Source organism: Mytilus trossulus, chromosome 6 (genome assembly GCF_036588685.1).
Source record: "Mytilus trossulus isolate FHL-02 chromosome 6, PNRI_Mtr1.1.1.hap1, whole genome shotgun sequence".
NCBI lineage: Eukaryota > Metazoa > Mollusca > Bivalvia > Mytilida > Mytilidae > Mytilus > Mytilus trossulus.
The window spans coordinates 67,680,010-67,752,098 of NC_086378.1; the positions used below are offsets into that span (position 1 = coordinate 67,680,010).

At 31.9% G+C, this 72,089-nt stretch overlaps 2 protein-coding genes and 1 long non-coding RNA gene across 3 annotated transcripts; 2 read left to right on the forward strand and 1 right to left on the reverse strand.

Moving 5' to 3' along the window:
- The first annotated feature begins 17,716 nt into the window (after positions 1–17,716).
- On the forward strand, positions 17,717–44,176 carry LOC134721724 (paraplegin-like). The gene is made up of 19 exons (XM_063584900.1): positions 17,717–18,025; positions 20,868–20,979; positions 22,851–22,973; positions 23,445–23,632; positions 23,996–24,076; positions 24,876–25,003; positions 25,488–25,605; positions 26,259–26,408; positions 26,585–26,729; positions 27,180–27,285; positions 29,957–30,086; positions 35,803–35,968; positions 36,374–36,484; positions 37,713–37,828; positions 38,888–38,971; positions 39,546–39,618; positions 40,393–40,550; positions 42,798–42,875; positions 43,786–44,176. Exons 1-19 carry the CDS (start codon positions 17,867–17,869, stop codon positions 43,969–43,971), a joined length of 2,412 nt encoding a protein of 803 aa, XP_063440970.1. The 5' UTR covers positions 17,717–17,866; the 3' UTR covers positions 43,972–44,176.
- An 18,648-nt stretch (positions 44,177–62,824) lies between these two features.
- Positions 62,825–65,667, forward strand: LOC134721726 (uncharacterized). The gene is made up of 2 exons (XR_010107919.1): positions 62,825–62,972; positions 64,700–65,667. It is a non-coding gene; the product is annotated as an uncharacterized LOC134721726 (long non-coding RNA).
- Positions 62,887–67,385, reverse strand: LOC134721725 (uncharacterized). Its single transcript, XM_063584901.1, has 3 exons — positions 67,031–67,385; positions 65,459–65,671; positions 62,887–64,130 (listed from the first exon to the last, which is right to left on the reverse strand). Exons 1-3 carry the CDS (start codon positions 67,260–67,262, stop codon positions 62,887–62,889), a joined length of 1,689 nt encoding a protein of 562 aa, XP_063440971.1. The 5' UTR covers positions 67,263–67,385.
- Positions 67,386–72,089: the final 4,704 nt, after the last annotated feature.

Here is a 72,089-nt window from a genome sequence, read left to right on the forward strand (position 1 = left end):
CTTATATAAAAGACGAAGATCTATAATCCAAAAAGTCCAAAAATTATAGCCCAATCCGTGAAAGGAATCAGAGCTTTGCATGAGGGAGATACATTCCTTAATTTATAATAATTTCTATCATTACGTAACAGCAAATTTTAATAACACAAAATATCCGTATTTTCATGCCAGTACCAACGTACTGGCTACTGGGCTGGTTATACCCTCGGGGACTAATAGTCCACCAGCAGAGGCATCGACTCAGTGTATACAACTTGCACTTTCATTACTCGTCCATTCTTACGTAATTTATATACAAACTTTATTTTCGTAACTAACATCATTTTACGTATTTGGTATACATTTGCTTTCTAAATCCTCACTTCTAATAATGTATTTGATATAAAACGTGGACTTTCATTACTCACTTTTTGACGTTTTAGTGTACATTGTTGACCTTCGTAATTCGGTAACTTCTTTTACGACAAAAGCATTAGGATTTTATTAGAAAGAGAAGCATAAGAAACACTTTATCGATATTTGAAATTTAATTCGGAAAATGATCTTTTAGAATAAGAACAATTCATAACTGTTCAATGAATAATGACAATTTACGTCGGTTTAATTCTGTAATGTCAGTGATCAAAGTATTACAAATAACGGTTGTTTAAACTTGGTGATAATTAACCTGAACAATGTATAAACTATTTTTGTAAAATTATTCCGTATCAAATTTGCATTGTTAATTTATCTTTCACAAATTCAATTGGACAAAACATCTCAAAAGACTAACCAACATCAGATATTTAATCTTTATAGTATGTCTTCCTTGACTGCATTGTGATATAAACATTGTTGTTATTGTTGCTGAATTGTTTGGTACATTTGGTTATTATAGATAGGTTTTGAATTTCATCTAATTAGGTAAGTAACATAATTGTTTTGGAAATTAACATCCTGTCATTTTCATCTTTTTTTATCGTTTATCTGTTAACGAATTATTAATTTAATTGACCTGTTTGATTACTGGTCATGTTATCTTACTTTAACCTGACGACCGTTCCTATTCCTATTCATCTTTAACAAAAATAGTTTGCGACATTCAACCAATGAGTGTGTATGTCACATCATCTAAATGCTGATATGTAGATTCACCATTATAAACCAAATAGTTGGCGTCGTACATGTAGTCAGCAATCCTCTTCGAACATATATATCGGATACGAAATTTAAGCAGTGTCCAGTCACATTTTCTGTGTTGACTTGAGTTATCATTGATATGTTCAAAATTATAAATTAAAAGAGGGACGAAAGTTACCTGTTAACAAAACTTTTAATTTTCGAAATACTAAGGCTTTCCTTCCTCAGGAATAGATTACCTTAGCTGTATTTGGCAAAACATTTAAGACTCTTTGGTCCTCAATGCTCTTCAACTTCATACTTTATTTTGTCTTTTACACATTTTTTTTATTCGAGCATTACTGATGTGTCTTTACGTAAATATAAAATTTCAATCCTCGTATCTATGATAAGTTTATTCACATCAACTGTAAGATTTAAACTTCACATACAGGTATTAATGGAATGTTGCAATATAAAATGGAGATTTCTCAAAGGCATTTTTTTTTTTATCAGCAACTGATTTTTCAGTCAATTGGTCCCGTGGTATAGGGATCGTTTAAAGTGTTGCACGATTATATTATTTACTTGTAATAATTTTTCCTGATTTAGAATTATATGTTACACTCCGTCATGGTGGGCAGGCTTAAAATCCTGCATGTTAATTGAAATAAATATTTATATAGCTTTTGGTTGTATAATGGTACACTGTGTCCTATCTTTTGTCTGTTTTAAGAGTATTAATGAGTATAAACTCATGATGTCTGTAAACTTTGGTATGTGTACCTCTATTTGTGGATACAAATTTAGTTTGAAATTTCGCTTACACTTCATATTTACGTTAATATTTATTTGTTAGTTCAAATGAAATAAAATAGAATACAACACCTTGTCAAATATTGGGGCCAACGCAATGCAGTCAAAGAGGTACGATTATGAAATATTCTTGATAATGCAAAGCTGACGGAGTTTTGGGTCGGACTATTTACCAAGATGCTATATTTAGAAAGCCTTAAAATCAGAAATGAAGATGTTTAACTTTTCAGTACACAAAACTGTTATCTCTTTGATAATCAAATTATTTTAGATTGTTTCTTTGTTGACCATATTGTAAAATATTTTTAAATAAACTGATATAGAGATAACATCAGTTTGTTAAAATAGCACCTGTTAAATGTTGCATTGATATGAATACAAACTATTCAAGGTTTTAACATATTTTATGCCAGCGATATGAATTGTTGTATACTTCGAAAATATCATGTAATTGATAAATGAAGATTTAACAATAGTAGGAGAAGGATTTAATCCTGTAAACCAGTTATAACTTGTTTTTTAATTTCTTTTCTGTAGTCATTTATATAAATTAGTCCAGCATCATTTCCACTATTCCAATATTTCAGCGTTCCCGTGGTTTTATAAAGAATACTAAGAAAAGAAATACTCGAACCAATCATGACCTTTAAAATCCTATTATATATAAACGAAATCTGTATATGCTGTACAGATAAGAAATAAGGTTGCACCAAACAATAGCAAGTTTGACTATAGTTGTAATGATGACATTAAATTTGCATTGTTTGTTGTACAAATTCAATTATACACTCTCTGTTATATGTTCTTTACGGTCCTGGTATTACCAATGTTATTTCAACTGATCGGGCGGAGCTTACGTTTAGATTTGCACAAGAACAGTCTATTTGAAGATGTATGTGATAAGGATGATTGCCTTTATAATTATCATTGATATCTAATCACCTATCAGTGTCACTAAATGAATTTACAATGACCATAACTGGACACTTCATTGGTGAGTTTATCCCAAAATACCTATCAGTAGATGGAGTGTTCAATGATGAGCGAACCGTTTTAACTCCGCCCAGTCATGTGAAATAAATCAAGTAATACCTTGTCTGATTAGCACTATACACAGTGTTGTTATATTGTTTTACAATTTCACAATGAACGCCTTTACATAAAGAATGTATGTTTATCATTTTGGATACACGAAACTACTATATCTTTGGTCACTTCAATTATTTAAAATTGTTTCTTTGTTAACTATATTGTTAAATTAACTTTGATAGGTATAACATTAATTCTGGTACATTGACATGCATACAAAATATTAAAGGTCTTAGTGCAGGTTACATTCGAATGAGCTTCTTTATACATTGTTATACTTTGAAAACATCAAGTAATTGAAATACTCAAATTTTACACAACGATTGGAGAAGGGGTTATTATAAGTTAAACCATGTAAACCTGATAATTTTAATTTTAATCTTACGGTAATCATACATGAAAATCATACATTTAAATTAGTTATCGACATAAATATCTCCACTATTGAAGCCGGAAGTGAAAAAGAGGGATTAAAGATACCAGAGAGATATTCAAACTCATAAATCGAAAATAAACTGACAACAGCATGGCTAAAAATGAAAAAGACAAAGAGACAAACAATCGTCCTCATGACACAGCATAGAAAACTAAAGAATTAGCAACACGCCATGGCTAAAAATGAAAAAGACAAAAAGACAAACAATAGTACACATGACACAACTGTTACATAGAAAACTAAAGAATAAGCAACACGAACCCGATATATTTGACTCATCTGCACTTTTTTTTACTAGTTACTATATCTTATATTAAATTGAATAAAATTATGTATATATTGTATATATAGAAAAAGATTTCTTTTTGTAAATGTTGTTTGTGCTGTATTTAGGCCGCTCTAGAAATTTGCACACGTATAAAAATTGCGATTTTTAATAGCCAACGCAATCATAGTGTTGAACGTTGTTCTCAATTTAGACTTGTTTGTACAATGTATATACATATACGTATGCGTACTTTTTCCAATTACGCATACGGTCGGACCGTACGCGTACGGTCTGATTGATATTAAGAAGTTTATTAGATACATATGTATATAACAGATCAACATAACTAATATATCCAATTAATATAAAAAGTACAACAGCATTTGACATAAAAACTTAATATTTTAACTATTTAAAAAGATCACATTTATTTAATCTGTTAATCTCCTGTGTTTTGCAGGCCAATATTTCATTAATTGCAGCTCAGTAACTGCTTATTCATGTTATTGAAATAAGTAAACATAATGTGGGATGAAAATTGTTTTAGAATATTTATGAACTTTACAAAAGAAATGCATACGCAAAGAACATGCATTAACAAAACATTTAAATGTAAAAAAAATACGACGTTCTTATAAGAAGCAAGTGTCACCTTCGACCAGAGTAACAAAATAGAATTCACGGATATACAATTAAACAAATATTTAATTTTATTTGTTCGCTTATTACCTTTATCCATCTTTTTTGTAATAATAACAATTTGTATAACTAAAAATAAAGATTTTGATAAATGTTTGTTTTAAATTTAACCAATATGATTCCAAAACATGTATGATCAGCTGGACCGTACGCGTATAATCATACGGTCCGACCGTACGCGTATGGTCGGACCGTACGAGTATACGTATACGGTCCGGACCGTAAGCGTACGGTCCAAATACTCATATGGTCTGGAACATATATATTGCCAACATATAAATCTACTTTTTTTTATTGATAGACAATAAACAATATGTTATTGGCCCAAACGCATTTACAACAAATGGTATAGACCGAATGGATATACATGTTAGTAAAATACAAACAATTTTATATAATGTGAATAAGAAATTAAAGGTATAATGAAAATCTATTGCAATAGATTAGTTCTTACATATTTCACAAATTCCTTGATCTCTGGGCACTTTTAGTACATATCTGCAAGGCTATGAGCACTAACTCTTAATTTACACAATGATGATCGATCTGATATATTTCTTAAAGCATCAACATAAGTTGCACGGTCACTCATTTGTAAACACTCTGGAAAAATGTTATTTATTTTATGATATATATTTGGTCGAATTAATTATTTTTTCAGTTCAATAAAGTGTGCTTGCTGTGATTCTCTCAGGACAAAAGACATGGAGGAAAAGGCCCAAAAAGGTGTTAAGGGTTTAGGAAAAGGACTGGGCGCGGCTGAAGATGCAGCTGGTGTTGTGGAAGGTGTAGCCCAATTCTCAGGGGCAGGAGATGTTGCTGATGTAGCTGGAGAACTTGGGGATGGAGCTGATATAGGAGTCGATGCAGCTGATATTGGATCGGGATGTTGTATGTTATTAAATATCAATTGTATCTTTTTATTCGAATGCTTTGAAATAAAATTAACAAATTAAGAAACACTTGAAATGAACTTGAAAACGACAGAACAGAACTAAAAATAGTGATTAATATCCAGTCTTTAGATTCGTATGAAAAAAAACTAAAACACAGATAGATGGCCACCAAAAGCAAAACATATGACAACATATGACAATATGTTCCATCTGTATACAATACATCAACAAAGAAGCAAAGACAATTGCTAATCTGTAAAAGAACCAGGAAGTTGATTTACACTTACATTGTTCCACGTTTGCCTTATACTCATGGAAACTAGGGATGATACCTTGTTAATATGCTATAATTATTTATCCTTTTTTTAACCTTATCCGAATTTTTTTGGGACAAAGTAACAATCCGTGGGAGGACGTGCCAACCTACCTGGACACGTTATTCCGACTTCGATTCAATAGTCCGCAGTGTTCTTTCCCTACGCAGACACATTATTCTTACTTCTAGCCAATTATTCTTACTTCTAGCCAATTATTCTTACTTCTAGCCAGTCTTTCCTCTTATTTCATAGTGCCGTTTGCGCAAATACACATTTTTTCAAGTCTTTGTTAGTTACGCCTGGTCATGGATTCGAGCTCAATAACTCCCGCACTCGAGTGCAGCAAACAACGAAGCAATTTGTACTTTAAGGCAGAGAATTTGGTACATTACATTTTATCATAATTATGTGGCATAGAATAAATAGATTCTAGCATATCATTATTCAATTCAGTACAAATGCATAATTGTTGAATAAACAAACTAGTACACTTCATTCAAGAAAAATATGTCATATATGTTATCATATATGTGAGATGGTTTTGAATGTCTGGATCACTTATGGTACATGTAACATATGTGTGCAGACCAGTAAGAATTGGTTTGACACAATGACAAATATTTGGAAAACAATACTCGCTTGCTTTTATATGCTGTTTCTACAGAACCCCAAATAAATTAAACCTAGCCTATTACTAATTATCATTGGATAGTACATGTTGCATTTATTTGATTATTTTTTTTTTAGTTCAATGTTTTTCAAAGAAGAAAAGCTCAAAGGTAAAGCATAGTGACAAAAAGGATGACGACAAGACTGGCAAGAAAGAGTCAGAAAGTACATAACCGCTAAAGTAAAACTACACAGTCAAACACAAGTATATCAGGACTCATTCGGATTACAATCATAATTGTGAGGGAACTCAAAACAACTTGTAGCTGCTTTGAAGCTACTTCCATATTCGGATTTATAGATATAGTTGTAGAAATAATTGGGTTTTTTTTGTTTTTCTTTTTGCAGAAAATAATGTTAAATATCAGTTTTACTGTACATATATTTACAAGGAGGGGTATTTTAACTTTAGAAATAATAATCATGGCGTACATGTATTTATCAATTCAGAAACAACTGGACGAGCCTCGTAATGAATAAACACTAACATTAAAGTTTTAGAATTAATGTTATAATTAAAACATGTGCATGTGATATATAATGTATATGCCTCTATTATTGTTGTTGTTACCAATTATATAAATCAAATAAATCAATTGTATCTGATTTTATGCCCTTTATGGGCCCTGTAATTTGGGAAACAAAAATATTCTATTCTATTCTATTCTATTCTATTCTATAATGAATCTCATAATTCTGTCCAGGCTTAATGATTTGAAATTATCTTATCAATGCATTTACATTTTTTAATATATTTTTACAATTATGTTTTTATAAGAATAAAAAAAGGTATGGATAAAAGCCTAAACATCGTTGAAGATTATGTGTTGGTTTAGACAGCAATCAAACGACACGAAAATCATAAACATGCGCGAGTGGTCAAACTACGATTTTCAATAATAAACAAGTTGTAGCGTTAAACTATTCGTCGAGATCTATATCATAAAAATTAATTCTCTGTCAGTGGGATAACAAAATGCACATACAACGAGCTTACAATCGAAGGGTTGGCATAGTACTAAGAAATAAGTTCTGAACTCAACTGAACCAATAATGCTGCCCAAATTCAAAATAGTAAAATAAGGAAATGTGGCATGATTGTCTATAAGATTGAAGGCCGTACGGTGCCCTATATATAAAAGAAGATGTGGTATGATTGCCAATGAGACAACTGTCCACAAGAGACCAAAATGACACAGACATTATCATCTATAGGTCACCGTATGGCCTTCAACAATGAGCAAAGCCCATATCGCATAGTCAGCTATAAAATGCCCCGTTAAGACAATGTTAAACAATCCAAACGAGAAAACTAACGGTCTTATTTATATATAAAAAAAAATGAACGAAAATCAAATATCTAACACATAAACAAACGACAACAACTGAAGTACAGGCTGCTGACTTGAGACAGGCACATACATGCATAATGTGGCGGGGTTAAACATGTTAGAGGGATCCCCCTAACCTGGGACAGTGGTAAATCAGAACAACATAAGAACGAACTTTAAAAATCAGTTGAAAAGGGCGAAACTCATCAGATGGACAAAAATACAAGTGGACGTGGCTGGGTGCTTGTACATTCCGACACAAAAAGACACAATGAGCAGATCTGAGAGTACTCTGACAGCTAGTTCAAAGCCACTAACAACTAAACACAAAAAAATACACAAAAAAATGAGAAAAAAAACATGCATCTTAGACTAAACTATCAATCCGTACACATTCAACATCCAATGGATTTAGTGTAAAGACGTTATTAACAGCCAGAGAAAATATGACCTTGTGCAATGAATAGGTAATCTTTAAGAATAAGTTTATTTAAAGGAGCAACAAGTTTACATTAATCATTTCTAAACCGAGGACGGTAAACAACATTTCCGTAAAAATGAGGATGTGCTATCCCGTTTGAAATAAGTTTTCTACAGGTACAACCAAAACAATATTCAATGTTCTTATTACAGTGTAAATAGGTATGGAAAAATTTAGTAAAGGTTTTAAGTAATTTATGGTAACGATATCCCTGGTTTGATAATTTACCAGTAATATATAAATTGCGTTCGTTTATTAAAATCAAAAACGTCACAACAGACACGGGCATAGCGAACGAGCTGTGAAAAATAAACACCGTAAGATGGTGCCAAAGGAACATCACCATCTAAAAATGAAAAATTAACAAAAATGAGCGAAAAATCGTCTCTTTTGCCGTAAAATTTAGTGTGGAGTTTCCCGTTTAAAACCAAAATATCTAAATCCAAGAAAGGACAGTTATTACCGAATAAATTTGATTTATTTAAAGTAAGTTCCTTGAGGTAAATTTTAGCAATACTAGAACACACCCGTGATATCGCGGGTCCGTGACTGAATTAAAGTATATAACTATGCGCTAGACTTTTTTTGTATTAATATTGTCATCTGATAAAGTCATGCCGATTATAAGATAGTTATCACAGTTTTCTCTGCTTTCAAATCTTTCTGTTTGAACCCGTCTAACTGGAACTTATCAATTATTGGTAATATTGATTATTTGGAAAACAAAAGGTCCTGGGATGGAGTATTTTTTTCATCAACAGTATTGTCATATATTAGTTATAAATAAAGTTGAATTCTTTGATTCGCTGTTTTACGTCATGCCCGCTAACAAATTGAAAACTGTACCTATACGCCTTATTTCTAGTATTCGTATAGTTATCTTATAAAGTCTTTCTGATTAAAATACTACAATAGGTAACAATTTGACAATTTAGTAGTGTCAACCCTGTGATTGTGACCCGTGTGTATAGCATATGCTGAATACACCGTTTGGTGGTGCGCCTGTCAAATGCAGAACGTACAGATAAGGTAATAGGTAACAGATGAATATACTATTTGTATCAGTATCGGACTCGACCCGGAACTTCTTAATTATTGGCAATATTAATTACGTGGAAAACAAAAGGGCCTGGAGTGGTGAAATTTTTAACCTACACCTTTGTACTATATTAGTTATATATAAAATTTAAATCTTTGATTCGTCGTTTTTACGTGATGACGGCTGACAAATTGGACCTCGTAATTTTTAGTATTATAGATATTGAGAAAATTCTTGATTATTTAACGAAAAAATATCATCAAGATAACGGTAAGTTTTGTTGAATTTACCAATTAAATGCAGTTTCGACGGGTCTCTACTGAGTTTAATCATAAACTGTGATTCGTAACAGTACAACAAGTTTGCTATTAAAAGGGCACAAATAAGGTTCCATGGGGATACCTACAACCTGTGGATGAACTTTGCCAAGTTGCCGAAACGTACATAAATATTATCAAGGAGTATATTTGTTAATTTCTGTGTCAATTTGGTATCTTGTGGAGAGTTGTCTCATTGGCAAGCAGACCACATCTTCATTTTTTATATATAGGACGGCAATGTGTCCAAATAAAGCTCATGTAAGCAACAATATGACACTGTATGGTCCCGGAAAGTGCGTAAAATCCATACCTTAATGTAGTCAGCTAAAAATTAAATATCACGACATAACAAAATATAAAATAGTTCATACGAAAAGACCAACAATTGAAAACGAAAAATGAATACATGTACCGAACCAATGTCAACCACCTGAATAATTTCGGATAGGCACATACCAATAATATAGATAGTGGCTGGATTAAACAAGATTTGGGCACTGAACTACCCCCACGAATCGGGGAAGTTATGTAAAAGCACAACATCAGAACTAACAGTAAAAATCAGTTGGAAATGGTATGACTGTCAGATCGACACAAAGCACAAAAACAACTAACATTAAGACTAAAGATCTAGACAAAGTACCACTTTGAAAGTTAGTACAAAGAAAATATCAACTAAAACATAATGCATATTGTCCCTGAATCACGCACATTGGCGTTGTATTATATTAAAAGAATAATTATCCAATGTCGTCTAAGCTCCTTGTTTATTTCAACATATCTGAATTAATTGTGACACTATTCTAATTATTGGTATTTTGCTTTTAGTGTATAATAAAGACATAAATTTAATGTGGCATCTGCATAAAGCTTTCATTTTCAAACAGACTTTTGTCACTTTTAGCTCACATATGTACAGATACACCTATTAAGCAATAGCATCTGTAATTGAATGAGATCGGTCATTGCAAACTAAACTACATCAAGGTTGTTGTTTTTTGTGTCCAAAAAAAGTTTTTGTAATTGTTAAAATTTCCCCTTGCATTACAGTCACTCTCTTCGAAAATTTGTTATAACATTTGGGTTTTGTGATAAATAAGACTACTCATAACATGTACTCCAGTTAATGTGCACAATCAAACACTGATTGATTTCATTTGATATTTTATAGTGTGTCTTTCTATGGTGTGATATTTCACTATTGTTTCAGATGTAGGGTGAAGGTTTGGTAGCATTAAAACGTTTAAACCCGCTGCACTTGTCTGCACCTGTCCTAAGTCGGGAATCTGATGTTTGGTAGTTGTCGTTTGTTGATGTGGTTCATATGTGTTTCTCGTTTCTTGACTTTTTTATATATAGATAAGACCATTGGTTTTCCCTTTTTAAATGGTTTTTCACTAGTTCTTTTCATGGCCGTTTATAGCTTGCTGTTCGGTTTGATCCGAGGCTTCGTGTTGAAGACCGTTCTTTGACCTATGATTGTTTACTTTTATAAATTGTGACGTGAACGGTGAGTTGTTTTATTGGCACTCATACCACAACTTCTTATATCTATTAGTTTCAACAAATTTCATTTTTATTTTTTATTTTTTTTTTATAGTGGACCTCTCATTCGAGGAAAATATTTTGTTAACTATAAGGAAATCACAGGAGCATGACTGTATCGGGTCCCTTTTTATGGCAGTCAGTGACGCTACCTTTATAAAAAGTGTTGAATCCACCACTGATGCATTATACATGTTATACATGTAGATATATCATTATTCAAACAGGTTCATGATGTATATATATATGTCGTGTACAAGTTGCGATTTTGTACAGGTTATAACATGTACAAAAATGTTGTACATGTTATAACTTGTATAATGCAAAAATAAAAGTTATAACATGTACAAAAGTACCTCGTACATGTTATAACCTGTACAAAATATTGCTTAAAAATGGTTTTAACTTGTACAAAATAAAAAAAATAAGGATATGTTTCTATCATCGCAACAGATGTTATTAGCCTCAATAATATTTTAATAATTGTTTTATTATACTATAGATCCTGGTTTATTCCTACATACATAACAGTCGGTGGGACTATAGAAGGATACTATAGATCATGGATGCATTCCCACATACATATTATTTGGTGGGACTATAGTAGGATACTATAGATCCTGGTTTATTCCTACATACATAACAGTCGGTGGGACTATAGTAGGATACTATAGATCATGGTTTATTCCCACATACATATCATTTTGTTGGATATACATATATATATCAAAATTGCGGTTTTTATCCAACGCAGTCATAGGTTTGAACGTAGTTTTCAATTTAGACTCGTAAATATAAAAATATATACAACTCGTCTTTACATCATCCCTATATCATTTATAGGGAAATATATTACCGCAAATGGGACGATAGCGGAATAAAATTGATCAAAGTATATTGTCATGTATCAATTGTTTATAAAGTTGGACAAATGCGAGGACGGAATAAAGTATATGCAGTTAATGCTTATGTTTTTTAAATGTGAACAAAGAATCAATAAAAAAAAAATGATAAAAACAAATAAATATAGAATTATTTTCTCACTCGCGTTTTGGTTTTATCGAAAAAGGCTGCAGATTTTTATTCTTCACAACAAAGTTTATAAAACAAAATTACCGGCGTAAAGGAATATTATATTTTTGTCATAAGCTTTATTCCGTTCTCGCATCCGGTGTACAACATATCATTTGGTGGGACTATAGAAGGATACTATAGATCATGGTTTATTCCCACATACATATCATTTGGTGGGACTATAGAAGGATACTATAGATCATTTTTTATTTCCACATACATAACAGTCGGTTGGACTAAAGTATGATACTATAGATCATGGTTTATTTCCACATACATAAAAGTCGGTGGGATTATAGTATGATACTATAAATCATGGTTTATTCCCACATACATAACAGTCAGTGGTATTATAGTAAGATACTATAGGTCATGGTTTATTCCCACATACATCCTGGTTTATTCCCACACATATATATATATATAAATTTACAGATCTAACATTGTTGGGTTGATGTTTAGACGAGTTGTATAAATATACATTATGTACACAACCATGTATCACCATACATATATATGTAGGGTTGTCACTGACTCAGACGTACTTATGAATATAATTATTTTCTGTGACTGTATCTTACATTAATTTGTAGGATCCTTTACTATAGATAATTTAGCTGATCTGTAACAATAACATCTGCATGCCTTATATATCATGTACTGTAGTACGCCGCTAGATTAAAACTGACGTGGAAAGGTAACACATGCCCACCGAAAGCTCTTTTTTGAGAGCCCAGGTGGTCGTGTGGTATAGCGGGACGGCTGCAGTGCAGGCGATTTGGTGTCACGATATCACAGTAGCATGGGTTCGAATCCCGGCGAGGGAAGAACCAAAAATTTGCGAAAGCAAATTTACAGATCTAACATTGTTGGGTTGATGTTTAGACGAGTTGTATATATATATTTGTTTGGGCATGTATCATATTTTCCCTCCGGTTTATATGATCCGTTCATCCTATATATTGACTCTTAAAATTCAAGAGTTAATCTAAAAATGAGGGTACTTTGTCTAAAAATGAGGGTGCTTTTTATATGGCCTTCCAAATACCGTTTCGATCCCTAACATCACTGAAGAGACATTTATTGTCGAAATCCGGATATGGTGTACTAAAGAAATATTGACACCGAATGTTTGTGGCACAACATCCTGTCCACAAGTTAACAATTTTTTTTTCTGTGACGTATTAAATTTATGATAAGATCCATTTTGCTACAACCTGTGATCAATTTTATTTGGCAATCGCCAATGGCAGTCAGCAGGGTTAAAGAATATCAGTTGTTCGACCTGTTAGTCAAATGCGTTTTGTTTAAATATACTTTTTCACTCTTTTGGTCTTTTGGAAAATGTTGTTTGTGCTGTTTTTATACCCTTCTACAACGAAATTTGTTTGACATGCACACGTATAGAAATTGCGGTTTTTATCCAACGCAGTCATAGGTTTGAACGTAGTTTTCAATTTAGACTCGTTTATATATGTATATATATATATAAAATGACTGAATAAATAGTCAACGATCAATTTAATATGATTCTGTACATTACAAAATATAATATATAACAAGTCAAAAAGGGTACAACATCACCATTAAATAACTATAAAATATACAAATATTAGATATTTCGGATAACAGATATCCTTCTTCAATAATAGCACGATGTCAAATGAATCATGTCAATTCAAATTGAGACTCTATCAAAATCTTGATTTATACAATTTAAGCGAACGCTGGAACAATTTTAAAATTTCCAAACACACCGCAAAGACTACAGAAATATGCCAAAAATAAAAATAGTTATTTACGATGTGAAATGGCACAACTCTAGATTTCCAAAGGATGTGACAGTTGAGATGTAATAACTGCAGTGAGGGCAGTCCTCAAACAAAAAAATAAAAAAAATCAAAAATGTCCTAACCGATCCAGGATGGTATAAAGTAGACAACGGTAGGGCAATTACAACGGAAACTACATATTAAAGCCTTCCAAACGAATAGCAGTCTAATAGAGATTGAAAAAATGAGTTTTGTATCATGAGGTAAAATAATTGAACGTGGCAACGTACTTATACATCATCCCGAATCAATGAAAACCTGTAATTTAAACGGTTATTTTAAAAATAATTTCGAACTGTAAAGCCAGTACTAAATCAGGCGTTGTTTGAAACAGGTGGTTAAGGGAAAATGAGGGACTCGTTCTATGTTTTTTGCCAGTCCTTTACTATAGATAATTTAGCTGATCTGTAACAATAACATCTTGAAGTTCATGCCTTATATATCATGTACTGTAGTACGCCGCTATATTAAAACTGACGTAGAAAGGTAACATACGGCCAGTGAAAGCTCTTTTTTTGAGAGCCCAGCTGGTCGTGTGGTCTAGCGGGACGGCTGCAGTGCAGGCGATTTGGTGTCACGATATCACAGTAGCATGGGTTCGAATCCCGGCGAGGGAAGAACCAAAAATTTGCGAAAGCAAATTTACAGATCTAACATTGTTGGGTTGATGTTTAGACGAGTTGTATATACATTATGTACACAGCCATGTATCACCATCATTGATGGCGATCCAATGGATACATCTGTTGTAGAATTGTCACTGACTCAGACGTACTTATATATATATATATATATATATCATTCGGTGGGACATATATTACCGAAAATGGGACGATAGCAGGATAAAATTGATTCTCGCATCGCAATTTTTAAAGAATGAATCTTATAGATATAATCATGGTTTAGTCCCACCTCTTATTATGCTAATGAAGTATTTTTCCGTATGGGTGGGATTAAACCATGATTATATATAAACGGACAGACTTTCCTTTTAAAACGTTTTCAACAGATGTTTAATACTTGTCTGTCTTCAGGTATATACCAAACATCTTGGGCTGAAGGTTATATTACACCAATTTTTAAAAGCAACGATACAAGTGACCCTAACAATTATAGAGGAATAACAATAACAAGTGCAATTGGAAAGCTTTTTAATAGAATATTAAGTCTAAGACTGGACAAATTTCTTCAGGAACATAATATTATACATGATAGTCAAATTGGATTCACAAGGAAAGCCAGAACTGCAGATCATATGTTTATTTTAAACTGTATTATTAACAAATACTGTAATTCAAAAGAAGGTAGACTGTTTGCCTGTTTTGTTGATTTTCAGAAGGCTTTTGACACTGTTATACATACAGGGATCAAGATTAAACTACTAGATATTGGGGCTGGGTCTTATTTTTATAACATTATTAAAAGTATGTATGAAATTAGCAAATCATGTGTCAAAATTCAAAATCAAGTAAGTGATTTTTTCCCATTAGATATTGGAGTCAAACAAGGTGACAACCTCAGTCCGAATTTATTCAAGATATTCATAAATGATTTGCCCAGATATTTGTCAGATACTAGAGACCCAGTTAATGTCAATGACAAAGATCTACATTGTTTAATGTATGCTGATGATATTGTTTTATTATCTACATCAGCTGAAGGACTACAAGAAAAGCTGGGAATGCTTGATAAATTTTGCAAAGATTGGTGTCTCAATGTGAATACTAATAAGACAAAGGTGCTGATTTTCAACAAGGCAGGCAGACATGTAAAACAGATATTCACATTTCAGAATATAAATCTGGAATGTGTTTCAAAATACAAATACCTAGGTTTATATTTAAGCTCATCTGGTTTATTCAGTTATGCTCAAAATAAACTATACAAAAAATCCCTGAAAGCTCATTTCAAATTAAGGAAAGATCTTTTATCACTTAATCCTAATGTAAAAACAAGTATTCATGTTTTTGACCACACTGTAAAACCTATTTTATTATATGGTAGCGAAATATGGGGGATGTTTAATTCTTTTTCCTCTAAATGTAAGAAGGAAGATATATCTTTTGAAAAATTATATTCAGGTTTACCCTGTGAGAAACTTCATATAAAATTTTGTAAATTTATACTTGGGGTACACAAGAAAACAACAAATGCTGCAGTGTTATCTGAACTTGGAAGATTTCTAATATATTTTAATATTATAAAAGGAATGTTATTGTACTGGTATAGATTAGAGAATTTAGGTAATAATTTTCCTCTATTAAAATAGAAAATGTTGAGTTACTTAAAATAATATGTAATTTTATATACAAACATCTTCCTTAGTGAAGATTAGTTAAAGGAAATCTATGTGTGTATATACATTTGATTGGACATAGAAAATTATATTCATCTGAATATCACAAACATACTACGTAGCCGATTAAAAACAAAGAAAAAAATTGTTAAGATATATTATTTATTCAAATGTTCTCTTATATCCTTGAGGCATCGTCCCCTGGTATCAAATGCATTCAAGTTACCTATGATGCTTCCTTGTTTGCTTTTGATACAGGTAGGAAAGAGACATTTACACACATTTTACATGCCTATGGCCCATAAGGTATCGCCCCCTGGTGTCAGCTGCCTTTAGGAAACCATAATGCTTTCCTATTTGCTGCTGACACAGGATGAGTCATGGACATGTTTAATTTCTACTTTCTTTTTGGCTAATTATTATATATTTAATTGATCCAACTTTTTGTGTACTATACATATGTGGATATCTATTTTTCTTTTTTTCTTTTTGGGCTGCTTGTTTGTTATCTATATCAACCACACTTGCAATAAAATGCATTAGTATTAAAAAAAACTACATACTTATAATAGATTCTTTATCTACGTATTCTTTAAGAACTTAAATAGTTCTCGTTTAACTTTTTTTTTTTATCTCATTGTTTGTATTGTATTATGAAAAAATTATTGATGTTGTAATGTTTATGCCCTTTGGGGCCCATAATTGGAAAATAAAATATCTTATCTTATCTATCTATCTTATAAACAGTTTTAAAGAATGAAACTGTTTATATATATATAATCATGGTTTAGTCCCACCTCTTATGTAAATTGAGGTATTGTTCCGTATGGGTGAGATTAAACCATGATTATATATAAACAGTTTTTAAAGAATGAATCTTATATATAATCATGGTTTAGTCCCACCTCTTATGTTAAATGAGGTATTTTCCCGTATGGGTGGGATTAAACCATGATTATATATAAGATTCATTCTTTAAAAACTGTTTATATATAATCATGGTTTAATCTCACCCATATTTATATATACAGTTTTAATAAAAATTAATACCCTTAACATGCTTAAGATCATTGTTTATTTATTATTAAACATGGTATTTTTATATTTTATCGATATTTTTATCATTTTATTAAACAGACATAAAAATAGGTTTTTTTTATCGTTGTAGTAAAAAAAATCCCACGTGGGACTAAACCGTGATTATGCCGTAATAACAATATATACATTCATTTAAACGACTTTTACGTATATTAGATTCAAACTCGATTTTAAATTGATAGGCTGTATTTTATTTTAAAACATTTCTTTCACATATTTTATTCAAAAATAAATATCATCATCTCATAGATTCATATATAAATAATGTAAAAAAAAGAAGAATAAAACATAGAACAAAACAGTAAATAACACAATCTACAAATCATAGGCCGAGTTTGTTGAAGTACGAGTTATGATAGTCCGAGTTTCTGAAAGGCCGACTATGTTCAGTTTAGGCCGACTCAACCAAGCACCACTGGTATTAGGATATACCTTAAAATGGAAGGAAAAGTTTCGTAATCACAGAAGTAGCGAAAAAACGTAGAGGACTTCACCCAATTTCATCAGCAAAAGTCTTGAATTCCTTCAGAATTTTCGTTTTTTGTTTGTCAAATTGTGTGTCATGTCGCTGTGGCAGTTTTACCGCTCAGGACGACGGCATTTCAGCATTTGCAATAGCTTGAACAAGTTACACAACAACAGAACTGCGATCAATTCCTTACTTAGACAGTACTCTGTATTGAAACAAAATAATTCAAGATTTTTATTCAAAAAGTTTCAGGTAAAACAAACTTGATGTCACTTGTTCTGTATGATATCTGTATCAGTCTCTATGAACATTTTAATATCAAACAACACTCCAAGAGCCTGAAGAGGGGGTCTAATGAATGCTAGTCAATTCGTTCCAAGTCCGATTCGTTCCAAACCAGTTCGTTCCAGATTTGGACAATTCGTACCAAGTCAATTGTCAATTCGTACCAACTGATTTATTTTATTATTAATCAGACTTAACAATTTGTTTCAACTGATTTAGTTCATTATCAATCAGAGTTAACAATTTGTTCCAACTTTATTATAATGTTTGTGTCCGTAAATCACTGAATTTGTGTAAATCAACCAACCCACTGTTCATGGCAAAAATTGTCAATTCCTTGTCATTTTGTTTATGTATATTTCATATAATAGATCGTTTTTCAATCAGCTCAGACCACTTGCTTTCACCAATCATATTGATAACCTCTATCTTGAGACGGTTGTAATATATTTGTCTAGTTGAAAATAAGGCAGTCACCAAGTTTCCAAGATAATGTTGATTTAATACTGTTTGCTTTACTAAATACTACTGCTTTGGTCTTTTTGGGGTGAATTGAAACTCTGTCTTGCACAGCATATCTAGGTAAGGTGGATAACATACATTGTAGTTCGTTTGGATTTGAAGACAAGAGAGCGATATCGTCCGCACATGTAGGACATCCCAGATAAACATTGCCCATCCTGAAACCTAGCCTTGTTTCCTGTAATTCCATCAGTAAATTTACCTTTCTTCCCAATTAATAAATCATAGATTTATTTTAAAGCTAAGTATTTATTTACATTATATATATAAGTACAGCATTATAAATTGAAATAATAAGGCTATGCAAATTAGGAGATAACTGTATTGTATTTTAAGCTCCGACGGCATCAATTGGGGATTTGATGGTCGCAAATTAAGTTTACTGGTGACGCGTTAGCGGAGACAGTAAACGGGTATTTGCGACCATCAAATCCAAAATTGATGCCGTCGGAGCTTAAAATACAATATTGTTATCTCCATTCTAATGAAACTGACAGAAAACAACGTTAAAACATGTATTTAAAACCTGTCATATGCCGTCTGCGCTTGCGCGTACTTCTCATAGCATCAATTGTCAATTGATGCCATGTAAGAAAGTGACGTTATCCAATCAAAATGAACGTTACAAACGTTGTTGCATTAGAATGGTTATTATTGTTTAATACTGTTCTTAAATAAGTTGGAACGAACTGACAAGTTTTGGAAAAAGTTGGAACGAATTGTCAAAGCAACTTGGTACGAATTTGTTGGGACGAATCGGAGTTGGAACGAATCATCCAGATACCGGTCTAATACACCTTATCGCTAATACCGGCTGACCCAGCCACTTGAAATTTAGACATCCACAACAATTACTTTTCCATTGTGGCGTCAGATATCTTGTTTTATGAAGTCAAACTTTTACAGGAACCTTTGTGATATCCAGTAAATAGCGATAAGGTGTATGATGTTATGACTTATGTAATGAAAATTGCCTCATACACCTTATAAAATTGAGAATGGAATCATATTTAGAAATCGATTCTGCTTGACCTGTGAATCTGTGCCATTTAAACTTTGATGTCATACATGTCATACAACTAACAGTTTTCCATTGTGGAATCAGATATTTTCTTTTGTGTCATCAAAATTTTACAGAAACCTTTGTGATATCATGTAATGGCAGAGAAATAGCGATAAAGGCTTAAAGTGTATTGTAATTGGAGAAAAATTTAACACTGCATAATCTTCAATTTGTTTTCTAATTTGAAAGAAATTCAATAAACCTATTTACAGTTGGTATTTGGCTGAGTTTTGTTGCAGAATGACCTTTGATCTGTCTCCGATTATCTTTTGACATCATGCAGCATTTACTTATAAATTATGATATCCTTTTTTTAGATTGTGATCACTGATGTCAGATTTTACATGTTTTATGGGAACTTGTGTGATTTAATGTAGTTGCAGAAAAATTACAAACAAGTGTAAATACGTTCTCTCTGGGTACAGTCACTTACTCCACTGTGCAATTAAACATTAAATTATATATATTGTTAAACAGACAGCCATGATATAGCCAAGACTTCTGGCATGAAATGAAATGGGAAATATTTACTAAAACCAACTGTACATTTTGTACATGTACATTAAACGTTTTTTTACCAAAATTATACATGTATGTGTATGTAAAAGCATGCGGTGAATATGCTTTTTTTTTAATTTAAAATCCAATTCATACAGAAAAAAACTACTAAAATAAAACTAATATGGAATAAAATTAATTATTCAATGGAAATACTTTAAACAAGTCTGAAGTGTATCCTTTAGTGTAGAATTGACATCTAGCATTTTGATAAGACATTGACGTAATTGAGGCAACAGTAAAAGAGATACAAAGCAAGGTATAAATTCAAATATAAATGGCAAATGGCATGAGCCCTAAATGGAGCAACATATTTACTCTTGTTCACTGGATGTTCCACGAGTAAATATCTCCTGCTAAGCAAGCATTATGCACATGCAAATCAAAATTCAGTCACAATAGTAAATTTTCAAAGTGGACAACTACTATCATGACAATGTATCTAAATAATTACAATCACTTAAACATCATGAACATGTACAACTTTAGCATGTTTAGCTAGTGAGTTAAGAAACAAGACATTGTGCATCAATTATTAAAACAGAACTATAAATGTAACAGAACTAAACATCACCTACACAAAGACCTATCATGCTTATTTTTCTATTGAAATTGATATATCAGATTTTAAATAGTTTGAAGTTGAACGTCTTTCTTTTCTTGTAGACAAATCAAAACAGAACTTTTCATCAATTGAGCAGAGACTTCCGATTTCTTTCTTCCTTGTTGACAAAATGTGGTTTTCACAGAGAAGCCAATTTAGCAAAAGAAGTAGCAGGTATGATCATTTAATGATAACTAAAACTGTAGCAAGTATGATCACTCAATGATCATGATGATACATTGTAACTATAGCTGTTACGTCAGTACGTATCTGTATAGGATTCCTATTAACCTCTTCAGAAGAACTAGTTTTTAACTCAGCATGGTTCAGTTAACATGGTGAAGCAAGGATAATACAATATTTTTTGTGTCCATTACTCAATATCCTTGCTTATCATTGCTTATACTCATTTTTTGTTCAGAAGTATCAGATTTTGATGAAACGTATTAATAATGAGAAATACTAAGCATGCTTAGTTCTATTGTACAGCTGCTACATTTTGTATTTCTGTTTTCTGATGAAATGTTTGTAGGAGTTTCAAATACATGTAACAAAACATTGACTAAATATATACATGCAAAAGCCAAAGAATGCCCCCTTCTGCCTTTTCAAAAGATACATTTTACTAATTTCATGCCTTCTGGCGTTTCCGGTAAAATTGTTACCTGATTGTGTAACACTAATCAACTGACAATAGGATTAAGTTAAATACCTAATGCCTTTGGCAGTTTTATCAGCTCTGCTAATGATTGTTTACTGCTAATTAGTGGATTTAAGATAATTGAACAAATACTAGATATTTAATACAGAATGAAAATGCCCACATGTGTTACCCATTTGTAATGTTTACGTATCATAGCATATGTACACATAAAAAAATATATTTTTAAATAAAATTTAAAACAATTTAAAAGGCATACTAAGTTTTGACTAAAATTGGTAAATTGGTAAAAATGTTTTGTTTTATAACCACGAGTATGAAATTAAAAGAAGAACCAAAGAAATTTGTATTTGAACATAACAAGATTGCACCACTTCCTGTTTTATTTCTTGTATTATAATCCTCCTTACATAGGAGCACTTAACAAAGGCTTTTATTTTTTTAACCATAATGGAGTTTATACCTACTGTAATATATATGCAATGTATTATTGCATCATTATAATATAATCATCTCTTGTATCACCTGTTATATTTATAAAACTCCCTACTTAGGAGCACTTTGGTGTGCACTTCTTACTTAATACTTTTTTGTAACAACTTAAAGGATTACAAGTTAGGTAACTTTCAATAACACAAATACTATATGTCTAAACAAGTAATTTTAATGTAGATAATTTAATTACATAACAAATTCAATTTTGTTTAGCTCCATCTTTCAGAACTACTTGTTTATTTTTATAGACTTGTATAATTAAGTTATATAAATTATAAAATAAAAAAATAAAAAATTTCTAAGGATTTTTTCCTGATCAAAATGCACAGTTTGCATAAATTAACATCAATTAAAATGATATGCTTTGTGTCATGGTATGATCATTTGATAATAAAAAAAATCTTACTGGAACCAACACTTGGAACACATTAATTTCTGAATAAGGTTGAAATACAAGTAATGTTCTGCAGCTGAGCCTAGCAATTTATACATGTATTCAAGGTTATTAATACACTGCCAAACAGTGCCCTTACAAATTGGGTTATTGCGCTAAAGTGCCCTTTCAGACATGTAGCACCCTTCTGCCCTGAGATTCAAGCTGGAACACTGGATGTGCCAAACATGCATTGACAGGATTCTCTGCCACATAACAGGAAAATATTGTGAAATGTTTTGGAGCTTGTCATCCTCTCCTGGAACTTTTAATCATTTCAATTTGGGGAAATAAAAAAAATATAGTAAATTTGTCCAAAATTTTCAACCAACATGACCATGATGACCAAGGAATCATTTGAAAATTTCAAGTTATATATCTTTAGTTCAAGATAAGATATAAACCTGTTGATATAAATTTCTAAAAAGAACCTTTTTACTTCATTTGTACTTCCAGGCCATGTGCGATGTTTCAGTACAACAGGAGCTCGTTTAGACAAGACTGATTCAGATAAAAATAAACAAGAGAATGATGCAGATAAAGAAAAACATAATGATGAAGATGATGATAAAGACAAGGGTATGTATTCTATTTGATCTACTGTGGCCATTGTTTCTCAGAATTATAAAAATTGATAGAAGAAATTGTGTATGAGTGCCAATGTGACAACAATCCATCCAAGTCACAATTAGTAAAAAGTAGTTATATAAACCACTGTAGGTCAAAGTTGGGTTTATAAAGATATATTTGTTCATGTTTTATTAAAAAAATAGGTACTTGAAGATCAAACAAACATCTGCTTACATGAGTAACTGATCGAGTCAGGAAATACATTGTAACATTCACATGATTAATTGCCTGATTTAAGTACGACACAATAATGAAAATAAAATATGATATACAGCTACACTAACGACAGCTTCTGAATTACAGGCTGAGACTTGGGACAGGCACATACACACACCTTTTAGGGAAAGAATTGGGGAAATATGAACATGATAAACACCATAATATTCAAAATGTTTAAAATGTGTGGTATTATATTTGTAGAAAATGAGAGGAAGGAGGCTATGGAACATATGTGGAGAATGTTAATACGGGTTTCTGCCATTTCTTTAATTTTATTTATAATGATGAGTATGACTATGCCACCAGACCCTGCAGAGACGGCTAGTCCTTACAGCAAGATATATATCACTTGGCAAGAATTCTATCATGATCTTTTACTCAAAGGAGAAGTAAGCTCATCACCTCCTATTTCAGTACCAATTCTAAATATACATATGCCTTAAGAAAGAAAAATTAAAACTTTTATTTGGTCTTTATGCTGTATCCTTTATTTTAAAGTAAAGTTTAACTATTAAACTGGAAATAATCAATCTGAAATGTATTTCAATCTTATAGGTTGTAACTACAACAACCTTTTATTTTCTTACTATGTTTATAAATATTTTTTAGTAGTGGGGCTTTAATGGGCCAAATTAGGGGATACACATCCTTGTGATAAAATATACATTAAAATGTGCTTATTTATAGAAATTTAGGGATCATTTCAATACCTTTCAATGTGATATATAAATTTATGTTTACTTTTTTTCTAGGTTGATAGAATCCAGGTGTTGCCTAATGGTAAATATGTTCATGTTTATCCTCACCATGGTGCCATGTTTAAAGGAGAACCGGTATGTGTGAAATTTACAATCATAGTTGTTTATTTAAAAGTTTCGTCAATAGTTAGGAAAATATATTTTTATAAACTGCAGAAGTGTAGATGGGTTGTTTATTCATGTAATCACCGTTGTCAATTACTTAATTGCTACTAAAATTATTCACTAAACCTTTTTGGTCCAAATACATGTTGTTTTGATGTGGCTTTAAGGTGGTATGGGAGTCTTAAATAAAAACAATAGAATTTGTTCATACTTTGCCAATACAGTGGATATATTGATATATGTTCAAAAATATAATAAGAATGATAGGTCACCATGCATTTTCTCAAACTACAGGTTGTGATTGTATGGATTATACAGGAAAATACACCATTTTTGTTATTGGAAACTTAACTAAATAATAAAATGTAAAAAAAAATTACAAAAAAAAAATCGTGTAGACAAGGCTTTGAGAATATCAAAAGAAAAGATAGGGTCACCTTGTTTTTTCCGGCTAAATACAAATTAGGAAATTTCCATGAAGATCCTCAAAAAATGCAGTTTCAGAGTTACCTCCCCTTATATGCCAATTAAAAACATTTTTTTTTTTAGCCAAGATAATATACACTGACTGAATGAGAGTCAATATAACTCGTGAAATGTTAGTAAGGTACAATGTATATATAGCATATTTTACATTTTTACTTGAGTTTGATTTCTTTTTTTTTATTAATGTTTTAAATTTGTTTAGGGTTAGCACACTTGTGTTGTCTCAAGCCTTAATAGTATAGAGTAATAGCTAGATATGCCTGATGAATGTTCCATTTTTTAGGCTTTTCAAAGATATGTGTTGACTTTACCAGATTCGAATTATAAGTTTGAAGAGAAGATACGGGAAGCAGAGAAGAAGTTGGGTATTGCTCCAGAAAATGGAGTTTCCATTCATTATGAGAAAATTAAGTGAGTACAGTATCAATAACACTTAAACAATGTTATATTGACATGGCTTTTTAACTGCCTTTTGTCCTATTAAAAAGGGAAAAGGAATGTTCCTGCGTATTTCATCTTAAAGTATTGTAATCAAAAGACTGCAACCAATTTAAACATTGTCGTATTTGTACCATGAACATGAACGTAAATACAAAATTTTACAAGAAATTTTATATAAAAAAAAGAAAAATCTTTTGAAGGAACAATTGTGATCAAAATTAAAATGAATGATATTACATGTACTATCATCTGGGAACTACATGTTTTCTTTAATGGCTGTCATCAACTAATTTTCTGATATAATGTGCTTTAATGCAGAAATTTTGTTTAATGGGGATTTAGAAATTTAGATCTGTACCCTAAATGGCCGAAAGCCCCAACAACTCACAAAGTTAATAATAATAAATATATGTCTGCATCGTTAAGTCTAATTCGTTGTTTGATATATTTTCAGTGCTCTTGAACAGAATATGATGAACCTATTGATTTTAGCAGTTGTTGCAATCCTTGCCTTCAGTATACTAGCTGGCACTTCTAAAACGGCTTCCTCAAATTCATCTAAATCTATGTTTGTAAGTAGGCAATTTAGAATATAGCTTAAAGTTTACAATGCATAGAAATATTTTCATAAGCTACAATATAGTTAGTTAAAAATTTCCATACATGTATTTTCAAGACTAAAATATCAATCAGAACACCTTTAACAGATTTAGTGTATAGAAATCATAATCTGTCTGAAAAAAATGCCTTACGTTATGAAATAGTGTATTGTATTGTTTTAAACCTGGTTTTTTTATGCATGTACTGCACAGGTTTTTTGAAATGTGGTAACAATTCTTGATGACATGTTGACGCAATGGAAAAAAAGTTATTTTAATTAAAAAAAAGAACTTTACACCGTGTTGTCATAGTTTTAGTATCTTTGCATCAATGATACCTTTGTATAATGTATATTTTATATTTAAAAGGAGACATCAATAAAGTATTTAACATGCACATTAATATATTGTGGATTCAATATTATTTGTGGGATACCCATTTTCATGCATTACATGGGTAATGGAAATCCATGAATTTAATTGTTCAACAAAGAACAGTACGACTGCAAGTTTTCCTTGATTCAGGTAAATTGGCATCTCAGAAAATGAATGCATCCACAGTAAAAACTTATTATGAAATTTGTATGACACAGGCTTTCTGACAAATGTTTTCTTTGATTTTGCAGGATAGTGTACGAAAAGCAAAATTTACCAGAGTAGACCCAAAAGATGCTGCAGACAGAAAAATAGGCTTTAACGATGTGGCGGGACTGCATGAAGCAAAAGTAGAAGTTATGGAGTTTATGGACTATTTGAAAGATCCAAAAAGATACAAGGTTTGTCTATTCTCTTTCTTTACAAAATTATAGACTGGACATGGTTACATTTCCTTCGAACAAGTTTTTCTTTTCTGTCCAGAGACTCCTAGTAGGAAAACCTCATTAAAAATACAAAAATGTAAGATTTTTTTTTTATCATTTCTGGACAATTAAATTTGTACTTTGCTTTGCAGGCATTGGGAGCTAAACTTCCTAAGGGAGCATTATTGCTTGGACCACCAGGTTGTGGGAAAACATTGTTAGCCAAAGCATTGGCTTCTGAAGCTGGAGTACCTTTCTTAGCAATGGCAGGGTCAGAGTTTGTGGAAATGATTGGAGGTGAGTATGATACTTTGTTATCAACTACTGTAAACCAACTTATTTTCGCGAGCTATTTATTTTCGCGACTTTCGTGAGTAGAAAAATAACACGAATATTAATCGTCGCGAATATGTTAACCTTGGATCTTTTTTTGTTAAACTTCATCAAGTAAATCAGAAAATCGCAAAATTAAATAGCCGCGAAGAGGCCAAGAAAGGGAAAAACGCGAAATAAAGTATCCGGGAAAATAAGTTGGTTTACAGTATTCATGGTATTTGAACACCCTATTACTTTTAGATGTTAATTTTCTATTCATTGTGTTATTTAGATCATGTTTGGGAAATTATAAACTGGCCACAGCTAGCATTCTACACTAAAAAACACACTATCAGTAAACATCCAATCAATCAACACACTCTGCATGCTTTGATTTTCTTAATTTCCTTAAATGGTAAATTATATTCATAGGGCTTGGTGCATCAAGAGTTCGAGATTTGTTTCAAGAAGCTAGGAAGTCAGCGCCATGTTGTATATACATAGATGAAATAGATGCTATTGGACGTAAAAGAGGAGGGTGAGAATTTACAGATGAGAACTTACGCTGCCCAGGCTTGATTTTTTGGGATACGATTGCTTTTAAGCAATCTGTAGACTTAAACCATTGACTCAGGGCCATGCCTTCACGTCAACCGTTTTATTCTAAACATCAAGGAACATCTCAGATTCTTGAGATTGTCATGCTTTAAATGGTACAAAAAACAAAAGGATTGAATTTATACAACTGTCCTATAATGTTCTTCTCATAATTTTCATGTTTCAATATCTTCCTTGACTTGTATGCGTGTTTTTAACACGGAAAATCAGAATTTAAAAGCAGTATTTATTAAACGACCGCAAAAAAATTTCACACAATAACTTTAGTACAAGTAAATAGAAATCTATGAAATTTAAACACCAGGTTTATAAACACAAAAGGAAGGTTTGGATTGATTTTGGGAGTTTGGGTCCCATCAGTTTAGGAATAAGGGGCCAAAAAGGGGCCCAAATAAGCATTTTTCTTGGTTTTCGCACCATAACTTTAGTATAAGTATATAGGAATCTATGAAATTTAAACACAAGGTTTATAACCATAAAAGGAAGGTTGGGATTGATTTTGGGAGTTTTGGTCCAACAGTTTAGGAAAATAGAGGCCCAAAGGGTCCAAAATTTAACTTTATTTGATTTCATCAAAAATTGAATAATTGGAGTTCTTTGATGTACCGAATCTAAATGTTTACATAAACTCTTAATTTTTGGTCCCCTTTTCAAATTGGTCTACATTAAGGTCCAAAGGGTCCAAAATTAAACTTAGTTTGATTTTAACAAAAATTGAATTCTTGGGGTTCTTTGATATGCTGAATCTAAACATGTACTTAGATTTTTGATTATGGGCCCAGTTTTCAAGTTGGTCCAAATCAGGGTCCAAAATTAAATATAGTTTGATTTCAACAAAAATTGAATGTATGGGGTTCTTTTTTATATGCTGAATCTAACCATGTTTTTAGATTTTTGATATTTGGGCCGGTTATTAAATTGGTCCACATTGAGGTCTAAAGGGTCCGAAATTGAACTTTATTTGATTTCATCAAAAATTGAATTCTTGGGGTTCTTTGATATGCTGAAGCTGACCATGTATTTAGATTTAGGATATCAAACCATAATAGGTAAATGTCCAATTTAAAATTTTAAAGTTTTTAAGTTCTTAGACCACATTCATTCTGTGTCAGAAACCTATGTCGTGTCAACTATTTAATCACAATCCAAATCCAGAGCTGTATCAAGCTTGAATGTTTTGTCGATACTTGCCCCAACTGTTCAGGGTTTGAACTTAGCGGTTGTATAAAGCTGCGCCCTGTGGAGCATCTGGTATTTAATGTTTTTATAAATTTAGAAACACGTCAGAGTGAATTCCCCAGTTTTGATTACATGCTTGAGTTGTCTGAATTCTGATTGATAAGTCTATTTCTGTCATATAAGAACTGAAGTTGAGTTTTCTTATATGTCACCATTATGAAACTGATATTTGATATTGAACTTCCGTAAAGAAATGGAGGTTGTTAATTAACATTTAATATACGTCCTTGCTACAAATCACAAGTCTACTTTTCTTGACTTGAAGGGGTATCAGATTGAATGTTTGCTCTGGATTCCCCACTCCATCGATTAATTTGAAACTATCGAGATCCTTTCTATGTCTGTCTGCTATTGAGGGTTATTGTTGTGGCATAATTTTAAATCATCTGCATCATTTAATTAAAATAAATGTAGTCCACAACGTAAAGGTGTAACTAGAACACCCCTTATCCATTTTAATTGCTTCGAGTTGTCTCCCTTCCATAAGTAACTTTCATCAAACGACGATACGATGAGAAAAATTCACTCGTTTTGTCGATAGACATCATGTTATATTAAAACCAATCGCAATTTAAACAGAGGAATGTGTACAGAAAGGAGTCAGCCCACTGATCCAAAGGAAATTAAATATTTAAAGTGTTAGAAATGGGGTTCCACCTAGAATTCACTTAGGAAAATAGGTGATAAGGTACGAAGTGAAATACCTTCTCTCACTCTCAGTGACTGCTGTGGAAAGTAAACTTGGAATTGATAGTACAAAAATAAAACACAATTAGTACATTGTTCATACACTTGTATCAAGAATTGACTATTTTTAAAGTTGAATAATTATGTAAATTACATTTTACGAGCATTTTACACGTGCAGTTGAATTATTTTTGAAAATAATACTAATACATGCATGTATCAATGAAAACAATGGCAATCGTATCCCTCAGAGCAATCTGCTCTTTGATTATTAAATAGTGAAGAGCTAGTTATGATTGAAGTACTATGTATGGTATTGGAATATGCTTTTTCACAAAATAAATGTTGTCCATTCTGCTGAACATTAGGTACAAAAATCTGTTGTAAACTGCCAACTCTATATATTGATTTATAATTTCATGTTTGTTTTTTGATAAATGTAAAATAAAATTGAATCCAGAAGCCCTTCCAAGTTGTCATTTCCAAAGGCCTCAACTAGGCTCTAAAATAAAGTTTGTTTGGAGTTCATTTCTTTAAGCTTTCAATTGATATGAATTGTATGCTTGTGGTTAGAACAGAATCACACTACTATATAATTATTTTGATTTAAAATGTGGTAATATATTGAATTTAGTAATTTACAGACACAATTATCTCCCTTTCAGATCGTCTGAAGGAGGCAACTCTGAGGAAGAGAATACACTAAATCAGCTGTTAGTAGAAATGGATGGTATGGGAACTGTTGAGGGAGTAATTATGTTGGCTTCCACAAACAGATCAGATGTATTAGACAATGTAGGCTTTTTCTGCTATTTTTATCAATATAGAAAACAAGATGTGGTATGAGTACCAATTAGACAACTCAAGATCTCCATCGAAGGGCTGTTCCAAAAAATACTATGTCCCCAAATGCCAGGGAAGGTCTTTTAATGCGACTGCAAATATTTTTGCTGTCGTATATTGGTAGCACGTCGTAGTCATCATCAGTGTTGTCCGAAGACGGATGGTGTCTAGATAATAACTTTAGAATAAGTTAATAGAAATCAATAAAATTTTAACACAATGTTAATAACTACAAAACAAAGGTTGAGATTGATTTTGTGGGTTATGGTCCCTACAGTTTAGGAATAAGGGGCCCAAAGGGGCCCAAAACAAGCAATTATCTAGTTTCAGGACAATAAGCTAAGTTGTGTACAAGTATATCAATTACTCTGAAATTGTACAACAATGTTCATACTATTAAGTAGAAGGTTGGGATTTATTTTAAGGGTTATGGGGCAAACAGTCTAGGAATTCAGGACCAAAAAGGGCCCAAAACAAGCATTTTTGAAGTTTCGGGACAATAACTTATGTAACAGTATGGATCTCTCTGACATTGTACCACAGAAATTAAAAAGAATTTTTCTGCAAATATTTTTTTTTGAGGGGATTAATATTCAACAGCAAAGTGTATTGCTCAAAGAAAAACTATTTTTTAAGTTCATTAGACCACATTTAATCTGTGTCAGAAACCTTTGCTGTGTCATCTATTTAATCACAATCCAAATTCAGAGCGGTATTAAGCTTGAATGTTGTGTCCATACTTGCCCCAACTGTTCATGGTTCGACCTCTGCGGTTGTATAAAGCTGCGCCCTGCAGAGCATCTGGTTTAAAATTTGTTGTGGTAGGTTGTATTTGAAATACCAAAAGGTAAAGAAAGTGTTATTCTTATTGATTTTTAGGTAAAGATTGCATGAAATGCAATTAAAACCTTCTGGGCCTACTGGGGGCATATTATTTTCTGAAACAACCCTAAGTCACAAATAAACTCATCGTAGATACAATGTATAACAAATGTATAAAAAGCCGGCAAACTTATATAGCAAAAACAAGACTGTTTTCTGCTCTTTGGGCAGGTTGTTGTCTCTTTTTCACATTCCACATTTCCATTCTCTGTTTTATTTTTGGTGGAAGAAGACTTCAAGTCTTCTGAATGCCTATGGTGCCGGCTGTAAAATCATTGAACCTTTACAAGGTTGTTTGCCACATCCGTTTCTGTGTATTACAATTTCATAACAACTTCAGATTCTTGACACCGATTTTTATACGACCGCAAATTTTGGAAAAATTTTCGTCGTATATTGCTATCACGTTGGCGTCGTCGTCTGCGTCGTCGGCGGCGGCGTCCGAATACTTTTAGTTTACGCACTCTAACTTTAGTAAAAGTGAATAGAAATCTATGAAATTTTAACACAAGGTATATGACCATAAAAGGAAGGTTGGTATTGATTTTGGGAGTTTTGGTCCCAACATTTTAGGAATTAGGGGCCAAAAAGGGCCCAAATAAGCATTTTCTTGGTTTTCGCACAATAACTTTAGTTTAAGTTAATAGAAAATTGAATAATTGGGGTTCTTTGATATATGCCGAATCTAACTGTGTATGTAGATTCTTAACTTTTAGTCATGTTTTCAAATTGGTCTACATTAAGGTCCAAAGGGTCCAAAATTAAACTTAGTTTGATTTTGACAAAAAAATGAATCGGTTGGGTTCTTTGATATGTTGAATCTAAAAATGTACTTAGATTCTTGATTATTGGCCCAGTTTTCAAGTTGGTCCAAATCTGGGTCCAAAATTAAACTTTATTTGATTTCATCAAAAATTGAATAAATGGGGTTCGTTGATATGCCAAACCTAACTGTGTATGTAGATTCTTCATTTTTGGTCCCGTTTTCAAATTGGCCTACATTAAGGTCCAAAGGGTCCATAATTAAACTAAGTTTGATTTTAACAAAAAATAAATTCTTGGGCCTCTTTGATATGCTGAATCTAAACATGTACTTAGATTTTTGATTATGGGCCCAGTTTTCAAGTTGGTCCAAATCAGGATCTAAAATTATTATATTAAGTATTGTGCAATAGCAAGTCTTTTCAATTGCACAGTATTGTGCAATGGCAAGAAATATCTAATTTCACAATATTGTGAAATAGCAAATTTTTTTTTTAATTAGAGTTATCTTTCTTTGTCCAGAATAGTAAGCAAGAAATATATTATTGCAAGAATTTTTTTTAATTGGAGTTATCTTTCTTTGTCCAGAATCAACTTAAATCTTTGTTATATACAGTATATTCACTTTTTACTATCAACTGATAAATTTAAATGATCTTTACCATTCAGTGATAACAAGCAGTTTTTTACATCTTAATATTTTATGATGTATTTAAATGAGTAGTTATTGTTGCAAACTCCATTAGAATATTTTAATTGAGATTAGTTTTGGAATAAGGGAAAGGGGGATGTGATTAAAAAATTGGGTTCAATTTTTCTCATTTGAAATTTCATAAATAAAAAGAAAATTTCTTCAAACATTTTTTTGAGAGGATTAATATTCAACAGCATAGTGAATTGCTCTAAGAGAAAACAAAAATTTTAAGTTCATCAGAACACATTCATTCTGTGTCAGAAACCTATGCTGTGTCAACTATTAAATCACAATCCAAATTTAGAGCTGAATCCAGCTTGAATGTTGTGTCCATACTTGCCCCAACCATTCAGGGTTCAACCTCTGCGGTCGTATAAAGCTACGCCCTGCGGAGCATCTGGTTACACATTATTAAGCAGCTGAATCATTCAATTTGTAAATTAGGATTGAAGAAAATCACTATCATAAATACATACCCTTTTATTCATGTAAATTATTAGATTTCATCTCATCTGCATGCTTGTTATTTATTCACTTTCAACTGAATGTTTTTAATGTAGATATTTGTAGAACGCATGCGTGAATTTGATATCAGGTCACCTCGCCCTGTTTACATGTTCACCCTTGGTCTGTTTGTCCTGAGTTCTTTCGCCAATATAGTACGTTTTTCCTGGGTTCATTCTCTTTACTCTTGCGTCCTTGCATTTATTAAAAAAATATTAATATCAATGGTATAGTGAAAAAACCTCTAAAATACTATTATGTGAAAATCATCACAAAAAAATATGATTGTTTAATATTTTGAACTGTTCCCAAGGTAAGACAATTGTGTTCAGCCAATCAAATTCTTTGTTTCTCATGATCAAATTAATAAGACTATCAAAAACGTTTTCTCTGAAGATTATTCTAAAATGCTAGATTTTGAACTTGTGTTGTTTTCATCTAGTTGTAAAATCGTTATCATGGCAGAGTTCTTATACAGCTTAAGGAAAAAAGCATGGCTGATTGACAAAATTCAGTGATGCAGTACTACCTTAAAGATAATAAATAGTAGTTTATTCACTAATTTATTGCTGTAATACTTGTTGAAAAATATGTTATTTTTACATTCAATTAATAAGATTAACGGTACCAATTTTCTTGCACCAGATGCGCATTTCGACAATACATGTCTCTTCAGTGATGCTCGTTGCCAAAATATTTGAAATCCAAAGCTTATATAAAAGATGAAGAGCTATAATCCAAAAGGTCCAAAAAGTATAGCCAAATCCGTGAAAGGAATCAGAGCTTTGCACGAGGGAGATACATTCCTTAATTTATAATAATTTCTATCATTTTGTTACAGCAAATTTTAATAACACAACAAATCCGTATTTTCATGCCAGTACCGAAGTACTGGCTACTGGGCTGGTGATACCCTCGGGGACTAATAGTCCACCAGCAGAGGCATCGACCCAGTGGTAGTAATAAGATTAACGGTACCAATTTTCTTGTAAATTACCAAATCATTTAAAGCACAACATACTATTCTTTTTTTTCCACAAAGACCAACAAACAGGTTGGGAACGCCCTCCCCCCATATGAGTTGTGTCCCTTAATTGAGGAACTGTCCCTAAGACAAGGGGTCATTTTACTGTTGTAAAAAAAAGAAGAAAGAAAAATTAAGATTTTTAACTCAAAAACTTTTCTAAATGAGGGGTCAAATTATTTTTAATAATAAAGAAGATATAAGTTTAGAGACATCACAGAATTCTTTTGACATCTTTTGACCATTTAATACTACTTAGATGAATAGTTCTAGGGAAAAAGTTTCATCAAATAATATGAATATAAATGTGATCATTTGTACAATGGGTTTTAATGTTCTTCAAATGAGGGGTTACCCCTCATTTGGAGTTTTTTTCCCAACCTGTTAAAGGTCCATCTTTGTGCATATGATTATTCAAAATTGGAAATTTCAACAAGCATTTAATATCCTTACACAAGAAAATAAATCTGGTCTGCTAGCTACATGTTCATCTTTTCTACTAATTTAATAACTAAAATCATGCAAACAAAGTTAAGAAAAAGGCATGCAAGCTCATCATACAAATATGACACTTTTTCTAGACAATCAAGTAAGCGCAAAATACTTCGCTTACAATTGTAACCTTTAAAATTGGTGTTGCTCACTAAAAACCCTCATGGGAACTTTCAAAAGTTGGCAGGTATGTAACAAGTCATACTTTTTTTATGCCCCATTTATAGGCATTATGTTTTCTGGTCTGTCTATCTGTTTTTGATGAAGTTGAAATCCAGTAAACTTGAAACTTAGTACACATGTGTTCCTTATGATATGACCCTTCTAATCTTACTGCAAAATTGAAGATTTTACCCCATTTTCACAGTCCGCTGAACATAGAAAATGATTATATAGATGGGACATCCTTATACTTAGGACACATTGTTTGAAGATGAAAAAATATGACATAAGCAATAATGGGACAAAGCAGGCTAGGTTAGTGGGGCTGCTTTAATGGTTATTCAAGTTACCTTTTATTTACCTTCTTCCACCTCAGAGCAATCAGCTCTTTGATTATGACAATCTACTTTCTGTTGATATTAGTTCTCAGTCCATGCAGTCTGGTTTAAATGTTCGTTAGAAATTACTTTCTTTGTCAAGCCTCAATGGAATTTTATGAAATGTGGACTGAAGCATTTTATGATAAAGACATTTTCAAGAGCAAAACAATTTTGTTTTTTATTAGTTTGCATAATTTCTGATAAATGGACTTAGCCTTATTTTAATGTCAACATTTAGATACAGTTTAAAATTTCATTTTGATTTCCGTAAAGTATGTTTTTTTGTTACTTTTAAAATTAGTTAATCTCTACTTCAGGAATTTATGCATAAGGATGGACAAATATGTTTTGACAAGTTATAGCGTATATGAATGTGACAAGGAATCTAAAATTTTAATTCAAAATTGGATTAAAAAGGAAGCTTATAAAGAGAGAAAAATACACCTTATGTTGTTCACATTAACATATATATAACAAATCTTTGATTCTTGCTTGTTAATGAGTACAACTAAGAATAGGATTTAAAGTTTAAAGATTTTCTAAAAAGTTTCTATGTAGGTCAAATAAAATAAAATTGAGAATGGAAATGGGGAATGTGTCAAAGAGACAACAACCCGACCAAAATAAAAAAAACAACAGCAGAAGGTCACCAACAGGTCTTCAATGTAGCGAGAAATTCCCGCACCGGAGGCGTCCTTCCGCTGGCCTATAAGAGCATAAGCCTGAAGCACGGATTTATTTTACCGACTACAATTTTTGTATATTTAGGCTTTACTACGACCAGGTAGATTTGATAGACAGATTTTAATAGATTTCCCTACACTAATTGAAAGGAAGGAAATGTTTGATATATACTTAAAGAATCTTAAACTGTCAGAGTCCTCAGAAGAATCTTTGGCATACAAACTTGCTCAATTGACTCCTCGAATGACAGGTAAGTTCACTAGAAATATGTTATTCATGTGTTCTAACCTTACATATAACTTGAGCAATTGTTTTTTTTTAACATGTAAGAAATTAGAATCACCGATCACAAAAAAAATGTACTTGAAGAAAACTTTATATTCACATGTATTCTAAAGTGATTGTTCATTCCATGAAAAGCTAATTTCCCTTTTAATGTGTAAAGGAGAATAAAAGGGGGCTTATTTCAAATTTTTATTCATAGAAATTAAAAATTAAAAATTAAAAATTAAATGTAAGACATCATTATTGATGATGATTTTTAAGTCTAAAATAAACCTGGAATGACAAGATGTTTCCTGTTTTTCTTCAAATGATATAACAAATATATAAATATATCTTGATTTTCTATAAAATAATAATTTGTAATGACCAGGTGCTGACATAGCTAACATCTGTAATGAAGCAGCTTTACATGCAGCCAGAGAAAAGCAGAAGTCAATTGAAGTAGCAGATTTTGATTATGCTGTAGAAAGGGTCATATCAGGTAATAAATCATAAACTTATGTACTGTAGATTCATTTATATTATTCGTTAGATAACATTTTTGTGGATTTCTTTGGTATACATGTATAGGTATACCGAGAAATGAAATATTCAAAGATTGACAAATTTTCTATAGGCTTGCATATATGCAGACTTAGGTAAAACCATGAAATTTGATATTCATGAACATGCAAGTTTTGCTTAATCCATGAACATGCAAGTTTTGCTTAATCCATGATCATGCAAGTTTTGCTTAATCCATGAAAAATGGTAAGCATAAAAAATAAATGAATTCACAGTACTTCCCTGCCAAATTTACTCATTCAAGACATTTACAATTGAATACCTAGAAAACTTTGCATTATTTAACCTTGTCTGCAGTATGTTTATTTTATATATTGTGCAACTGCAAGAATGTAAGTACAAAGCATGCATCAAAACTGTAGTACAGTCTGGAAACAGTATCTAACCAGCAGTTGACTTTCAATGACTGGAATATTTATATATAGTCAGATTTATCAGGTTTTACTGTAAAATCCAGAATCCTTATATTTTATTTTACATTTACTCATGAAATGGGGCTAAATTGCATTCAGTCCATCTGTTTGTCTGTTTATCCAAATAAAATTTCTGTCACACATTATTTCTCTGGTATTACAAAACAAAATTATTTCATACTTGGTCAGAAGTTTGAAATGTGTGAGTATTTTTCGGGTCTTTCAGACACTTCCATTTTGTGCACTTTGAATTTTTATATGTTGAATGCACTTATAAATTTTTTTAACACTTTTGTCAAAAAAAACAAAACAAAATGACTTAATTTGCATTTAATCAGCAATTTGACACTTTTCAAATATGTCAAATACGTTCTGCCTGTTTTCTGATACTTTGAATTACTAGTGAGGTATGCTCAACATGATGCCTCCATCTTATTGTGAGGATTCCTTAATAGCAAAAACAGAAAACAGAGTTTGAGATTTAAGGGAAATAGTGGATGATTAAGGATTAAATGAGCAAAAAAAAAGAGATTATTTTTAATTATATGTACAGATACTTCAGGACGCTTTTTAAGAGCCAACCAATGTTGATTTCATTGTGAGCAAAATATCTTAAATATAGATAGTAAACTTATTTATTTTTAACTTACTTGGACCCCATAATGAGATGTATAGACTAGGTTGGCATTTTTATACTGATTTATAATAAACAAGTGTGTTTATATTTTATAGGTGTAGCAAAAAAGTCATCAGTATTAAGTCCAGCTGAGAAGAAAATAACAGCATACCATGAGTCAGGTCATGCTTTAGTTGGTTGGATGTTGGAAAGTACAGATGCTGTACTGAAGGTTAGTGTCATGACTATTGCTATGTGCCATTTTTTTGCTCAGAATCAATTAACATGTAAAAGACAAATGATCTGTTAGCTTGATATTACATGTACTGTTTGTACAGTCAACACTTACAGCAAGCGTTTACATATGGATCTATATTTAGGTTTCTATAGAGGAAATGTTTTTTGGCTGACACATTTAGGATTTCATTTAACATCAGTTTGATATTTCTTTTAAAATAATAAGAAGATGTGGTATTATTGCTAATGAGACAACTCTCCACCAAAGACCAAATGCTGTAGAAGTTAACAAATATAGGTCACTGTACAGCCTTCAACAATGAGCAAAATCCATACCGCATAGTAAGCTATAAAAAGCCTAGAAATGACAAATGTAATTCAAACTAACAGTGTTATTTTTGTACCAAATAATTAACAAAAAACAAATATGATACATAGCAAAAAACAACAACTACGAAATTACATGCCCCTGACTTGGGACAGACACATATGGAATGTGGCGAACTTAAAAACGTTTTGTTGCACCAAACTCTCCCCATTATCCATTCATTTTATGAGTTCGAACTTTTGATTTTGCCATTTGATTAGGGACTTTCTGTTTTGAATTTTCCTCTGAGTTCGGTATTTTTGTGATTGACTTCCCATAACCTGGGACAGTGGTTTAACAGTGCAACACAAGAACAAACTAAAGAAATCGGTTGAAAAGGGATTTACGCATTGAATCAATACAAAGCAGAAAAATGAACTAATAAAAATGTAAGGTCTGACTCCTACAACAAGATACAAGAATAAAATAAAATTTAGTCTTATAGTCTCACAAGTGGGTATCACACCACATCTTCCTATATCTATCTATTGCAATAGGAGAAAGAAAATAATGCTGGAACTGTTGGTGAAAGAAAAGGAGACATTGCATACCAAACTGTAGACAAAAAACCTATGCTTTAGTGAGATGTACCATCCTTTTTATTTTGCCTTCAAGGTTTGACAGAGAGATTGTCAGTAATATATAATAATAACACATTACAGCTGTCATATTTTATGTATGTTTCAGATTTCCATTATTCCAAGGACAAGTAATGTACTTGGCTTTTCTAGATATTCACCACAAGACAGAAAACTCATATCTAAAGAAATGGTATGTCAGATCTTTTTAGATTATCCATTATATTTCAATCAAGATGGTGTTTCTTAGCTTCAGTCTGATTGAAGGGACAACTAACTTGACATGAGATGTAGCTGAGAAACATCCTTGATTAAGTTTCAATAGTTAATATTCAATTTATTTTTCTTCTTAATTTATCATATATAAAATGAATCACTTAAGAAAATAAGTTGGTTTATAGTATATCAATGAGACAGCAACCTAAAGACACTAAAAACTTAAATATATCTTTGTCAAGTTTCAACAAACAATCTTCAACAATAGACAGGTGTCTAATAATATGTAAAATCCTAACTTGCCTCTAAAAAAAGATGAAAATGAATTTAATATATTCTATCAAAAATAGGCCATAAACACTAATATCCCTTTAGAGACAATACACATAGAGAGATAACTAAAGGTAACCCACTGATTAGATCCTTGTTTGAATTTAATAAATGGGAAATATGGTATATCCATAGACCATAATCAAATTAATAGAACTGATGATCATATTCCATTGAACTATTTTAAAAAATAAATATGATTGCCAAAATTTCTTTTTTAGTTGTTTGAACAGATATGTGTGGGCTTAGGAGGAAGGGTAGCAGAATCTCTGATATTCAACAAAGTAACTACAGGTATATGTTATATGTAGAAGTCTTGTAATACATTCAGTATACTGAATTTTAGGTAAATTCTAGGTATATGTTATATGTAAAAGTTTTGTAATACATTCAGTATATTGAATTTTAGGTAAATTCTAAACAGTAATCAGTTATCATGTTTAATAAGAATGTGTTGCAAGTTAGCAATTTAGAATTGTATAAAAAGGGATACATCTTGGTATTAATTTATACAATTAACAGACACCAAGTTTACTATTGATAAAAACCAACAATTTTTTTGAGTTTAGTCCTTTCCAGGGAATAGCAATTTGAATGATGCATTCATGTAAGAAAATCTCCCAAGTTTATAAATTCCCTGTAAAAATTAGATGGTTTACAGTAAAAAATGTTGAAATAGTCATTCCCAGTAATGATACCAGGTTCAAGTTATAAATGGTAATTTTTTGTTGAAATTTTGTTTTTTGAATGATGATACAAATAATTTCAACTGTTTTCCATTGTGCAATTTTGTGCATCAGCATTTTTAGAAAAAAAATGTCAATTATCATGAAAATACCAGGATGCCTTCCTATTCAAATTTATTATACTCTCCACTCCCAAAGTTTTAAAGGGGGTAAATAGGAATCACCCTGTCAATCCATTGGTCATTTTGTTTGTCTGTTCAACATAAGAACAAAATATAGAATTCAATTAAAAAGGGTTAACTTATCCTAAGATGTGTACATTTTTCATAAAATAACGTATATATACACCATTGAGTTTAAATGCCTTTGTCATGCATTTCAGGTGCTGAGGATGACTTAAAGAAGATTTCTAGGATAGCTTATTTACAGATAAAATCTTTTGGTATGAATGAAAGAGTAGGTCTCTTATCGTTCCCGGATGAGGAGGGAGGATTTGGAACTAAACCATACAGTAAAAAATTAGCTGCCATTATTGACGAGGTTTGTATTATTAAATGTTACTTTGACTAACGATTTTCAGAAGCTCCTGGTTAGCTACTACCTTTGATACTCATGAATTAGTCAGAAATTTGGCAGAAAAATTATTGATCATGAAAGGGTTATCAACTTAAGGCCACACCAACTTGGTTAATAGTTCTTTGGATTTTCCTGCTCCTGTTTTGGATAAATTGACTTTTCAATAAAAAATAAAAAAAATACCGCTTCTGCAAATATTTGGGTGGCATGTCTCTCCAAAATTATTTATCCTTGACGTTTTTCTCATAGACGTTTTCTTGTGCATATATTGCTCCGATCGATTGAAACGCACATGTTATAAATCGATTTGTTAATAGAAGGTAATAAATTGGGAGGCCAACATGAAGTTTTGTCAGATCATTGCATAGGACAAGTAGTTATTAAACACACAGTTATTTGAAATGGATTTCGTTTTACCTATGAAGATCTGTTCTAGGAGACTAAATAAAAAATCTTTCGTTTCACAATCACAATAATAGCAATTATATATATATATATATATATATACATAAGTACGTCCGAGTCAGTGACAACCCTACAACAGATGTATCCATCGGATCGCCATCAATGATGGTGATACATGGCTGTGTACATAATGTATATACAACTCGTCTAAACATCAACCCAACAATGTTAGATCTGTAAATTTGCTTTCGCAAATTTTTGGTTCTTCCCTCGCCGGGATTCGAACCCATGCTTCTGTGATATCGTGACACCAAATCGCCTGCACTGCAGCCGTCCCGCTAGACCACACGACCACCTGGGCTCTCTATATATATATGAACATAAGAATAAAACAGAAAAACATATTAAATATAACAGTCAATCAAAAATTAAATAAAACAATGATGAAAATTATAAGTATTTACCGTTTGACAATTTTGACTTTTACCATTCAGGAGTTATGATTCTTGAAAGATAGAAAAATGGTGTTTCCATTCATGTTGTTGCATTTACTCATGAACAATTCAACCTAAGCTTTTCAAATTTTAATATGTTGATACTGATGACAAAATGGAGGTCAAATTTGATATTGACGATTTTCATTTTAACTGTTCATCAGTTATGGTTCTTGTGTTATTGCCAGGACACAAATAAATGTTAATAAATCCGGTTTGCTGTGGTTGTGACAGCCTCTTGTTTGGAATATATACACATATTTAAATTGTATTCTATATGATACAATATATTTACCTAACTAACATGTACATACCGGTAATTCCTTTTGCTAAACTTCATCCTCTATGCCTCCTTAATATATACACATTTGTGAATTTAAATGAAAAAAGCTTATTTGACAAAAATAATCAAATTATACTAAACCAAAGCGATCTAGAAAGTTGGGTATGGTAAAGACTGTACTACAGGCCCAAATACATCAAAATTGAAATTATATGCATAAGAGCATGTTTCTCCTCCTTTTTCTTTGAAGTAACCCAGTTTTAACATGATCGTAAATTTTTAAATTGCACAATTTAAAATTTCGCTCACTCGCCCCATATTTTTGGGAGCTTTTGTCCAAAGAACTATTAATCAAATTGGTGTGGCCTAAAGGTGCCATCTAGTTTAATATGTATAGTGCCAGAGTAAAAAAATGTTAAGTCTATGGTTGAAGAAAATGTCTGATGTAAACATTGGTATTTCATTCGATATTTGAGGGTAGTAATGCCCTTTACTGCAGGCGTCAAACAGTCATTTTTGGCTACCGTTAGCATCAAATTAGCTAAAATTTAACTGTGATTCGTCAGAGGTCTCAAATAATTATCGTTACCGTCATTTTTGGAAAATAATTAAAGTGATTCGTCAAAATCATTTAAAGTTTTTATCGTCTAATAGAAAGTACATTTTATGGTCATACACCAAAAACTACCTTCAATGTCATTTGGTAAGAATTTAAACCGTTGCTCGTCATGAAAGTATCCTCAATAGATCCTCATATGTGAACACATATGAGGACAAGAGCCAGTAGACAAATTAAATGTAAACTGGATACCTTAACTGTTCATAAGTGTGCTTTATTTAACAAATAAAGGAATAATTACAACTTTGAGTTTTATTTGTTCTTTATAATATAGGCTGATTTCAGTCATTATTTGCCAATGTTTGCTTTTGTGATTTGCTTCTCTTGTTTTGTTGGTAGGTTTAATATGAAGTATTAATTTAAAGTGCTCTAATGTTAAGTTCCTGTCTTATAATTCATTATGATTTCAGGAAGCACGAGGTCTGATTGCCAGAGCATATAAATGTACAGAACAGATACTGCTAGAAAATAAAGACAAATTACATTTGGTAAGTACAAGATACTAACACTCACTTGTGTACAAATAATGATAAAATTTAGAATGGAAATGTGGAATGTGTCAAAGTAACAACAACTGGACCAAAGTGCAGAAAACAGCCGAAGTTCACCTATGGGTCTAAAACACTGGAAGAAAATCAAACACCTGGAGATGTTTGTATACTTAGCAAGTAAAAGTACTAATAGTTTAACTTCAATTTTTGTCATAGTTGTGGTATGGGGATGAAGGTGGTACTGAAAGATTTCTCCCCAAAAAAACATTATTTCATCTAAAAATTCATCTTAATGCAAAACAGTGCCAATGGTTGTTTTTCACATTATTTAGAACCTGCATTTTCAATTCCAACTGCACTATGTTAGACAGCAGTTAGAAAAGTATAAGACTCTTGATGCTTTCTATTAAAATTTAACTCTGATATGACTGAATGACCAAATAAATAATTTCACATAATTCAAAAGGTTGAAAATTGTCACACTAATGATTTTGTTTAATATTTAAATAAACAAAAGATGTGTGGTAAATGACAGTGTGAAGGTAACCCAACAACACAGAAAAAACTGACATCTAAATGTCAACAGAACATGGACTCATTTATATTTAGGGTATCAATTTTTGTGGATTGTGCAAAATTTGTATTTGAGGATATTTGATTTCATGGTTAAGCCAAAAGTTTTCACACAAGCCTAAATAGAAAATGTGTACTTCATTGAAAATTTAAATACCTTGAGAAGTCTATAATAATTGGTATCCCACAATGCACCAATTTGCAGTTACAATGTTACATGTTACAAGCTTTTTAAAATTACCTACTTTCAATTCGCAACCACAATTAAGACAGGAATTTTTTTTTTTTAAATATAACTGATACCAGTAGTTAAAGATTTTCTCTTTTTTTACAGATGGCAGAAGAACTACTAAAGAATGAAGTTATAACATATGATAATATAAAGGACCTTATAGGACCTCCTCCACATGGAGAGAAGAATAAAATAGAACTTATTAATCCGTTAGCTGTTTCTCCTGACATTGCTGTTTCTCCTGACATTGACAATAATAAACCGGTTGAAGATTCTACTGAAAAGTAAAAATTTATGTCATAGATGGATCTTATTCACAAAGATTAAGAGTTGAATGGCTGTGATGATAAAGCAATCTGCTTCTTGTGTGAAGACACAATTGGAATACTGAAAATCATGACTTACTTGTTATGTAACTCGCTTAAATATCATTCATTTTATTGAGTGAAGACATTTTGTTGGCTAAATTGTAATAAATATATCACAATGTGAATACCTCTTTTATTGATGGTATCTCCTTTCATTGTCATTTAGTTTGGAATCTTAGTTAGGTATATCAAAACATTATAGGTGTATCCTATAAAAATTAGTAAGTGTGAATAAAAGAGATGTGTGGTAATCAACAGTGTGTACTGTGGATCTATTTATTTTCGTGGGTTTCATTCATGGATTGCTGAAAACTTGCATTTTCGTGGATATTTGATTTCATGGTTTTGCCAATCTCTGTATACAAAGCCTATTGACAATATGATATTTGTTGAACTTTTGAATTAGTTGTTCACCTTTACCCACTAAACACACAAAAATTGGTGTCCAACAAATAATGATGATACCATTGTAACTTATAAATATATGTAGATGTGGTTTGATTGACCATGACACAACTCTCTACAAGAGACCAAATTACATTAAAAATCTGATCTAACAGCTGTATGTAATTGTAATGCCTTCAACTAGGAACAAAGCCCAAACTGCATAGTCAGCTATAAAATATTATGAAATGACAAATGTAAAACAATTCAATAAGAAAGTTATTGACTTGATTAATGTACAAAAATAATGAACTAAAAACAAATATAATATATAGGAACAAACAACAAACTCTGAAATTCATGCTTCTGACTTAGGGGTAAGGTACCTATTTTACAAAAGGAAGAAAGGAAAGTATGTAGAATGGCACTAAATGAAATTTCTGACTCACATTGAAATGATGTTTGACGTTGATGAAACTGTTTGCCATGCATGCTCTAAAGACCACAATGACACAATCATGAATTGATTTACTTCAAGGAACTACAATTGCCAGATTTTTGTCAAAGTGAGAATATGATTACTCTGTGCCTTAAGCCTAATGTCTAAGAAGCATAAACTTGCCACAAATAAAACGAAAAATAAATGAACACCTGAACTTTTTATCATCTAATAGAATCGTATTCCCTGAGCTTACACTGTTAAGGTCCAAACCTCAAAGATAAGCTTTATAGTATCCTGGACTCATCAAAATCTGTCTAGACTCACCATTTTCAAAAGTTGTGATTCCTGAGATGCATCAACATTGAAACATTTTGTAAAAACTAAACACAGGTAAACACAAATATCACCATTTTATAGCAAAAGTTTAAAAGTTATCTGAATTTAATGTCATTGCATTGCTCTGTTAGGAAATGGTAATTAAAACTTTACATTAAATTGCATTAAAATATTTTCTTCTTGCTGTTGGACTCATCATGGTTAAGAATGAAGTCCCTGGACTCGCCTTCAAAAATTGAACCCTGAGATCTCTCTCTATAAACAGTCAAAGGTTTCACATAACCAAGTGACTTTCAAAATTGCCTTAACAAGTTTTGTAGAAAATGAGACTATTTTAAATATTACTTAAACAATAACTTTTGTCAATTCATTTGCCTTTTTATCCAGATTTTATCAGCTTTAACAAATTTTTACAAACAAGTTTTTTTCCCCCATGAAATATAAAAAAAAGATCCTCCTAAAATACTTATAGATTATAACACGCTTACACTTCAAATTGACACTCATTGGGAAAAGTTTGTATGCATTTCCCTTAGGGTCCTATGTTTAACTAAGAATCCGCGTCCTATGTTTAACTAAGAACCCCTCTGATGGCCATCTTGAATGATGGATCAGCAACTAAGTAACAACACCTGGTCAGCGCCTCATAAGGAACATTGATCATGCCATGTTTGGTTTCATTCTAATCAGTGGTTCTGTAGAAGTCATGTGTATCTATTTCCCATAGGGTTCTGTGTTAAACTAAGTCCCCCACTGGCTGCCATCTTGGATGATGGATCGGCTTCAAAGTAACAACACTAGGTCAGCACATCATAAGAACATTCATTCCATGTTTGGTTTTATTCCTTTCCGTTGTTCTCTAGAAAAAGTTCATAATGAAGTAAGTTTCCGTCGACGCTGGGCGCCAAGTGATGAGAAAAACTCACGAGCTGAAAAGAGATTAAACTTTAACAAAACAGAATGTTGTAGAAATACTAACAACAAAAGTTGTATGAAAATGTGGATGTGCCTAAATGGGCCAAAAAAGTTAATAACCAAATTTGAAATAACCACAAAGGTGATATTATTCTATATGCATTATTGACTCATTAAATTTTTTGAAGCTACTATTTATACAGTTGATCAAATTTTAAACGTAATTTGGTCTCTTGTGGAGACTGGAGAGATGTCATCATGGTCATATAAAGGCTTGCTTAGTATTAAATCTTAGGTATACTTCGCTTTTGTAAAAGTAAACTAGTTCAACAGATAACCAATTCATCTGTCCAAAGGACTACACTGTACCAAAAGGAGATTATTAAACCTTTCCTTATAATGATTTCATGGTTCAGGTAGCAGGCAAGCTAACCAAAAGATATTACCTTTACCTACAACCTCAAGGCGTTTGCTGTAATCAAATCACACAAGTTTCTATGTATTTATAAGTTTTCAAAAAGAAAATGTATTTCTGTTTGTCCCAAAAGAACAAACTTTTCCCAATGAGTGTCAATTTGAAGTGTAATTGTGTTATAATCTATTAGTATTTTAGGAGGATCTTTTTTTTATATTTCATGGGGTAAAAAACATATATGTTTGTAAAAATTTGTTAAAGCTGATAAAATCTGTAAAAAAAGGCACATGGATTTACAAAAGTTATTGTATAAGTTAAGTAATATTTAAAATAGTCTCATTTTTAGCTCACCTGGCCTAAAAGGCAATGTGAGCTTTTCTCATCACTTGGCGTCCGTCGTTGTCGTCGTCGTCTGTCGTCGTTAACAATTTTTCAAACATCTTCTCCTCTGAAACTGCTGAATGGATTTGAATGAAACTTAGCATGATTGTTCCTTAGATTATCCTGCACAAAGTGTGTGCTTCGATTTTTGATGCGTAAAAAAACATGGCCGCCGTTACTTAAAATAGAACATAGGGGTCAAATGCAGTTTTTGGCTTATATCTCAAAAACGAAAGCATTTATAGCAAATCTGACTGGGGTAAAAGTGCTCATTAGGTCAAGATCTATCAGCCCTGAAATTTTCAGACGAATCAAACAAACCATTGTTGGGTTGCTGCCACTTAATTGGTAATTTTAAGGAAATTTTGCAGTTTTTGGTCATTATCTTGAATATTATTATAGATAAAGATAAACTGTAAACAGCAAAAATGAACAGCAAAGTAAGATCTACAAATAAGTTAAAAATGACCAAAATTGTCAATTGACCCCTTAAGGAGTTATTGCCCTTTAAAGACTTTTTTCACAACTTGTTCATCATGTTGACTTACTTTAAAAAATCTTCTCCTTTGAAACTACTGTATCAATTTCAGCCAAACTTAGGCTAAATGAGTTTCAGAGTATCTAGTATAAATTTTATATTTCATTTCCTTGTATGTCAAGAAACATAGCTCCTATTGCTAAAATAGAACATAGGAGAAAATGATTTTTTTTTGCTTTTGAAGAAAATAGGACGATTCAAAGAACATTTAAATAAATTGAAAAGCCAAAATAATCATTGATGAGAGATTTAACCAAAAAAATTAAGGTGAGCGATTCAGGCTCTTGAGAGCCTCATGTCTACATAACTTGTTAAGGCAATTTTGAAAATCACTTGGTTAAGTGAAACCTTTGACTGTTTATAGAGAGAGCTCTCAGGGTACAATTCACTCCTCACATTATGGACAGTAGTGTTTCTGTCGATAAAATTACAGGGTGTTTTTAATATGATTTTTGAGTTATATTATTAGTGTTTTTAACTTTATTCCTCGATAATTTTATGTTATGAATAATACACGATGGAATTGAAGCAAACACGCAGACAAGTTTTCTCATTTGTATAAAATATTTTTTATTATTTATCTTCTGATTCAATTTATTATTAATGTAATCATATAAAATAAATGTTTTGATCTTTCTATAACCTTATTAATAATTATATAATTATAATATTATATAAATTATTTAACTCATGCATCAATATATACTGATTTGTAAGAACCTAAACAGCTACAAAAGATTCACCAATGACGCGCGAATAGAAAAAAGTCAAAAAGGCCAAATACAGTACATAATGTAAAATTATAATGATTAAGTACTTAGAGAATTAAGTTAGTTGTTTATGAATTATGCAAATCTTCTGAAAAAAGAATTAAGTTGCATTACAATCTGGAAAGGTGCTCTTTAGTTCGTTGTAATGGTTTGTTTAAAATTAGTTGTTTCTAATTAATGCACCCGAACATTTTATGAATTTTCACTCTATTATCTATATCGTGTTATCACAAATACACCAAACAGTGTAGGGGAAACAATGGTATTAATTCGTCCATAAACGAATTACTAACATTTTCTAAATTTACCACTGATTAATAGTTAGAACAAGTTGCTTTCTTTAAAAAAAGAAATGCAATCGTAAACCCAAATGCTTGTTTGGCATTATATATATATTCGATAATTGTTTAACGAAGATGTATTGTCTGATATTACATTTGTTGTGCATATATAATAATTAGAAACTGACATTTCCTGTTTACTTTATTAAATACCGACTTCACACATCAACGTATAGATCCGACGTACGTCGGCCGTGGTAAAAAACAATCATGCACGCTACCAATACGCTAGTAATTGTGATGCATTCAACCTGTCAATCATATCTGTATCGTGTGCACAACGAGCTGAAAGCGTGTATTGGGTGTGCGTAAAGTGTACCTAAGCGTTTCTCCTAGTCTTTCTACATTCCCGACTGCAGGTCTGTCTATATGTGAATGTTTGTCTATAAGTCTGTCTCATTCGCCCGTCTGTTTACATGTTTACCAGTCCGTCTATGTCCACTGGTTCGTCTACATGTTCACTAGCTTTGAAATAGCTTTCGGTAAGTGAGATTATTTGTGATTTGTGTCTATTGTTTTTATGTAAGTGATTATTGTACCGTCACCGTACCCATATTTTTAGGGATGCGAATTGCAACTGATATTTTACAGTTTTTTCTTGCGATGTGTTGTCCTTAAGGTTTGGTTCATTTGGGAGGTTTGTGTTTATGGCCACCACATTGTTTATGTGCCACTGTCCGTTCTAAAGCCAGGAACATGTAGTACAGTGGTTGTTGTTCATAATTCATGTCGATCAAGTTTTTTTCGTAAATTATTTTGTTATCAATAAGGCTGTATAGTTTTGTTTGATTTTTGTTTTTAAATCTTAATGGTCGGGGCATTTAATAGCAGACTGAATAGTGTTTTTTTTTTTATTTTTGGAGACCGCTCGGTGGCCTTTAAAGACTTACTACCACGTCATTGTAACTCTGGTTGGTACTTGTATCATTAGTGCTGGACCATGGTCGATCCTATGCACCTTTGAGGCAGGCGGGATATTTTTGTAGATCGTGTACAGCTCAAACTAATGGGAGTAGTTCCTGTACTTCTATGTATAGTCCCTTGTTGCATGGTTGGAGAGGGTGTAATATCTTCTGTAGGTTTGGTGAAGTTTCACCCGTATCGGACTTCTTCTCCTGAATGAAAGCTTTAAGCCGACGAGTATTTTTCGGTATGCAATGTGCCCTTAAAGTGTCTCAAACTTATCTGTAGCGTTTCAACGCTCGTGTAGCGTGTATATTATGTGCGTAAATAAAATTGAGAAAGGAAATGGTGAATATGTCAAAGCGACAACCACCCGACCATAGAGCAAACAACAGCCGAAGGCAACCAATGGGTCTTCAATGTAGCGAGAATTTTGCAGTTTACAGGTATACGGTTGACAAACGCTTGAGCTGAATGAAATTTGTTATGTTCCATTTAATTTTCCTGAAGTAAAAGCGTTCACCAAGCGTATACCTTTGCATTTCGACGTACCTCAAACTTATGGAACGCGGGTTTTAACGCTTGCGTAGCGTTCCTCTGGTGAGCAACTAAGTTACGCATGAGATGACACGGACGTCCTTAATTTTCTTTTTTGACTGATTGTTTTACATTGTCATTTCGGGGCCTTTTATAGCCGATTATGCGGTACGTGCTTTGCCTGTTGTTGGGGGCCGTACGGTGACCCATAGTTTGTATTTCTGTGTTATTTTGGTTTCTTGTAGATAGTTGTCTCATTGACACCAAACCATATCTTCTTTTTTATATTTGATTTCTTATCGCCGACCTGGTTAAGTCTGCTAAAATGCATGCATGATTCATTTTTAGGTTATCAGTCGTAATTAAAGTGGCACATTTAATTCGTTGTTTCATTGCTTAAAGTATCATTTCTTACATCTGCGTGGTCAAATGTGTGTGTTTTTTTTTAAATAAATTTTACTGCTGAGATTTAGATTTCAGTCACGGTTATTTCCCCCCTTCATATTGAATATCTATATATACTTATCAGTCGCATTTAAATGACGAAAAGGATTCAGAGGTTATTATGTGACATCCTTGTTTTTAAAAAAAGTGAATTATGTTGCAATATTTAAACAAAGAAAATAACTTTAAATTTGCAATATTAATGAAAATGAATACGGACATAACTTTCATAATTAATTTTAACGTTATTTTCAATAAACGAGTTTTTTTTTAAAATCCTCGTTTTTACACCTATTCAAGGAATTGTATATTTAAAAGGAATGGAAACGCGGCTCGAGATCAATCGGGATACCCGCAGCGCACCCGCAGAGTCTTGCTCTGGCGGAAGTATGATGAATAATATAAAAAATCATGACGGAGTTCCATTTCCTGTCATATAAATCGGTCTTTTAATTCACGGGGTCATCTTGCTTGAGACGATATAAATGAGAGAGAAACCCGAAATCAAGAATAAACTTTTATTCCTAGCAAAAAGTAAGGCCTTAGGTATCATTTTAATGCCTCATCAAACATACGTTTGTAATATTGTATTGAGTAAATTCTCATTAGAATAGACCTCGGTCTTGAAAATTGAGGGAGTTTCATCCGGATTACAAAACAAAAAATACTGTGTTTTGATTTTGTTCTAAAAACTTGAAAACTACGAAGTGCAAAACAAAACAGTTGATATCATTATGAAGCTGAAATCTTATCCTATCGATTACGCTCTTTTTGAAGTTTCTTGTAACTTTTAAGAATTTTCTACGATTTTTCGAAATTTCAGTTTTGAGTTTCAATAATCTGTCAAAATATGTCTATTAATCTGGGAGTGCACTACGATTTCTTCATTATATTGGAAAGTAGAAAGAAAAAAGTGAAAAAATGAGATATTATTTTAAAGAAGGAATATTTTCCTACAGTTTGGTCTAAATTACGATTGCTAAATGTAATTGGTACAATATATATGATTTTATTTCGAAACATGTTGAAAATTTGAAGTTGTGCGTCAACAAATACATCGACACTTTGTATTTTGGTATAAGTTAAATAACTACTTGAAATAGATGGGATATTGACATATGATTTAAAAGCTTAGTCTTTTTTCTATCGTATAGTGTTGGTTTTATGAAAATGGTGATAAAAACGAATTAGCTATGATTTTTCAAAATTCCATGTTTATAGTTCACATTGACGCCATTTTGTTTGAAATAACAGACAAGAAATATATAGAAGACACACGATTGGGATTTATTGTGCCTTTTTATATACCATGTACGATGTTATGCATTTTTTGGTCAAATGCTGCTTTAGATACTAAATCGTTGTTTGGTAATGCAGTTTGCCATTATGAAGCGTTGCCGCAAATTACCATACGAAACAGCAGAGGCCGCAAAAGTATTCCTTTGGTGTTAAAATAAATAAAATGCGAATGTGGGAAAGTTTTAACTGTTTCTAATTAGAAAATTTATTGCATCTCTGCATAATTTAGAGATTTAAATATACAATTCCTTGACCTATTTGAAGCACGTATTTATGATTGTATTTCCATTTCCTTGGTCTATCCTAGACGTAAAATTTCAAAAAGTGCTTATACTTTTTTTTAAAGATGTTCTCGTTCAAAATATTTTATTTTTTCATATTCAATATCTATTTAATTTTATTTTTAATAACCATTTTCTTTTATTAAAGTTGCAACATTTAGTAACCAAAAAAAATAACTGTAATTTAATCATATGCAAGAAAGACTTCCCTTTAATTTCAGTATAAAAAAATAAATAGCTTGCTTTTTACAACATGTACAATCTTCAATAAACGTAAAATCTAAAATAAAATGCTACTAAAACTCTTTCTAAAGATTTTATCTTTAATTATATAAAGCGCATTGTTTACATGAAATCTTATCGCATATCTAAACACAGCTGGTTACATCGTTTGACTAATTAAAATACTACGCATGTAGGTTAATATTAGCTAGCAGCTTGTAATCGTGTGCAAGAAAATATTATATCATAATAAATTTCAGATCATACGTAAAATATCTCTATAGCAACTTAGATGCTAATGCATATTCAACAGATTAGTAAGCTATTGCGCATGCATTTGATAGGTGGTCATAGCTATTGCGCATGTATTTGAAAGGTAGTCATAGAAAGAACAGAAGTGTTCCGAATAACATCCGGTGTTCCGAAAGACTACATCACTCGTCCAATATATACTGCGTAAACCCTCAGGGGTTTACGCAATAAAAACATTAACCAAACAGTTATGTGTGATTAAGAATTTTATTATTACGTTTTATAATAGAAGTTAAATGTTATTATTAACATCATTTTTTTCAATATTTATTTTGTTAATATTTACACTGCCGTGTATCATGAATAAATATAAAATCAATGAAACTCTTACTAGTACATTAAGTCTTAGCACTTCCAAATTGACGTATTTCACCTGTCTTAAGCGCACGACATTTCAACCTAAAGCCTAGAAAATATGGTATTACGTTTGTGACATAAATATATAACGAATTCATTAGATACCGGCAATGCAATGCTGAGCTATTGTGAAACATTTTGCTGTAAAAAAAAACTTGTCAATTCCTCTCACTTATAGAATCATGAATCGGTTCATGCCCTAACCCCTACATGATGGTTTACCTCTTTCGGTTCTTTAAGATATTGTATGATAGATTTTCTGTATTTAATCACATTTTAACTTATTTGAAAAGAGAAGTAAACAGTTACATTGAAACATAAAAGGTAACGGTCCATTCAATAATCATTTGATCAAAAATTTACAACATTAGCACACAATCAAGATTTTACATTCAATTCTCCGTTTCAAGTATTTTCCATAATTTGGTCCAACATTTCACGGCTTGGCATAAAATATATTACTCGGACTTGAGATGATGTTGGATATTTAAAAATTTAAAAAAAAACTTCGCAAAACCACAGCTTTAAAGTTGCCTTACTTGTGTGCTCTTTGGTCGGGTTGTTGTCTCTATGACATATTCCCAATTTCCATTCTCAATTTTGCTGAATTGCGTGCTTTGGGAGTGTTCATTTCCAAAAAATAGTCTTTTTCAAGTGTAGAGTATGCAAAAATAAATATTTTTGAAATTATAAAAGATAGAAACTATAAAATGGAGCACTTCTGAAAAATATTTCCATGAACTACCATGAATGTGTAACATTCCTTTGGCAAAATCTCTCTTAATTTAGACTCAATAAGGCCTCTTTTTCCGTTGACGCTATCACTGAAATGCTTCTGTTTTGTCCCAATATTCCCATACTCAATAAACAGTAAACATATAGACCAATTGTAATAGATTATGTCTTGTGAAGTACCAGAGTGATATATTTAGGACACTACACTGGAAAAGAACAAACATAAGAAGAACAAAAATATTTGCTACAAATTGATCCGGTGTTGCCAATTTCATAACAAAATGCGAAAGGATGAAACAAATGCAAAAGTACTAGAATTTGGTGGAGTTTATGAAGTATAATACTAACCATGTAAAGTTTTTGAACTCAGAAATTATAAAAGACATATAAAACCGAAGAACATTTCTTTTCCATGTATTTAAACGTAGAACAGACGTGTAAGCATTCAATACTAGGCCATTATTCTTTCGGATGTTTTGATTTTTCTGTTATGTATTATATATTAATTTATTAGTTATTGTATTTGCATTTTTTTTCATGTCATTGAGTTGATGAACATTATTAGCTTAAAGTCTTTAAAGCATTGCATTGAATTGACTTGATTTGAATCTTTAAAGTCATATGAAAAATTATCGTTTTCCCGTACATCGTTGATTTTCTGCCACTGCAAAGCCAAGTGCGAGGAAAAAACGGACACGAAAGAATGTAAAGCAACGTGGAATTGAAGGTTAAACGTAAAAACTGATTCGTAAATTCAAATGAAATACATCAAATCGTATAAGCAACTGTAACGTTATTGTGGAATTCCCTCTTCTAGAGGTGGCGTGAATCAGATGTGGATAATTAAAAATTCCAAAGATCTTTTAGAGTTCATACAATCTAACTCTCTTTCATCTTGTAATGGTATTAAAACATTTGACTTTTCTATTCTTTGTACAAGTATTCCACATTCCAAACTAAAAGACAAATTGAAAGAGTTGGAATTGCTTTGTTTCATAAAAATGAACGGCAAACGAAGATACAAGTATCTTGTCTTAGGAACGGATAAATCCTACTTTGTAAAGGATCACTCTGATTCAACCCAAAAATTATCTGAAACCAACATTATCAAGATGCTTGATTTCTTGATTGACAACATATTTGTTACTTTCGGAGGACGTGTTTTTCAACAGACAATCGGGAACGAATTGTGCACCTCTTCTTGCCGACTTGTTTCTTTATTATTATGAGGCTGACTTCATACAGGAACTTCTTAGGAAGAAAGACAAGAAGTGAGCGATATCCTTTACTCTAATTTCCGCTATATAGATGATGTGCTTCCAATAAATAATTCAAAATTTGATGTCTATGTTGAACGCATCTTTCCCATTGAACTAGAGATGAAGGACACAACAGATACAGTTAAGTCGGTCTCAGTATTTGACTTACATCTATAAATTGACAATGAGGGTCGAATGAGAACAAAACTTTACCACAAAAGAGATGATTTCAGCTTTCCAATTGTGAACTCGACATTTCTAGGTAGCAACATTTTAGCAGCACCTGCATACGGTGTATATATCTCCCAATTGATACGATATTCCCGTGCTTAGATTTTCTACCATGATTTTCTTGATAGAGTGTTGCTGCTTACAAGGAAGCTATTAAATCAAGAGTTCCAAATGGTGAAATTGAAATCATCTCTTCGTAAATGTTACGGACGCCATCACGAGTTGGTTGACCGTTATGGAATAACTGTTTCACAAATGATATCGGATCTATATGTTCCCTACGTCGTATCTACAATTCCCTTCCCTTTCATTAATGTGACCTATCGATTTGGACTATTTGTCGAATTTGTTATCTAATAAGCAACATAACGGGTGGCATATGTGGAGCAGAATCCGCTTACTCACCTTGAGCACCTGAGATCACCCCTAGTTTTTTGCTGGGTTTGTGTTGTTTATTCTTTAGTTTTCGATGTTGTGTCATGCGAATTATTGTGTGTCTGTTTGTCCATTTCATTTGTAGCCATGGCGTTGTCAGTTTGAAGACCTGGAATGGCTTTACAGTCATCGCACGGTCATAAACATAAATAAATGACTAGCATCGATTGTTACTCTGCGGCTTTCAATTCTGATGGTCTACCGAAAATATTGACATTAAATTAATATTATCGTCATACATACTGACTATCTACAGTTGAAAGCCGGTTAAAATGGTGCATTTTGGACCAGACACAAGTTGGTTCCTTTTTCCTTTTTCCTTTTTCGATATTCAAATTTTGAAAAATATTACAAGTCCAAACTAAATTTTTTTTTGCTTCAAATTTTTTTTTCCTCAAAATTTTTTTTCCTCAAAACTTTTTTGTCCTCAAAATTTTTTTTCCTCAAAATTTTTTTTTCCTTAAAAATTTTTTCCTCAATTTTTTTTTTTTCTCAAATTTTTTTTTTCCTCAAATTTTTTTTCCTCAAAATTTTTTTTCCTCAAAATTTTTTTTTCCTCAAAATTTGTTTCCTCAAATTTTTTTTTTTCTCAAATTTTTTTTTTCCTCAAATTTTTTTTTCCTCAAATTTTTTTTCCTCAAAATTTTTTTTTTCTCAAATCTTTTTTCCTCAAAATTTTTTTTCCTCAAATTTTTTTTCTCAATTTTTTTTTTCCTCATTTTTTTTCGTTTCTTTATTCAATTTCTTTTTCCTTATTCGGTTTTTATTTCCTTTTTCATATTCATTTCCTTTTTCGGTTTCTATTCCCTGAATCGGATTCTATTTCCTTATTGGGTTTCTATTTCCTTATTCGGTTTCGATTTCCTTATTCGGTTTCTAGTTCTTATTCGATTTTCATTTCCTTATTTGGTTTCTTTTTCCTTTTTCAATATTCATTTCCTTTTTTCGTTTCTATTTCCTTATTCGGTTTCTGTTTCCTTATTTGATTTCTTTTTCCTTATTCAATTTTCATTTCCTTATTCGGTTTCTAGTTCCTTATTCGATTTTCATTTCCTTATTCGGTTTCTTTTTCCTTTTTCAATATTCATTTCCTTTTTCGGTTTCTTTTTCCTAATTCGGTTTCTGTTTCCTTATTTGATTTCTTTTTCCTTATTCGGTTTTCATTTCCTTATTCGGTTTCTATTTCCTTATTGGATTTTCATTTCCTTATTCAATTTCCATTTCCTTATACGGTTTCTTTTTCCTTTTTCAATATTCATTTCCTTTTTTGGTTTCTATTTCCTTATTCAGTTTCTATTTCCTTATTCGGTTTCTATTTCCTTATTCAGTTTCTTTTTCCTTATTCGGTTTCTTTTTCCTTTTTCAATATTCATTTCCTTTTTCGGTTTCTATTTCCTTATTTAGTTTCTATTTCCTTATTGGGTTTCTATTTCCTTATTCGGTTTCGATTTCCTTATTCGGTTTCTAGTTCCTTATTCGATTTTCATTTCCTTATTCGGTTTCTTTTTCCTTTTTCAATATTCATTTCCTTTTTCGGTTTCTATTTCCTTATTCGGTTTCTATTTCCTTATTGGATTTTCATTTCCTTATTAGATTTCCATTTCCTTATTCGATTTCCATTTCCTTATTCGGTTTCTTTTTCCTTTTTCAATATTCATTTCCTTTTTCGGTTTCTATTTCCTTATTCGGTTTCTATTTCCTTATTCGATTTTCATTTCCTTATTTGGTTTCTATTTCCTTATTCGGTTTCTATTTCCTTATTCGGTTTCTATTTCCTTATTGGATTTTCATTTCCTTATTCGATTTCCAATTCCTTATTCGATTTCCATTTCCTTATTCGGTTCCTTTTTCCTATTTCGATATTCAATTTTGAAAAATATTACAAGTCCAAACTAAATTTTTTTTTGCTTCAAAATTTTTTTTCCTCAAAATTTTTTTTTCCTCAAAATTTTTTTTTCCTCAATTTTTTTTTTTTCTCAATTTTTTTTTTCCCTCAAATATTTTTTTCCTCAAATTTTTTTTTCCTAAAAATTTTTTTTCCTCAAATTTTTTTTTTCTCAAATTTTTTTTCCTCAAAATTTTTTTTCCTCAAATTTTTGTTCTCAAATTTTTTTTTTCCTCATTTTTTTTCGTTTCCTTATTCATTTCCTTTTTCGGTTTCTATTCCCTGAATCGGATTCTATTTCCTTATTGGGTTTCTATTTCCTTATTCGGTTTCGATTTCCTTATTTGGTTTCGATTTCCTTATTCGGTTTCGATTTCCTTATTCGGTTTCTAGTTCCTTATTCAAATTTCATTTCCTTATTCGGTTTCTTTTTCCTTTTTCAATATTCATTTCCTTTTTCATTTCTATTTCCTTATTCGGTTTCTGTTTCCTTATTTGATTTCTTTTTCCTTATTCAATTTTCATTTCCTTATTCGGTTTCTATTTCCTTATTGGATTTTCATTTCCTTATTCAATTTCCATTTCCTTATACGGTTTCTTTTTCCTTTTTCAATATTCATTTCCTTTTTCGGTTTCTATTTCCTTATTCAGTTTCTATTTCCTTATTCGGTTTCTATTTCCTTATTCGGTTTCTTTTTCCTTATTCAGTTTCTTTTTCCTTTTTCAATATTCATTTTCTTTTTCGGTTTCTATTTCCTTATTTAGTTTCTATTTCCTTATTGGGTTTCTATTTCCTTATTCGGTTTCGATTTCCTTATTCGGTTTCTAGTTCCTTATTCGATTTTCATTTCCTTATTCGGTTTCTTTTTCCTTTTTCAATATTCATTTTCTTTTTCGGTTTCTATTTCCTTATTCAGTTTCTATTTCCTTATTCGGTTTCAATTTCCGTATTCGGTTTCTTTTTCCTTATTCGGTTTCTTTTTCCTTTTTCAATATTCATTTCCTTTTTCGGTTTCTATTTCCTTATTTAGTTTCTATTTCCTTATTCGGTTTCTATTTCCTTATTCGATTTTCATTTCCTTATTCGATTGCTGTTTCCTTATTCGGTTTCTATTTCCTTATTCGGTTTCTATTTCCTTATTCGGTTTCTATTTCCTTATTGGATTTTCATTTCAAGTCCAAACTAAATTTATTTTTGCTTCAAAATTTTTTTTCCTCAAAATTTTTTTTTCCTCAAAATTTTTTTTCCTCAAAATTTTTTTTTCCTCAAAATTTTTTTCCTCAAATTTTTTTTTTTTTTCAAATTTTTTTTTCTCATTTTTTTTCGTTTCCTTATTCAATTTCTTTTTCCTTATTCGATTTTCATTTCCTTTTTCATATTCATTTCCTCTTTCGGTTTCTATTCCCTGAATCGGATTCTATTTCCTTATTGGGTTTCTATTTCCTTATTGGGTTTCTATTTCCTTATTCGGTTTCGATTTCCTTATTCGGTTTCTAGTTCCTTATTCGATTTTCATTTCCTTATTCGGTTTCTTTTTCCTTTCTCAATATTCATCGTCCTGAGCACTATGTGTTTTATACCAAGGCTAAACTAATGAGCACTATGCTTATAATGTCTAGATCTCAACCTATAACCCAAACCATACGTAAAATTGAGAATGGAAATGGGGAATGTGTCAAAGAGACAACAACCCGACTAAATAAAAAAAAAAAACAGCAGAAGGTCACCAACAGGTCTTCAATGTAGCGAGAAATTCCTGCACCCGGAGGCGTACTTCAGCTGGCCCCTAAACAAATTTATACTAGTTGAGTGATAATGAACGCCATACTAATTTCCAAATTGTACACAAGAAACTAAAATTAAAATAATACAAGACTAACAAATGCCAGAGGCTCCTGACTTGGGACAGGCGCAAAAATGCGGCGGGGTTAAACATGTTTGTGAGATCTCAACCCTCCCCCTATACCTCTAACCAATGTAGAAAAGTAAACGCATAACAATGCGCACATTAAAATTCAGTGCAAGAGAAGTCCGAGTCTGATGTCAGAAGATGTAACCAAAGAAAATAAACAAAATGACAATAATACATAAATAACAACAGACTACTAGCAGTTAACTGACATGCCAGCTCCAGACTTCAATTAAACTGACTGAAAGATTATGATTTCATCATTTGAGTTTTGAAAAAAGTCAACAATATCACTGATATCATCTGAAGCGCTAGACATTATATCTCGAGCCTCAATTACAATATCTTGGGCGCCCAACATAATACCTGTAGCGTTCGACTTAATTATAAAAACAATCAAGTTACTCACTAAATATCGGAAGTGTTCGACTTGCTATCTCGGACACTAGCTTAAAAATGTCGATTACTTGACCTTGCGTGGCACGAGCAGTCGACGTTATATATTGAGCGATGTAGACATATCAAATCGTTTTTTCAACGCTGAATTCATTATTGTCTTTAAATTTTGCATTGTTTATTCTACTAAAGAACATGTTTTTATGATAAGAGAAAAGGTAGATTGATTGATATATCAATTCGAACACTCGAGATCAAATGTCAGTTCTCGACTCTCATCCTCATTTGGGCGTATGACATTTGCGCCGATTTTGAACATTTTCGTTCTTTCATTGCGCCGATTTCATTTTTTCATTTGCGCCGATTTTTTTATTTGCTCCTAATTAGATTTACAGGTAAGTTAATACTTGTACATGTACTATACCAGTGGTAAAATTTGGTTCTAAATGTTTTTCATTTATGTTTTTAAGATAATTTTGATTCATATGTTTCTGCAACTTCATTGTAACATGATAGACATATTGCACACTGAAACTAGCCGCGGAGACAATTCTTTAATCATCAAGGGCCATACATATCGGAAGATAAGTGTCCTGAAATATAACAACATATCTTACTAATGTACTATAAAACTGTGTAAAGCCAGAGTCACCACGGATTTTATTGTCAAAACACAGATCGAGCATAAATATGTGGCAGATGTCCGAAAGACAGAGGGTGAAGAACTACGGTTACGTTCAGGGAAAATGTCTGGAGATGTATCTTGTAGGCCTTCTTCCACCTCCCCACTGTGAGCAGGGGACAACAGTTATATACATGTTATGATTGACAATTCATAAATGTGTACAAGTGGCAAATGGAAGAGGTCTATAATGTAAAATGAAAAATAACATGACTTGGATGGAGAGTTCTCTCATTGGCACTCATATCACATCTTCTTATATCTTTTAAAGAATTGAATGCTTCTTTTTGTAAATTTATTGGGGTGTAAAAGCGTTGACCGAAGTACATTTTGTATGAAGCGCTTCCGCGCTTCATTCTTAAAATGTACGCACGGTCAACGCTTTTACAACACTATAAAGTTACAAAAAGAAGCATTCAATACTTATAATTACATTTTTTAGCTAGGATCATGAAAACACGATTGTTATCCAGTTTTATTTAATTCACCTGTGCACTTTATTGTGGGACCTTGTGTCATCATGCATGATAAATGTTATTGTCTCATGCAATTGTTTACGGAATAACATGTGATGTACTGTTAGCCAATTAGAATAACGTATTACAATGAAACATACATCTAATGTAATTATTATATGTATAGCACTCTCAGCTAATGATTATAAGTAATTTAAAACTTTTGACCATTTTAATTCCTGTAAATACATGTATATGCAGTTTTTTTTTTAATCGTCATTTTCCTACACCCTAGCACATATAAATTATTATATATTAAAAAAAAAACACAAAAAAAACACAAAACTTTATGATGACAATCCTATGAATTAATTATGATATCTATTATTTAGTGATCATTATGACCAAATTCAGTCATCTGTATATAATATAATTAATTGTTTCCCTATGTTTTAAGGTGTAAATAGTTGCTCAAACTATACCCTTTGGGTAGTGCTCCACATTTAATGGAGGAATATACAAGAAACTGAACTGAACTGAACTGAACTGACAGATGTTAATGGCTTCTAAGTTCAAGACATTGGTCACGTGATAAAAGGTCAGAGTTTACGATTTTTTTGTAAACGTGCATGCCTCGTGGTTTTCGGACTCGTATCGTCTTATTTGTACTCGTACATTAATAAAAACCAAAGTGTTCAATTCTAGATTGAATTAGCTTTCTTATTTTATATAATTATAATAAAAAAGTATTGTTAAAATGTTATAAATTCACGAGCGAAGTGAAACTTTTTTTCTGAAAATTTGCGTAGGTCCACGGAAAATCCTTAATAAATCCTTAAATAGGTTTGGTAACGTGTTGAGAGGTATAAAATATGAAGTAAAACCATTTTTTGCTCCTAATATTACAATATCAGATCACAAAAACCCCGGATACGCAATTCTGTCAGATTATTCGTGGCGAAGCGGAGATCAAAGGGAGATAACTCGGTACGCGCATCGTAGGAAATTGCAAGTTCACAACAGTAAATATGAGTAAAATTAATGATTGCAGATCTATTTCGACGAGTTCTTGAATACCTTTCAATATTCCATGTTCCCCTACTGTTGTAACATTAAAATAGTCATGGAAATGTTGAATATGACATTTTTTTCAAGTTCTTACAGGTTTTTGAACACTTCCAAAGAAGACAATTACCAACATTTTATATCAGACTGACTCTCTGAAACTTGAATTTAATGTATATATATTCTCAAACACCCTTTTAGTATATAGAAGGATACAAGATGGGTTTATCAGTCATTTGTCAGAAGAACCTGTGTAACAATAGAGGCAGAAGCAGAAGATTACATTTAAACAAACAAAAATATGGAAAAAAAAGGAAATATAAAGTCTTCAAAATTGTGACCATTACCATAGATTGAAAATAAAATCCATCTGAAGTAGCCAGAAGTACATGTACAATTAAGGAATAACTGTACTGTATTTGAAGAGTTGCCACCGTCAATTGTGGATTTGACGGTCGCAAATGCAGTTTTACTGGCGACGCGGAGCGGAGACAGTAAAACGGATATTTGCGACCGTCAAATCCACAATTGACGGTGGCAACTCTTCAAATACAGTACAGTTATTCCTATTCTAATGAAATTCTCCCAACCGACACACTATATTGCCAAAATTAATCAATAAATTGTTTCAATGACCTATATTCTGTGTACACATAAATACCTTCCGCTAAAACATAGTGCGAGGTAAGAAAGTTTAAAAAATGAAAGAATCTGCGTGAAATGAATTTATTAAGTGAATGAATTGTTCAAAATAGGTATTTTACATCGCTTTACAATCATTTTGGAAAATTTAATCATCAAATAACTAGTCTGTGCTGTCAGCTGTGAAATCAATCTGCACACACAAAATGTCGATGTCAGTTGAAGTTCGAAGCGGCAAAATGATCATACAGTTAATGACAGATTTACTGAGGTGCAGAATGTGGCAATTGGTAGTTGTAAATCTGAACGGTGGAGTTGTTGATCTCAAACTGTTTGCTGTATAGCGGAGGTAAGTTGTTAACATTGTTTTGAAGCATGTTCAAGTGGTAGGAATGTGACTGAGAGGCCGACAGGGGGACTTTGGAAGGTGCACATGGTTGTTCCATACACGCGACTGCTGATGTTGAACGAACGCCTATGCTTGTTGAAGGATATATATTTGTAGATCCATCAACTGGTTGAGATATCTTAACAGTATCTGTTGAAGAAGAAGGTGTTTCATCAACACCTTGTAATAGTGCTGAATATTTTCTCTTCTGTTTGTCTGATGAATCTGCATGGTATGAAGAAAGACTTGCTTCACATTTATGACCTGTTATTTTCATAATTTCTCTATCTGCAATACCAGCATGGGCCAAAATATTTATAGTAGTGGCGCGTACACAATGATTTGTGTATATTTGTGACAAATTAGCAGCTTTTGATATGTCCTTCATCATGTTATTTAACATTTTTTCCCCCAAAGGTCTTGAAGTATACCATATTTCATCATTTGAATCCACTTTTGGACGTGACAGTTGAAAGAAGTCATTGGTAGTAGGATTTCTTTTGGATAAATATGACTTTAGTGTTTGTACAGGACAGTCAGGTTTGTACGTGCTGTACATTCTTGGATTTTTTTCAAAATTATCATCGGCTATATCTCCACGGTGATTTTTTGTAGTTTCACTATGTGCAAATTGGGCAAATTCATGGCCCCGGTCATCAGTTTTAATTTCTAACGTATCTTTAGTAAATCGCCTTTGATTTTCTCTACCACGACGACCAAAGCTTATCATCATATCAAACCAAACTTTTCTCTGTAAACCTTTGGGAGTTTTGATTGACAAGATGTCTGAATCTCTCAACTTTTGCAAATCTCCTTCAGTTATAAAAGGGTGATGTTTAGCTTTGTCTAAACCCTCACGTTGAAGCTTCTTCAACATTGCTGAAAACATTTGATTTGATTTGCTAAAACTTGATTTGTCCATTAATGCATAGGTTTTATTAAATGGGGGAGCCCTCAAATGCCTGTTGATAGAGGCTCTTATTCCAACAAATGTACTCTTTGAATAAAAATTGCCATCCGTACTTCTGACCTCGGCGTAAAATTCCCTCAATGTTGCATCTAAACTAGTGATGTCAAGATCCTCAAAATCTACATTTTTTTCTCTTTCCAATAACCACTCTACAAAACAGAATTTTTAAGGAATAAATTTTAACAGTTTTTTGTTTGTTTTTAAACTAATTTGACTTATGGTACATTATTTAAAAGTCAAGTTAAAGAATAAGCCCTGACATATCTGTGCCAAATTTACTCCTGAAATTTTGTAGTATTTTATTTTTATTTCAAATTTATACATTTTGTCTGCTTTTTATTATGCATTATAATCAGAATAACAGTTTGTTGTGCAAAAGAATCGGAATAACAGTACTGTACTTGAAGAGTTGTCACTGTCAATTGTTATTTGACAGTCGCAAACCTCTGTTTTACTGTCTTCGCAACACGTTGCTAGTAAAGCTGCCTTTGCTGCAGTTAAACCACCAATTGTCGGTGTCAACGACAGTAAAACAGAGATTTGTGACTGTCGAATTAAAATTGACGGTGGCAACTCTTCAACAACAGCACTGTTATTCCGATTATATTGCACGGGGAACTTTAATTTTTTTCAATACTTTTAAATACATATTAATGTGAAAAATGATAAAGATTTTCCTGAACAAAAAATTATGACTTTTTAACATTGTATTTTTCAGGTATGACACCTATGCCCTAGGACCATAGGCATGTGTATGTTTGACCGGACATTGGAACTTTGCTGATACATGTTCATCGATCACAAATGTATTCTACATGTATATTCATGAAAAAAATTCAAAGATGAAAATCAGAAGATGAGCAAGTTTTTGTGTGTCCGTTAATGTTAAAAATTGTGTACACATGATTTAAGTCTCGTCAAGTGTGGAATAGACCCAATCTCATGTTTAAAATACATATATTGAAATGACCAGATTTAATTGATGATGATACATTATATAAGAACAATGAAGTGAAAGATTCGCCGATGAAATCACAGTCGAGGTGGACAAATGTCAATTTTTACAACATGATTTTAATTTAAATCTTGGAGATACTTTAGTCTTCCTTTGTTAACAGATTTTTTTATCTTTCGGAAGATGTGTCATTTGTACAATATAAAATTACAAGGCTGTGAATAAGACTATTCAAATGGAAGGAAAGGAGCTGATTTGTTTCGTTAGTGGATGAATATGGCAAAGTGCAATGATATAAATAAAGAAGTTTCATCCCTTGTGTAGTGCTAGCTGATTCAAGATCTACATACATGTACAATGTTACTGGTTGATATGTACAATGATAAAGTCAATTCATACATGTACTTGTGTGTCAATTGTTTTTTCATGTTTAAAAAAGGGAAGAAGCTCGAGGTACTGAGGACAGTAAAGGATTGTTTAATACTGCTTATATATTTATTTTATATATTTTTGAAAACATACGTCTAAAAATATTAACTCCATATTTAGTCTGTTTTTTTGTGGACTTGCTGTTCGCGTCATCTACAATATTCTCCTTCTCTTCTGTATTGATAACAGGAAACCTTCCATTTGATATAATATTAACATCCTCCAATTCAGGTTCTTCAATCTGGTTTGTCTCATTTTGTGATTCTACAAGTTCTAGGGCTTGCAATAAATCCTCATCTTCATTTGCTGTATTTAAAAGAAAGAAATATTATGATTAAATTTAATGGATATTATTTGGGATAAATGTATACATTGGCTAGAGGTATGGGGGAGGGTTGAGATCTCATAAACATGTTTATTCCTGCCACATTTTTACGCCTGTCCCATGTCGGGAGCCTCTGGCCTTTGTTAGTCTTGTATTATTTTAATTTTAGATTCTTGTGTACGATTTGGAAATTAATATGGTGTTCATTATCACTGAACTACATGTAGTATATACATTTGTATTTATTTAGGGGCCAGCTGAGGGACACCCACGGGCGCTGGAATTTCTCGCTACATGTACATTGAAGTTTGTGACCTTCTGCTGTTGTTTTTTCTATGGTCAGGTTGTTGTTTCTTTGACACATTGCCAATTTCCATTCTCAATTTTATATGTCAATGAAACAGCAACCCAACCACAAAATAAATACAATGTACATGTATTGTAATTGATTTTAACAGGAAATAGGGATCAATGAATCATTGTGCTATTCGCATTTGCGTAGTTGATTGTTTCACATTTTTTTCGTTTGACAATTGAAAAGGATCACATACATGATTTATTGAGCAAAAAAACTTTTCATATTATATTTTGTGATGTAATTAAGGGGGTCTAGTCCAGATCTGCACTTGTTAAGATGTTTTTCCTTATTTTTCACTCTTTTATTGGTAGGATTCAGAAAAATGCATTATGAATTAAATTTTGAAATGTTATAGAATTTAAATGATAGAGACTGAACTGATTGTACATGTACATTTTTTAGGTTTATTTAATTTATGGTTGTGAAATGAAGGATCTTATGATAACAAATTTTTACAGAATGTAAAGGGAGGGGGATGAGGGGGGATAGGACCTTTATCGGGACTCCGGGATTGGGTGTTTTTAAGCTCAGGATTTCGGGATTGACCCTTTTGGGATCAGGGAATTCTTGTTTTCGAATTTTGGGACGTCGGATTTACTTTATTTAAATTCGGGACCTCGGGATTTAGTGTTTTTAAGCCCGGGATTCCGGGATCAGGACCTCTCCTATCCTCCCTCAGGGATACATTTTTTAAATGAAAGGCATTAAAATTTCCAATTTAAGAAGGAAATTCCAAGGTTTATTGCTGAATAGCGGTACTAATCTGTCTAAAACAGATAGTTTATAAGTTGAAAAACAGAGTTTTTATAAGTTAAAATGTGTTTTTTTAACCTACCCTCTTTTTTCTTTCAAAATAGAAATGAAAGATTTTCTGTGTTTGAGTAATTAATGTGTACAGATAGATTGATAAAGGAATGGACAGGGGTATAGCTGTGTGCTGTATGCACTTTAATTTGTTCATTGAATGTATCCTTCAACGTACGTTCAACTTCGGCAAGCACAACTTGGTCAAGATGGTCATCGTCTGCTTCATCTGGTTCACGACTGATGTCTGCAGTCCTAGTTTGTTGGTTTGTCCCATTCTCTTCATCTTCTGATGCTGTGTCTGGATATGTTACTTCCAGTTCAAATTGCGGCAATATTAAAGGGATTAATAGGAATGCATTGTCTTCATCATTGTACTGGAACGTATCGGCAATATCTGGGTCAGCCATTGTTTACAAAATAAACAAGTGCGCAAGACTGCGTAGTAATATACACATTCCCGAGGCAGGTCAACTGTGGAATTGACTACCGACAACAGCCAATGAAAACACTCGTTTAAAAATAATTGCATTAGAATTTTTGTTTTATTATAGCTGCTTTAAGATACAGTTGCAGATCTTAGGGAGTCTGATGATTGGAACCAGCTGCTCTTTTTATGGAAGATTTATTAATGCATTTGAATGGGATCATGCATATAGTTGGAACCCTCCTTTTTATCCTTGGTTGAGAATACCACCACTTATGTTTAAAATTTTCTGGATTCACCCTGAGATAAGAAACTACATAAGTTGTACAAGTTCTGTTGCTTGCCTTAATCAAGAGAAAAAAATCTGAACATTCAAAGAACCAGAAAGGGATTTAAAACATAATAATCAATACAAAGATCACTGAACAAAAGCTGTATTGTAATTTGGTATATCCTGCAGTTGTCATAAATCCTGTTATATGTAATATTTGAAGTTTTGCTTTATATTTTTTCTTCTTTCTTATATTTGAATTCAAAAGTCCTGCAACCAACTGTTAAGTCCTTGATAATCAATTATTGATTGGATAATAACATCAGCTGACCAGTAAATAAAATTTGAAAATGCTTTGTTGAAATAAAATAGTGGTATTATGTCATTAGATATACTGAATCAACTTCAAATTTAATCCAAATTCACATTTACCTGCTCTAAAATGCATAGTCAATTGGACTACAAAAACCTGAGACTACTTCAATGTATAACATAGAGATTGTGGTCACCTCCCATATTATAGTAGTCTTAAACAAAAACAAAACTGACTTCACTTAAATACAGTATGTTCAGAACTTTTTTGAAAAAGGACAAAGTTCTTTAAGAAATTTATTATTCTGATAACAGAAATAATCTCATAGTATCAAAGCAGAATGTCAGTTCTTTTAATTGAGATAACCAGTTTAATCACATTATTTACTTTTATAAAAACAAAAACTCATGACATTATCTGGATTTACAATCATTGACTAAGCTTGTCATCAACTCATTTACTTTACAAATGCTTTTAAAAGTTAACCTGTCAGTACTAAAATAAAGAAATGTGGTATAAGACAAGATATTTTATTCCAATTAAAGGGCATATGAAGAGCAAAGTAATGTACATGTATTACAATGATTTATATATGTGCATATATAATGGATCAATGATGTTGAAATAAATCAGATAAATATGGAGATAACCAACTCAATTCTTAGATTTTAAACCACAGCTAGTTCAGAGCCACACATATATTTGAAAAGGCATATAATAATTATGTCTTCAATTAACAGGCAAACATTCCCAAATGCCCAATTAAAACATTATCTGTACTCTCTATATATATATTGATAACTTTCTGAGTTCAAAACATTTATTTTAAATTGCAACACAGTCACTTTTCAATGCCTCTAGGTTTTCTTGAATAAAAAAGCCAATTAGATTTGTCACTTGTGCTTAACTTTTCAATTTTTTTACAACTTATTATTATATTATCATTAAATTCTTTTCTTAAAAACTTATAAAGGGGAAACTGACATTTATGGTATAGTTGCCAATGACATAACAGCCTGGAAACTTATCACCCAGAGTCCAAGTCTCTGTTAGCAGTGACAGTTAAATTACAAGTCACTTGACATACATCAACAATCAATACATTCCATTGTTTTAAGGCAAATGAGGAAAATAAGAGTAACAATAGCTTTTGCCTTACTACATGCACAAGAGAATATTAGAAATTATAATATAAATTAGTAAATATCAGAGGCAAAAAAGACAGGACTTAGCCACTGGACTTTTAGTAAAGTACCCTTACTAACCCTTAGAGGAGCTGCTGTATACTAGAAAAAAATATGTTGATGATTTGACCCCATCAATCAGCATTTTAGCATTACATGATTGTCAAATGCTATCTGCTCTATTTGTTCCAACCTGTCATGAGAGTAAAAATGTATACCTAGGGTGGGAATTAAACCCATGTACGTTCATTTACTTTTATTGTTCTTTGTGTACACAAAATGTACATGTCCATGAAATATATCAAATGCAAAAAAATGCGGTAATGTATCATTACACCCTCATTAGTTAAGGACCAAGTAAAAGAAGTCCCTGCACCTACCTAGACGTTTTTCTTGGGTAAGATTTGTTATATAACTATTGAAAGTATAACACCATAAAGGTTATTGGTAAGAATATAGTAACATCAACGTGCAATTCAAGTAAACAAACTGTCAAACATAAACAATCTACCACGTGTTTGTCTGCTGTGCTTGAATTCAAAACGATCCATCAGGCTTATTTACACGATTTTTTGCTCAAGCAGACAGTTAAATATGTCAGTTTACCTTATGGGGTCTGTTAAGAATGTATTTGCTGTCATAAATTGTGTATGCATGGAAATATAAGGAAGATAACATTGATTTTTACCGTAACTTTTGAATACACAACATTCCCAAGGTATCCCCACAAAACACATGGCTACTTTGTAACGACGGCTGGTAACGTGTAGCCACTTTCTAACGGCAAATGCAATTGGATGATCTTCAAAGATCAATAATAAAATTGCTAATAAATGATTGGATACGAGATTCTGTCAGATTATAAATAGGTGAAAAAATGTAAACATTGAAATCCGCCATCTTGACGTAGGAAACAAACTAATTTTCAGTCTTGGATTAAAGGACATTGCGCACATTGCCAGCGTATCATGCATAAACAGTCATCTGCAAATATATCTTTCAATTTGTGTTTTACACTTACTTTTCTATGTTTTAGTTAATTTAATGTTTTAATTTACTACAGAATGCGACATCGTTCTCAAAGATGCCGTAGAAAAAATTATAGGTGGCGCTGTTTGTGGGCGTAAACATTTTACATACGGGTTCTTTTTTTGTCGACAAATTGACCTCTATCTGTCAGATTCAGGCGTTTGCCTTCCAACTGTGAACTGAATTATTCACCTGTAATTTACCTGTAAAACAATCGGCGCAAATGAAAGAAAATATCGGCGCAAATGAAAGAAAAAATCGGCGCAAATGAAGTGCAGATCGGCGCAAATGCAAAATGACGCCTCATTTGATTTTTAAATTTCAAAATCAAATACGGAATTATACAAAATTAACCTTTCTACTATCGGTGTGAGTATCCAAAGAAAGTAATCAAAGCACTATAAGCGATGTAGGCAGTTAACCAAAAAGCAAGGCAAACGTAATTATGGAAACTGTGGCAGTGTTGCTTCAATTTATTTCAAACATTAGACATTCGTTTATTGTAAATTTATGTTTATTTAATGGCAAATTAATTAACAATGATCCATAAATAACAAGAGGCTGTCACAACGACAGCAAACCGGAGTTATTAACATTTATTTGTGTCCTGCCAATATTACAAGAACCATAACTGATGAAAGGTGAAAGTAAAAATCGTCAATATCAAATTTGACCTCCATTGTGTCATCAGTATCAACATATTAAAGTTTGAAAAGCTTAAGTTGAATGGTTCACGAGTAAATGCACGGACACGACTTAAAAAAGCCATTTTTCAATCTTTCAAGAACCATAACTTCTGAACGGTTAAAGTCAAAATCGTCATTATTGAACTTGACCTTAATTTTGTCATCAGTAACAACATATTGAAATTGGAGAAGCTTTGATTGAACAGTTCATGCATAAATGCACGGACACGACTGAAAATGCCCGTTTTTCTATCTTTCAAGAACCATAACTCCTGAACGGTAAAAGTCAAAATCGTCATTATTGAAATTGACTTCCATTTTGTCATCAGTATCAACATATTAAAATTTGGGAAGCTTTGGTTGAACAGTTCATTCGTAAATGCACGGACACGACTGGAAATGCCATTTTTCAATCTTTCAAGAACCATAACTCCTGAACGGTAAAAGTCAAAATCGTCATTATTGAACTTGACTTTCATTTTGTCATCAGTAACAACATATTAAAATTTGGGAAGCTTTGGTTGAACAGTTAGTGCGTAAATGCAAGGACGCGACTGAAAATGCCATTTTTCTATCTTTCAAGAACCATAACTCCTGAACGGTAAAAGTCAAAATCGTCATTATCGAACTTGACCTTCATTTTGTTGTCTGTAACAACATATTAAAATTTGAAAAGCTTCGGTTGAATGGTTCATAAGTAAATGCACGGACAACATTTGGTTGTCGCCCGCCCGGCCGCCCGCCGTACATCCCCAAATCAATAACCGACATTTTTGTCACAAAAAGCCGGTTAAAAATTGTGATAGGCCCAGAAATAATTCCTAAAATAATTAAAGTAAATTCAATTAACCTAGTCTCATTTTATGTACCAATAAAATTTTATAATAAACATACTATTTTTAACGGGATTCCGTTACGAAGTCTCTCAAATAAAGCTCCAACAATTCGTCAATCACGTTGAAGCCTGACATTGGACAAAGTCCAGTACACATTGGTTAAGAGTAGTAAAGTGATATACATATGCGACGCATAGGAGAATGATCTTGTATGACATTCAAATCTTTTTGAAATGACGAACAGGAATAAATACGGTTTAGGAGTGGGGATCTTGACCGTTTACAAGTTCTCAAACAGGAAGGGTGAGGTGACCTCCAGGGACTCGCCATAAACCTTATTATATTTGTTATACATGATATCAAAAAGAATTTGTGGTATGATTGCCAATGAGACAAATATCCATAAAAGATCAAAATGACACACACATTAAAAATTATAGGTCACCGTACGGCCTTCAACAATAAGCAAATCTCATACCGCATATAGTCAG

Bases quoted from the DNA above. Each gene is read 5' to 3' on its own strand.
- LOC134721724 (XM_063584900.1), top strand. From the start codon at position 17,867: ATGTCGCTGTGGCAGTTTTACCGCTCAGGACGACGGCATTTCAGCATT. The intron at 26,409-26,584 runs GTTTGTCTATTC...TTTGCTTTGCAG, and splicing joins AAGATCCAAAAAGATACAAG to GCATTGGGAGCTAAACTTCC. The intron at 42,876-43,785 runs GTAAGTACAAGA...CTTTTTTTACAG, and splicing joins ATAAAGACAAATTACATTTG to ATGGCAGAAGAACTACTAAA.
- LOC134721725 (XM_063584901.1), bottom strand. From the start codon at position 67,262: ATGGCTGACCCAGATATTGCCGATACGTTCCAGTACAATGATGAAGAC. The intron at 65,672-67,030 runs GTACGTTGAAGG...TTTTAAATACAG, and splicing joins TGTGCTTGCCGAAGTTGAAC to CAAATGAAGATGAGGATTTA. The intron at 64,131-65,458 runs GTATGTTTTCAA...TCTGTTTTGTAG, and splicing joins TGGAGTTAATATTTTTAGAC to AGTGGTTATTGGAAAGAGAA.